Genomic DNA, 72,089 nt, shown 5'->3' with positions numbered 1-72,089 from the left:
CATGGTGGTTCGTCAAGGATTCCTTTCATTCTCGATTTGCTCTTCAAGATTTCTCTCGGGGTTATGATCCGTCAAGCTATACTCAAAATTAAAGAGGGTGCTCAACACATGTTTTGTTTTGAGGAGTTCAAGAATTCTTCATCTTGCATCCAAAGTGCAAGTATTCCTACCTTATCTTTTGAGGCGGTGTTATGCCATTCTTGATAATTTTCCTTCGTGTTTCATGATTCACAAGTTTTCAAGACTGGCATATTTAAATCCATCATTTTCTCTTCGTTCAAGAGATCTTTTCGACCAATCAACTTCTTCGTTGGAGTTATCTTGTGCCAGATTTCACCTAAAGCCTTTCCTTAAGGGTTGTTGCTATTTGTGGTGCTTATAAATGGCCCAAGTTCTTCATTTATCCTCCGGGTGAAATAAGTTTTTCGTCTCCTTGTTCATATCAATCCAACCATTTGTTTCCGGTAGTGGCCGGTTGTCACCTCATAGTCTTGAGATGTTTTCCATAAGCCCACTACAAGCTTATTCTTTTTGTTGTTGGTTTTGCAACAACTCCGTTATAACCTTCTTGGAAGGGTGCTTTCCAAGCTCATTTGTGGCAGAAGTTGGCATTTTCTTCTCCATTCTTTTATTTCAATGATCTATCTTCTATTCTTTCTTCCGGAGGCATTGTGATGTTGCTCTTTTCATTCATCATCTCGAATTGTGAGGATCGTGTTTTTTTCGTGCTTATCCATTTAACCGGAGTGTTATGTCTTCTCTTCAAGTTCTTTTCCTCTTATCAAGTTTTCCTTCTTCTATCAGTCGGAGTGCTGCCCAAATTATATCAATCTTATTCCTTCTCTATCTAGTTTTAACCGGAGGGGTTTCAATATCTATTTTATCACTAAACCTCTTGGTACTCGTCATATCCCTTGTTACTATTTTCTAACGGAGTGTTTTCAACTATGTTCATCTTCGTTGTTTTCTTTCTTTCATTTTGCTCAACCTCTCAAGGTTCATGGTTTCACTTGTTTGTCGAAGAAGCAACTTAGTTTTACCTCTTCTCTTCCTCTTTCATTTTTCTCCGGTGCCATCCTAGATCTCGGGACGAGATCCTCTCGTAGTGGTGGAGTGTTGTAACACCCCGGATACAACTTTCCATATTTATAACTCCAACTCTTGCCTTTTCCGGAGATGTGTTATGTTATTTCCTTCGTGGTTGGGTTTTTGTCTTTCGTTTTGCACTTTGTTCATGGCATGCATCTCAACTCATAGCATCAGGCGCATTGCATCGGCATTGTTTTCTTAAAGCTTGCACCCGTTCTTAGTTGCCGTGTCCCCCCTTGGTTTCGTTGACCGTTCCGAGACCAATCGGGTTTTTGCTGCCCCCATGTTCATGCATTTAATATCTCACAAACAGTGCATCGGATTAAAATGATTCAAACATGTAAAATGCTTAGAATTTTGTGTAGATTAATAATTTGCCACTTTCATCCATGTTAAATATGTTTAAATTAGTGTTTGCATTAATTTGCTTAAATCACATGCTAAAATGATTTATTTCGTAACTAAATAACCGTAACTCTGTTTTAAATAAACTTTATATGTAAATGGGGTAGAAAAATGCCTAGTTTAACATGGTGAACTCCTCTTGCATGTTTAACAACTCTAAAATATGGTTTAGGGAAGAACAGTACCGAATCTAAAATATGCATATGGGGATTTTTCGGAATTGTTGTTTGTTGTTCCGGCCCCATTTAAACTTGCCTAGATAGTTAGTTTACTTATGTTTCATCTCTTGCCATGTTTAACAACATTTAATATTGTTGTGTACCTAGACAAGAGTGAACTAAATAACTTGATGTGGTGTTTTGTTAATATGCAACTCGTTGCATATTGAGCTCCACTTAAATTGTAGTGTTGTTTGTTGCACTTTGCCATGCCATGCCTCATTAAACCGGACATGCATCATACTTGTTTGTGCATCATTCCATGTTTATGTGATGTTTGTTTACCATGTTGTTTCCTCCTTTCCGGTTTGCTTCTCTCGTTAGCTTCGGTTTTGTTCCGGAGTTGTGAGGATTCGTTCGACTACATCCATTCGTCTTCTTCATGGACTCGTTCTTCTTCCTAGCGGGATTTCAGGCAAGATGACCGTCACTTTGGTTCTCATTACTATCATTGCTATGCTAGTTGCTTCGTTCTATCGCTATGATGCGCTTCCTATCACTTGTTCTTCAAGCCTTCCCAAATGGCCATCAACCTCTAACCCTTGTCGCCCTTCCTAGCAAACCGTTGCTTGGCTATGTTACCGCTTTTGCTCAGCCCCTCATATAGCGTTGTTAGTTGCAGGTGAAGTTGAAGATTGCTCCATGGTGGACAGGATTGTGTTGGGATATCACAATATCTCTTATTTAATTAATGCATCTATATACTTGGTAAAGGGTGGAAGACTCGGCCTTATGCCTGGTGTTTTGTTCCACTCTTGCCGCCCTAGTTTCCGTCATATCGGTATTATGTTCCCTTATTTTGCGTCCCTAACGCGGTTGGGTGATTTATGGGACCCCCTTGACAGTTTGCTTTGAATAAAACTCCTCTAGCAAGGCCCAACCTTGGTTTTACATTTGCCTCACCTAGCCCTTTTTCCCTTGGGAGTCGCGCTCTCGAGGGTCATCTTTATTTTACCCCCCCTGGGGCCAGTGCTCGTCGTGAGTGTTATAACCTGTCAGCTGCCGGTGGTCACCAGGGGCAACTCTAGGCTGGCCTACCGGAAGTTTGGACAATTCGGTGTGCCCTGAGAACGAGATATGTGCAGCTCCTATCAGGATTTGTCGGCACATTTGAGCGGCTTTGCTGGTCTTGTTTTACCATTGTCGAAATGTCTTGTAAACCGGGATTCCGAGTCTGATCGGGTCTTCCTGGGAGAAGGAATATCCTTCGTTGATCGCGAGAGCTTATCATGGGCTAAGTTGGGACACCCCTGCAGGGTATAAACTTTCGAGAGCCATGCCCGTGGTTATGTGGCAGATGGGAATTTGTTAATGTCCGGTTGTAGATAACTTGACCCCAGATACGAATTAAAATGCATCAACCGCGTGTGTAGCCGTGATGGTCTCTTTTCGGCGGAGTCCCGGAAGTGAACACGGTGTTGGTTTATGTTTGACGTAAGTAGGTGTTCAGGATCACCTCTTGATCATTACTAGTTGACGACCGTTCTTTTGCTTCTCTTCTCGCTCTCATTTGCATATGTTAGCCACCATATATGCTCAGTCGCTGCTGCAACCTTACCACTTTACCCCTTCCTTTCCCATTAAGCTTTGCTAGTCTTGATACCCAGGGTAATGGGATTGCTGAGTCCCCGTGGCTCACAGATTACTACAACAACAGTTGCAGGTACAGGTTATGCGATGATCATGACACGAGCGTGATGTTTGCTTGTTTTGGAGTTCTTCTTCTGCTTCTTCTTCGATCAGGGGATAGGTTCCAGGTCGGCAGCCTGGGCTAGCAGGGTGGATGTCGTTTGAGTTTCTGTTTGTGTTTCATCCATAGTCGGATGGTGCTCTTATGTATGATGATGTTGTATTTGTGCGACGTTGTATGCCTTATGTATGTATCCCATCTATTATGTAATGTTGATGTAATGATATCCACCTTGCAAAAGCGTTATCAAGATGCGCTTCTATCCTTGGTGGGACCTTCGAGTTCCTTTAGGATAGGGTCGCATCTTGGGCGTGACACCTTGTTCCTCCCTAGCGAGCGCAGCCATCCCGGCATGCCTGATGGCGTTTGCGCCAACGCACTGCATGGCGTGGAAGTCACCCGTGCGGCGACTTGCCTCGCTGATCTCATCGGCGAGATCCGCCTCTCCGACGAGTCCGCGCCAGGCACGGGCACGACCAGCTCCGAGAGCTGCCTCATCGATCTCCTTGGCAAGCTCGACATCACCCATGAGCCCGCCTCCGACTTGGACCCGATCAGCTCCACCGACCTGATGCTTGCCGACTCCGACACGACATCCCTTGATGTCTTCCCCACCAACGTGGTGGTCATCAACTACCCGCTCCCTTGTGCCGACAGTGGCGGCAGCACCATCACTGAGGTGCTCGTAATCAGCCACGACGGAGCATCCGGCGTGGACGCCCACGACCCGCTGCAGGCGATGATGCGGGGCCAGTCTGCACCCATTGCAGGCGATGCCGAAGCTGAGACGTTGGAAGACCATCGCCTCGCGCTCATTGAGAGTGGCAAGAAGTTAGCCACTATGAGACGCCTCACCGAGGCCTATCAACACGAGATTTAGTACCAAACATTTTATAGACTTCTTCTTCTAGCACTTGAGCACAATTTTCGTTTTCATCATACTTATGAAAGATATTAAAAATATGAAGCGTATGAGGCAAACTCAATTCCATTTTTTTGTAGTTTTCTTTTATAAACTAGACTAGTGATAAAACAAGAAACAAAAATATTCGATTGCAAGATCTAAAGATATACCTTCAAGCACTCACCCCCCCGGCAACGGCGCTAGAAAAGAGCTTGATGTCTACTACACAACCTTCTTCTTGTAGACGTTGTTGGGCCTCCAAGTGCAGAGGTTTGTAGGACAGTAGCAAATTTCCCTCAAGTGGATGACCTAAGGTTTATCAATCCGTGGGAGGCGTAGGATGAAGATGGTCTCTCTCAAACAACCCTACAACCAAATAACAAAGAGTCTCTTGTGTCGCCAACACACCCAATACAATGGTAAATTGTATAGGTGCACTAGTTCGACGAAGAGATGGTGATACAAGTGCAATATGGATGGTAGATATAGGTTTTTGTAATCTGAAATTATAAAAACAGCAAGGTAACTAATGATAAAAGTGAGCGTAAACGGTATTTCAGTGCTAGGAAACAAGGTCTAGGGTTCATACTTTCACTAGTGCAAGTTCTCTCAACAATAATAACATACTTGGATCATATAATCATCCCTCAACATGCAACAAAGAGTCACTCCAAAGTCACTAATAGCGGAGAACAAACGAAGAGATTATGGTAGGGTACGAAACCACCTCAAAGTTATCCTTTCTGATCGATCTATTCAAGAGTCCGTAGTAAAATAACATGAAGCTATTCTTTCCGTTCGATCTATCATAGAGTTCGTACTAGAATAACACCTTAAGACACAAATCAACCAAAACCCTAATGTCACCTAGATCCTCCAATGTCACCTCAAGTATCCGTGGGCATGATTATACGATATGCATCACGCAATCTCAGATTCCTCTATTCAACCAACACAAAGTATTTCAAAGAGTGCCCCAAAGTTTCAACTAGAGAGTCAAGACGAAAACGTGTGCCAACCCCTATGCATAAGTTCATTGAACCCGCAAGTTGATCACCAAAACATACATCAAGTAGATCACGTGAATATCCCATTGTCACCACAGATAAGCATGACAAGACATACATCAAGTGTTCTCAAATCCTTAAAGACTCAATCCGACAAGACAACTTCAAGGGGAAAACTCAATTCATCACAAGAGAGTAGAGGGGGAGAAACATCATAAGATCCAACTATAATAGCAAAGCTCGCGATACATCAAGATCGTATCACCTCAAGAACACGAGAGAGAGATGAAACACATCGCTACTGGTACATACCTGTGACACCCCAAAATTTTAATCTTGTTTTATTAATTAAAATTTTTCCTAGAAACTAAAACTTTTATTTTCTGTATTTCCTTCTGATTTCAGAACCACTCTTTTCTTTATTATTATGGAGTTTTTACCCCAAGTGAAAACTTTTCAATCATTGTTGGATTTATTTTTCCTCTCAAGTAAAACAATTCTTTTATCAGTGGGATTATTTGCATAATTATTTTTCCCTGATGCCTTATTTCTTGAAAAATGATTTTTTAAGCTTCAGGGCCTCTTTTGCACTGCAACCCTTTGATAAATTCATTCAAAAATTCCACCAAAAATTGGAGATGTCATGTGATGTTTTTAAAACACTTTTATGCAAAAATATATTTCATTCCTTGGATATTTTGATGTCTACACCAAGTTTTCAAATCTGGTCCAATGGACAGTTTTGCACTACAACCTATTTAAATATTTCTTTAAAACTTCTACCAAAATTTTGGAATGTCAACAGGAGTATATTAATTAACTTTGTGCATAAACCTAGTGTTGTCCTTTGGAAAAATTGAGTGAAACAACCTCTTTTTCATTCTGGTCCAGCCTTGTGTTTTCTACTGCAACCCTATTTATTTTTGCTCTAGTGACCTTGTGCTTTCTCCTGCTTCTAGTCAACCCTGCAAAACCCTTAAGTCCAAGAGGATGGACTCATTGGAGAAATTCTAGATCTTGCAATCATGCCCTGTTCATTCTGTCCAAATCTGAAGATTTGCAAAACTTGCACTAGCAAGTTTCTTCTTTTGGCAAACTAACCTCACCACCCTCTCATTCATCTAAAGAGACCACACTCTGGAAGATTTGACCACTCCAAGAAATGCCTAAGTGCATGTGGCATTCTGTCAAACACTTTATGGGCATGACCAGTTTTGACATGAGTTTTAGTTTGCACTATGAACTTGCTTCCCTTGCCTAACCACCTTGTCCAATAAACTCCTAGCTACTCCTAACCTAGGTCTGCTAATTACCAGCCTCACCCGAGACCTCTAGCACGCCCTGGCATTTTGTCGAGCACGTCCGGTGCGTGCTCTGGGCGCGAGCAGAGCACGCGTTTTGTATGTGCCGCGCCCGAGCCGCCATGTCGCGCCCCTGGTTTTGCCCACACTGCAGAGCCACGCCACACACTCTCCCTCTCACCGCATCACGCCAAGCAGCACTGGTGCCCTGCAGCACCGCCGTCAGAGCCCCTTGGCGGCACGCCGGCCTCCGCAGCGCGTCTTTGCCAGGTCAGCGCCGCCCAAGCCTCTCCCGCTCGCCACCTGCCCCTGGAACAGCTCAGCCTCATCCTCTTGCGTGTCCTCTAGCTCTCGTCGCCGCCACGACGCCCTGCCGCTACAGGGAGGCGGTTCCCCGGTGAACTTATCCACGGCCGCCGCAAACCGACCTCGTTGCACTATAAGAAGAGGCCCCGAGCACGTCCCGTTCCCACAGGCAGCCTCAAAATTCTCCCCTAGTTCTCCCGTGGCAGCCAATCGACCCGGGGAGGTCTTCTTCCCCACCTTCAGCAACCGCAGCCGCCGCCACTGTCCCGGCCATTCCGGCGCCACCAGAGCCTCCCCCTCTCCACTCTCTTCACCAGGAGCTTCCTCTCCCCCTAGTGAATCCATCCCCCTGCTCGATTATGATCGGGACTCACCGCGGGAGAAAAACCACTTTGCCCGACGGCCACCGTCCGCTGCGAAGCTCGCCGCCGGCAGCTCCGTCCACCCCAGATACCAAAACTACTACTGGAGTGACCACCTCGATCCCCTGAGCCCGCGGGTGACCTCGGTTTCCCAAACGGTGCCGCCGTTTGCCGGCGAGCATCGCCGGAGTCCCGCCTCTGCTCGGAGCAGAGGAAGAGGAGGGAGAAGACCAGTCAAACCTGACCAGTGGGTCCCCCGGGCCCACTGTCAGTGACACGTCGCTCGATCCATGTGGGTTAAGTGAAGGCGTAAAGGGCGAGTACGTATTCGACGTATACCTGTTCGAAGTGTTTTCTTTTTATTCTGTTTTATTTTTTAAGCAGATTTTGACCACAACTTTGACTGCCTATAACTTTTTAATGATAACTCCAAATGAATTGATTCTTTTTCCTACCTCTCTGAAATTTAATCTAGTTTATTTTAAGATTTATTTGAGAATTTTTAAGAACAACTTTTGTGCTGTATTGAGATTGTGTGTTAATTCAAATTTATTTAAAATAGGACTTTGGAGAAAGAGAAGCGATCTTTCAAAAGTTTTGGAGTGCACCCTGCCTTTCCACACCTTGAAGGCAAGCATTCTGAACCCTGGCATAATATTTTGCATGCGTTGTTTGACACGATTATGACACCACCTTAGTACTTAGACTCGTTATTTTATGTGGTGATATGATCATTTGCATGAATGCTTATTGGAAATTTCCTTGCTGTTGGAAATGGACATGCTTGTGATAGTGATCATCCTCGTATGCCTTTCGTGCCTACCGGAAGGAAAACGGGAAAGTCTCTGTCTTGGGTAGACCCGAGCTTGTCCCTAGTTCCTCATCAAGACGAGTGTGTCCGGCATGGCATGAGGGGGTATGATGAGTGGTGATTCTGTCTGTTAGATGAAATATATTCATTATGCTAATCATGCAGGGAATACTTAAAAACCTCCTGAGTCGACCATAGACCGAGTCTTGTTCCAGTAACCCCCATACTTGTTTCGTACTACCACTTGTCTCTACAACAAGTAGGGTACGGTTCAGTAAGTCGTCAACCCCTTTCTAGCACACACCGTATAGAGAGGCCATGGTGGAAGATACCGGTTGTAGCTGGTAGGCAGGCCACCTGGTTCGGGGGCATGGGTGTTTCCGGTTGAGACCGAGAGGGGAGGCCACCCCTTAGAGCGTGCGAAATAAATTTGATCCCATGCTACGCGAGGTTGTAGCCTCCCCACTTAGAGTTTCGCTTGGCAGGTGCCGTGGGTGATTCCAGACACCTGTGAGTTAAGCTGGTGTGTGCAGGTCAGGTGTGTTTTCAATTAAAAGACCGTAGACGGAATTAGTCACGATGGACTAAAGGAATCCGTTACTCATGGGTAAAGAGTACACCTTCTGCAGAGATTAAACCTATTCGAATAGCCGTGTCCATGGTTAAGGATTACAGTCTAGGATGGGTCAAGTGTCGGTCTTAGTGTCGGTCTTCGAAGGAGAAACTGTTAAACCAGAACTGGGATCACGACTTTAGACTTGTGATGATATGATTTATTATTTTATTGTGGACTAACCCGTTATATTTTTGGCATATTCGAACATCCCTGGGATAGTTCTACCTCCTGGATATTCACTGTGATTATTTATAAGCCCTTTATGTGGTGTCGCGGAGACGCCCGACTGTGGCATGCTTGTCATTTATTTACATTATAAGCCCTTTATGTGGTGTCGCTGAGACACCCGACTGTGGCATGCTTGTCATTTATTTACCTTATAAGCCCTTTTGTGCGGTGTCGCTGAGACGCCCGACTGTGGCATGCTTGTCATTTATTTACCTTATAAGCCCTTTATGAGGTGTCGCTGAGACGCCCGACTGTGGCATGCTTGTTATTTATTTTATAAGCCCTTTATGTGGTGTCGCTCAGACGCCCGACTGAGGCATTTCTCTTTGTTTACTAACCTTTCGAGGCATTGCTTCAGACACCCGATCGGTGCATTTTATTATTAATATGTTATTGCATATTCATAAATAACCTGCTTGCATGCATCAGAGTTTTTATTGTCTTTTGTGAATGACGTCATGAACATAAAATATTTTCAGAACATCGTTGTTATATTATACCCGAGTTCATAATGTTTGCGAGTACATTCAAAGTACTCACTGGCTTGTCCCTGGCTATTGTCTTGGCCAGATTTCTTGCGCGGAGAGGAGTGACCGTGATGACAGCCCCGGAACCTACGCAATGGTGATAGCAGCCCCGCGAAGATAGGAGTTAACCTGGTCAGCTGTTCCTGTGGGAAATGGAGTCCCATAGACGTTGATGATCCACAAACCGCTTCCACCATCAACCACTAGAAACCATTTGTTGTACTCACAGGCCATAATGGTCTTGTACTACATATTTTGTATTTTTGCTTGGAGTTCTGTAACAAGTTGGTGCCTCATCAGCTAATAGTAATCCTGGGGCTGGTGAGCACAAAGGCCATTTTCTGGGAAATTAATACCCGGAAAACCGGTCGCCACAAACTTGGTATTAGAGCCAGGCGGACCATTGGCTAATCCTATCTTAGCCAGGTCGAAAAACCTAGGTAGGCCGAACCACCAGACCCTAACCTAAACCCAGCAAAGCTTCTCGTGCAAGATAGCCACACAGTGAACCCGACACTTTTGGCAGTCGGTGCCCAACCTATCAACCTAGCATGTCGATCACGCGCCAGTGACCGATGCCTATAATGTCTCATTCGCAAGCGTGCGAAGGAAGACTTCATTCCCTTTTCTATAAAAAGGGCACGCTAGCCTCAACCCAGCACAGCACAGCCTCTACCTCAAACCGAGCCATAATGCCTGGCCCCGTCGTGCACGATGAGACCACAGCAACCAACCTTGGAGGTTTTGCGACCATACTCGCAAACCTCACCCATCGTGCCTATGCGTTAGAAGAGCCCCCAGAATATGTTGTGTACCAAGGATCCATGAGCGGTGAGAGCCGTCAATTCTGGGCCACTGTGCACATCTATGGTAGGGGACTGTCGCCAGAACGCCCCTACAGGTTCACCGGAAGGACAACTTCCTTCGAGCCACAAGCCATCTAGCTAGCTGCTCGAGAGGCTATAGTTCAACTCCGGCAGTTGTCGCCCAGAGTTAACTGTCGCTCATTCTACTACTACCCCAGATGCGAAGGGTATGGTAGACCACCCCAAGTTGCCAACGGAGATCACGAGACGGATCCTGCATTATTGCACCTAGTGCGCTATGTAGGTGCACTAGAGGCACTATTCGATCAAATCACCATTGATCTGATCGCAGCTCATGGAGAACTAGTTCGTCGAGCCCCGGCGAGAGGAGAAGACGAGCCCGATGCCGACAGCCCAGTCGTGCTATTCGGACAACCAATCGAGACCCTAAGATCAGCCCCAGCCATCGACCAAGGCGCTTTGATGACCCCAGAAGTGCTTCATTGCCTTTTGGGAACACACTCCAATGGGATTGTGGCCAACAATCCCCACGATGGTCATCATCGCTACCCCGACCCTGCAGTTCCTCAACCACCTCCAGCTAACCCCAACGGTGAGAACCGTGGAGAAGCCTCGACATCCACAAGGCAAGCCCGCTTGGATATTAACGAGGTAGACTAAGTCACTCGAGTAGTGCCGAGTCTCAGTGTATCCTCGCCTTATAATCATGTGACCTTGTGAATAAACGCAGCCTATTGTTGTGTCTCTGTTTTAAATAGTAACCTTGCATAATTATGTCAGCACGTAGTTGCATATTTTTTCGGGCACAGCTACCACAACCACCCCGACAACCCCCACAGTGATATGTCACTTTAGTGAGGTATGTATCTGTGACTTTGACCCCGACCCTTGGAGCTGACTGGCAAATTAATTACCTTTCACCATGGTAAATAACCAGCCCGGATGCTATATAAGAAGGCCACCTCGTGACCTTACCCAGCACCCTCACCTCGTGCACCACCCTCACAACCAGTTCTTGCCATGCCGAGCCCTAGTATTTATCTGAGAACCCCAGATGCAACCCCGGGTAGTTTTGTCAAAATATTGTGGGACTTTACCTGCAGTACCACGGGTTCTACCCAGCCACCCCAGTACGAGCTGTTCAAATCGAGAATCACACCTTCCACCTCGAAATATTGGGCAGTAGTACACATACCTCCCGTAGACTCCAACCAAGACCCAACGAGGTCTCCTTCATGGGGAAATCTATGCCGACCCCACATATGGCCATAGAAGCTGTTGCTTACGAAGCACTCACTCACCTTCGATTCACGGTACCCTATGCCAGCGAACGAGGGTATTATTACTTTCCGAGCCGTGCAGCACCCGGAGAAGTAATGTCTTTTCCCGGTGGACGGATTGAGAGAGACCCAATACTGGCCAACCTGGTCTAGTACGTCATCGCTCAAGAACGTTTGAACCAACGAGTAATGGGATATCTCCAGAGTCTCGCGGATTTAAATCCTCAGATCGCCATCGGCAGACCACTAAGTCCCGACCAAGAGAGACACATTCATCGACTGATCAATCCGCTTTCCCCGATAGAGGAGTGCATCCTAGTACCAGAGACGTTTTCTCGGGACCCCGTACAGTTACCGTTTGCATTATAGACGTCGCTGCTGTATTTATTCTTGCAACATTTATTTATGAGTTGTAACATATGCTGGTACTCCGAGTAAATTATTTAGTTTCTATTAATGTGAGTAGTTTTATTACGGTTTGACTCTAATATATTACTGTTTCTCTCGTGAAAAATCCTGGAGTGAGATTTCTTTTCCTTGAGTTGCTGCATCGTGTATCCTCTCACGACGTGGATTATTTTATTTCACACAGCACCACGGCAGCAGACTCACAACTACTCGAACGCATACACTGCTTGCAAAAACACGTAACCGTGGAGTATTTGTTTTTCAAAAACAGCTCTTAGCAAACATCGAGGACGAGATTTTTTTCTTAAGGGGGGTAGTGTTGTGACACCCCAAAATTTTAATCTTGTTTTATTAATTAAAATTTTGCCTAGAAACTAAAACTTTTATTTTCTGTATTTCCTTCTGATTTTAGAACCACTCTTTTCTTTATTATTATGGAGTTTTTACCCCAAGTGAAAACTTTTCAATCATTGTTGGATTTATTTTTCCTCTCAAGTAAAACAATTCTTTTATCAGTGGGATTATTTGCATAATTATTTTTCCCTGATGCCTTATTTCTTTAGGAAATGATTTTTTTAAGCTTCAGGGCCTCTTTTGCACTGCAACCCTTTGATAAATTCATTCAAAAATTCCACCAAAAATTGGAGATGTCATGTGATGTTTTTAAAACACTTTTATGCAAAAATATATTTCATTCCTTGGATATTTTGAGGTCTACACCAAGTTTTCAAATCTGGTCCAATGGACAGTTTTGCACTACAACCTATTTAAATATTTCTTTAAAAGTTCTACCAAAATTTTGGGATGTCAACAGGAGTATATTAATTAACTTTGTGCATAAACCTAGTGTTGTCCTTTGGAAAAATTGAGTGAAACAACCTCTTTTTCATTCTGGTCCAGCCTTGTGTTTTCTACTGCAACCCTATTTATTTTTGCTCTAGTGACCTTGTGCTTTCTCTTGATTCTAGTCAACCCTGCAAAACCCTTAAGTCCAAGAGGATGGACTCATTGGAGCAATTCTAGCTCTTGTAATCATGCCCTGTTCATTCTGTCCAAATCTGAAGATTTGCAAAACTTGCACTAGCAAGTTTCTTCTTTTGGCAAACTAACCTCACCACCATCTCATTCATCTAAAGAGACCACACTGTGGAAGATTTGACCACTCCAAGAAATGCCTAGGTGCATGTGGCATTCTGTCAAACACTTTATGGGCATGACCAGTTTTGACATGAGTTTTAGTTTGCACTATGAACTTGCTTCCCTTGCCTAACCACCTTGTCCAATAAACTCCTAGCTACTCCTAACCTAGGTCTGCTAATTTCCAGCCTCACCCGAGACATCTAGCACGCCCTGGCATTTTGTTGAGCATGTCCCGTGCGTGCTCTGGGCACGAGCAGAGCACGCGTTTTGCATGTGCCGCGCCCGAGCCTCCACGTCGCGCCCCTGGTTTTGCCCACACTATGGAGCCACACCACGCCACGCACTCTCCCTCTCACCGCATCACGCCAAGTAGCCCTGGTGCCCTGCAGCACCGCCGTCAGAGCCCCTTGGCGGCATGCCGGCGTCCGCAGCGCATCTCTGCCAGCTCGGTGCCACCCAAGCCTCTCCCGCTCGCCACCTGCCCCTGGAACAGCTCAGCCTCATCCTCTCGCGTGTCCTCTAGCTCTCGTCGCCGCCACGACGCCCTGCCGCTACAGGGAGGCGGTTCGCCGGCGAACTTATCCACGGCCGCCGCAAACCGACCTCATTGCACTATAAGAAGAGGCCCCGAGCACGTCCCGTTCCCGCAGGCAGCCTCAAAATCCTCCCCTAGTTCTCCCGTGGCAGCCAATCGACACGTGGAGATCTTCTTCCCCACCTCCGGCAACCGCAGCCGCCGCCACTGTCCCGGCCATTCCGGCGCCACCAGAGCCTCCCCCTCTCCACTCTCTTCACCAGGAGCTTCCTCTCCCCCTAGTGAATCCATCCCCCTTCTCGATTTTGATCGGGACTCACCGCGGGAGAAAAACCACTTTGCCCGACGGCCACCGTCCGCTGCGAAGCTCGCCGCCGGCAGCTCTGTCCACCCCAGAGACCAAAACGACTACTGGAGTGACCACCTTGATCCCCTGAGCCCGCGGGTGACCTCGGTTTCCCGTACGGTGCCGCCGTTCGCCGGCGAGCATCGCCGAAGTCCCGCCTCCGCTCGGGGCAGAGGAAGAGGAGGGAGAAGACCAGTCAAACCTGACCAGTGGGTCCCCCGGGCCCACTGTCCGTGACACACCGCCCGATCCACGTGGGTTAAGTGAAGGCATAAAGGGCAAGTACGTATTCGATGTATACCTATTCTAAGAGTTTTCTTTTTATTCTGTTTTATTTTTTTAAGCAGATTTTGACCACAACTTTGACTGCCTATAACTTTTTAGTGATAACTCCAAATGAATTGAATCTTTTTCCTACCTCTCTGAAATTTAATCTAGTTTATTTTAAGATTTATTTGAGAATTTTTCAAAACAACTTTTGTGCTGTTTTGAGATTGTGTGTTAATTCAAATTTATTTAAAATAGGACTTTGGAGAAAGAGAAGTGATCTTTCAAAAGTTTTGGAGTGCACCCTGCCTTTCCACACCTTGAAGGCAAGCATTCTGAACCCTGGCATAATATTTTGCATGTGTTGTTTGACACGATTATGACACCACCTCAGTACTTAGACTCGTTATTTTATGTGGTGATATGATCATTTGCATGAATGCTTATTGGAAATTTCCTTGCTGTTGGAAATGGACATGCTTGTGATAGTGATCATCCTCGTATGCCTTTCGTGCCTACCGAAAGGAAAACGGGAAAGTCTCTGTCTTGGGTAGACCCGAGCTTGTCCCTAGTTCCTCGTCGAGACGAGTGTGTCCGGCATGGCATGAGGGGTATGATGAGTGGTGATTCTGTCTGTTAGATGAAATATATTCATTATGCTAATCATGCAGGGAATACTTAAAAACCTCCTGAGTCGACCATAGATCGAATCTTGTTCCAGTAACCCCCATACTTGTTTTGTACTACCACTTGTCTCTACAACAAGTAGGGTACGGTTCAGTAAGTCGTCAACCCCTTTCTAGCACACAGCGTACAGCGAGGCCATGGTGGAAGATACCGGTTGTAGCTGGTAGGCAGGCCACCTGGTCCGGGGGCATGGGTGTTTCCGGTTGAGACCGAGAGGGAAGGCCACCCCTTAGAGCGTGCGATATAAATTTGATCCCATGCTACGCGAGGTTGTGGCCTCCCCACTTAGAGTTTTGCTTGGCAGGTGTCGTGGGTGATTCCAGACACCTGTGAGTTAAGCTGGTGTGTGCAGGTTAGGTGTGTTTTCAATTAAAAGACCGTAGATGGAATTAGTCCCGATGGACTAAAGGAATCCGTTACTCGTGGGTAAAGAGTACACCCTCTGCAGAGATTAAACCTATTCGAATAGCCGTGTCCATGGTTAAGGATTACAGTCTGGGATGGGTCAAGTGTCGGTCTTAGTGTCGGTCTTCGGAGGAGAAACTGTTAAACCAGAACTGGGATCACGACTTGAGACTTGTGATGATATGATTTATTATTTTGTTGTGGACTAACCCGTTATATTTTTGGCATATTTGAACATCCCTGGGATAGTTCTACCTCCTGGATATTCACTGTGATTATTTATAAGCCCTTTATGCGGTGTCGCGGAGACGCCCGACTGTGGCATGCTTGTCATTTATTTACATTATAAGCCCTTTATGTGGTGTCGCTGAGACGCCCGACTGTGGCATGCTTGTCATTTATTTACCTTATAAGCCCTTTATGTGGTGTCGCTTAGACGCCCGACTGTGGCATGCTTGTCATTTATTTACCTTATAAGCCCTTTATGAGGTGTCGCTGAGACACCCGATTGTGGCATGCTTGTTATTTATTTTATAAGCCCTTTATGTGGTGTTGCTCAGACGCCCGACTGAGGCATTTCTCTTTGTTTACTAACCTTTCAAGGCGTCGCTTCAGACACCCGATCGGTGCATTTTATTATTAATATGTTATTGCATATTCATAAATAACCTGCTTGCATGCATCAGAGTTTTTATTGTCTTTTATGACTGACGTCATGAACATAAAATATTTTCAGAACATCATTGTTATATTATACCCGAGTTCATAATGTTTGCGAGTACATTCAAAGTAATCATTGGCTTGTCCCTGGCTATTGTCTTGGCCAGATTTCTTGCGCGGAGAGGAGCGACCGTGATGACAGCCCCGGAACCTACGCAATGGTGATAGCAGCCCCGCTAATATAGGAGTTAACCTAGTCAGCTGTTCCTGTGGGAAATTTAGTCCCATAGACGCTGACGATCCACAAACCGCTTCCGCCATCAACCATTAGAAACCATTTGTTGTACTCACAGGCCATAATGGTCTTGTACTACATATTTTGTATTTTTGCTTGGAGTTCTGTAACAAGTTGGTGCCTCATCAGCTAACAGTAATCCTGGGGCTGGTGAGCACAAAGGCCATTTTTTGGGAAATTAATACCCGGAAAACCGGTCGCCACAATACCCTCAACCCCGAGGGTGAACTACAACCTTCTCGTCATGGAGAGCGTCGGGATGATGAAGATGGCCACCGGTGAGGGATCCCCCCTCCGGCAGGGTGCCGGAACAGGGTCCCGATTGTTTTTTGGTGGCTACAGAGGCTTGCGGCGGCGAAAACCCCCTCGTGGCCGCCTCGTCTGTTGCTTGACTTCCACTCCAAGTCCCCTGGATTGCGTTTGTTCCAAAAAGATCGCTCCCGAAGATTTCATTCCGTTTGGACTCCATTTGATATTCCTTTTCTTTGAAACACTGAAATAGGCAAAAAAACAGCAATTCAGGCTGGGCCTCCGGTTAGTAGGTTAGTGCCAAAAATGATATAAAAGTGTAAAGTAAAGCCCATAAACATCCAAAACGGGTAATATAATAGCATGGAACAATAAAATATTATAGATACGTTGGAGACGTATCACGACGCCGTCGCCTCCTTCCCTCTCCATGACCAGATGGTCGCTGCCGGCTCCTCCAGGCGGCACTGAGATCTCCGATGCGGGCGGCACGGCGCGGAGGAGGATGACGAATTGCAGGGCCTGCCCGCGTGTGGCCTCTTCTGCCTGCGCCTTGGCCGCGACATCCGCTTGGGCCTTAGTCACGGCGTCGGCTTGCGCATTTGCGGCCACGTCCGTCTCCTCTTGCGCCGCCTTGGCGGCCGCCGCCTTCTGCCACTCTGCCTCCTCCCGCTCCTCGCGTGCCTCTTGTGCGTTCCTCTCCATCGCCGCCTCGAGCTCGGCGCACGGGTCCACTCGGTGGGTGTCAGCGGAACCCTCCGCTGTCCCGACCACGAGGAGGCGCCAGACCGCTCAAGAGAAAGCGGGGCCCTAATCAGGCAAAGTAAAAAAGAAACTCATAATGAAGCTGCAACAAAAAAGGAGAAAGGACACGAGAAGAAATCAAATACTTACGCAGACAGCACCTGGGGCTGCTTCATGGCCTTCCGGATGCGGTTCGCCTTCGCTGCGGCCTCCTCCCACTTGGTCGCCGCTGCTGAGCTCTTGGACTTCTTCGACCGGCTTCCGTACATCGATGACGCGGCTCGGCGCTTTAATGCGCCGCCTGGGGCAGTTGGCGTGGCTGATGAGCTCGCACCCTCCTAGTCGGTGGCCGGCTGGCGGCGCGGCGTGTTCTCCTCCTCATCATCATCCGGCCAGTCATCGAGGCCGCCTCCACCTCTGGAGCCACCTGCTCCGCCACCACCACCCATAGCGTCGTCTTCTTCCAGGGCGGCCGTCCCCAAGTCGGGGTCGTCCATGTCACTCACCGATCGGTCGGGGAGATATTCGTGGCCCTGCTCCAAGGTGTCGGCTGCCGACTGGGTGGTGAAGATCTGCTTCATGGCCGACTGGTCAGGCGGCAAAGAAGAGCCCGGCAACTAAAGAGAAAAGATAAAGAGTTGAGGACTCACCACAGGTGGCAGGTGCGCGTGGGAGTACGGCTCCTTGCTGAACTGCCACTCCTCCTCCGGGAGCTTGCAGTTCGAGATGTAGTTTACCAGATGAGCCACCTCCGCACGCGACATCTCCCTGGTGCACATCCGGCACGGGTCTTGGTGCTTGCTCATCTGGCTGATCATATGAGGCTGGCCTTGAAGGGGGAGCACCCGGCGCACCACAAAGGTGGTCAGCAGATCCGACCCCTTGAGGCCTTCTACCTCCGTGAGCACCCTGAGCCGTGCGATAGCGGCGGAGGAGGCAGCCGACAGATTCTTCGGGCAGAACGCCCAGTCGTTGCGGGGTTCAGCCGGCGGGCCGGATACTAAGCCGGCAGTCTGACGAAGTTGGCCGCCGGGTGGAAGTTCTTGATATAAAAATAGGATTTTTGCCACAGCTTGACCGACTGTGTCAAGCTGATGGCTGGGAAGCAGTTGTTGGCACCTGGACGCCGCACCATGATGAAGGCGCCACACTGGGCTGCCTTCCCCTTAGTGTAGGTGCCGAGCTTGGTGTAGAAAAACTCCCCCCAGAGCTCGAGGGTGGGAAGGATGCCGAGGTAGCCTTCGTAGAGCGTCACGAAGGCCAATAGTAGCACCACTGTATTCGGCGTGAGGTGGTGCGGCTGCAGTCGGTAGAACTGGAGGAAGGAGCGGAGGAAGCCACTCGCTGGCAGGCTGAAGCCGCGAAGGCAGTGCGACCGGAAGATGACGCGTTCGCCTTCCTCCAACGCCGGCAAAATCTCCCTTTTGGGCGACAGGCGCACCTCTACGAAGCCCTCGCTGGGCAGCCACCATGTTTGGCGGAGGAAGGCGAGGTGATCCTCGTGGACGTCGGATCCATCCCAAGCCCCGGAGCTCGGCTGCTCGCGCGCCATTGGCACTTGGATGCTCGACAGAGGCGTGGTGCGGTGGATAGTACACGAACACACGGCGGAGCAATGACGCTGCGGGGTGGCTGGAGATGGCGGCGACAAACTGTAGCAGCAGCAGAGAGAGGAAGAAGAAGATGGCAAAGGAGGAGGAGGGCGCGCGTGTGTTTGTCGCTCCCCTCGTCCCCCTAATTATGGCCCTGGGCGACGGAACCAAGGGGGCGGGTCGTGGGGATCATGGGATTAACTACGCCCATGACCCCACGACCCCGCGTTTATCGTGCATAACGGTGTGCGATTATTACGCCCCACAATGCCAACCGTTCGCCTCGGCCACATCAGATTCGCGCGCGTGCCGAGGCACGATAGTGGCAGGTCCCCACCTGTGGCGATGTCTCGTCGCGCGTGTGGGCTGGCAGGCTGGTCCAGCCGGCTAGCGCCACGTGGCGCGAGGTCAGCGGGCGGCCGGCTCATGACAAGCGTGCCACCTAGCTCCCGCGTTCGCATTTAGAAATCACCAGACGGCGTGCCTGGTCGTGGCCGACTCCTGGCTATCGGCTCTTTAGAGTAGGAAGCTGCTGAGGCCTCTCGCCTTTCCAGCTGCGATGCATCACCAGCTTCAGGGACTACTATTGGAGTAAATGACCATGAGTAGCCCTATCTGCCCCCATGACATTCAAGAATCGGGGCTGGCTGCGCCCCTCAAGCATCAAAGACAAAGGTCCGCCTTCTTATGGCCGACTAATCCAAGCGGCCGGCTGCAGGAAGGTGGCAAGGCCGAAAGAGCGGCCCCAGAGTGGGCCGACTCCAAGCAGGCGGCCGCCAAGGCGGCCGACTCCTAGCAGGCGGCCCACCCTCGCACCATCAAATTCTGCACCACATAACAACAACGAGACGGGGTGTCGCTATAGTACAACCTGCCACCCTCGAATCCGGAATGGGCGTGGCCACGGTGCAGCGTACCGGGCGGCCATCCCTAGCCCGGCACGGCACTATTGCCACGTTACCTGTGACATCATCCATGGTAGAGGAAGCCATGCTCCCATGACGGGTTGATGGTACGGCCCGCAGGCGGCGGGCCCTACTTGTCTGTGAGATACCAAAAGGCGGCGAGCCCGGTTCAGTCGGCATAGGGGGAGGCTGGCTCCCAGCAGCCGGCCCTCCCCTTCCCTAGAAGTTTGTGCATCGTTAACCAGATAAGACGGGAAGTGGCTACAGTGAACGTCCACCAGGTGGCGGTACTGTAGCCACGTACCCCCCGACCAAGCCCTCGTCATCAAAGGCAGGGCTACTGTGATGAGCAGCCGACAGGACCCACAAACGGCGGGTGAGGGAGTCCTGGATTAGGGGGTATCCGGATAGCTGGACTATATACTTTGGCCGGACTGTTGGACTGTGAAGATACAAGACTCAAGACTTTGTCCCGTGTCCGGATGGGACTCTCCTTTGCGTGGAAGGCAAGCTTGGCGATCCGGATATTAGATTTCCTTCTCTGTAACCGACTCTTTGTAAACCCTAGCCCCCTCCGTTGTCTATATAAACCGGAGGGTTTAGTCCGCATGAGGCCGATCATAACATTCATAATCATCATAGGCTAGCTCTTAGGGTTTAGCATCTACGATCTCGTGGTAGATCAACTCTTGTAATACTCATATCATAAAGATCAATCAAGCAGGAAGTAGGGTTTTACCTCCATCGAGAGGGCCCGAACCTGGGTAAACATTGTGTCCCTTGCCTCCTGTTACCATTAGCCTTAGACGCACAGATTGGGACCCCCTACCCGAGATCCGCCGGTTTTGACACCAACATTGGTGCTTTCATTGGGAGTTTCTCTGTGTCGTCGCTGCAAGGCTTGATGGCTCCTTCAATCATCAACAACAACGCGGCCTAGGGTGAGACTTTTTCCCCCGGACAGATCTTCGTGTTCGGCGGCTTTGCACTGCGGGCAAATTCGCTTGGCCATCTGGAGCAGATCGACAGCTACGCCCCCAGCCATCAGGCCAGGTTCAGAAATTTGAACTACACGGCTGATATCCGGGGAGACTTGATCTTTGACGGATTCGGGCCTACACCAGGAGCGCCGAACAGTCATGATGAGCACGGCTTAGACCTGCTGTCAGACAATACTCGGGATATCGCGCCTGCAGAAGCCCCGGACCTAAATCCGGGGCAGATTGCATCGTCCGAGAACGGGTGGATGGACCCCGCCCCGGAAGCCGCACACTCATCAGCGGTAGAGCCGAACACGGACTTCATCCCCAATGAAGCCTGTGTTTCGGGATCCCTAGACTTGTGTCCGGCTATAGGTCCCAGACCACACGTCCCCGAGCCCGCCGATTCTGGCTGGGCTCTAGTAATGGAATTAGCCGCTGCGGATATCTTCCAGCACTCGCCCTTTGGCGACATGCTGAACTCATTAAAGTCTCTCTCCTTGTCAGGAGACTCTTGGCCGAACTATTTCCGGTCCAAGGGGGAAGAAGGAGACGAAGAAATTCGTTGCCCACCCACCACCCACTTCATAGCCACTGTCGACGATGTAACAGACATGCTTGACTTCGACTCTGATGACACCGACCGTATGGACGTCGGCGCAGGAGACGATCTAGAACCACCACCCACGGGGCGCTGGACGCCCACCTCATCATATGATATATACATGGTGGATACGCCTAAGGAGGAGGACGACGACAGAACGGAGGATAAAACCCCCAGACAAAAGCCAAAACGACGGCGCAAATGCCGCCCTAAGTCAAGTCACAGTAAAAACAGCGATAATAGCACTAGAAAGATCGACACCCCAGTCAACCCCGAAGGCAACAACGACCATATGGACCCAGCCATGTAGCAGGATGAGCCAGGTCACACTGAACACAGCCCAGAGCAGACGCCCGATCACAGTGATCCCGAGGGACGAACTCATCAAACCACCACGGGATAGGAGCACAGCCCGGACGACGACGCATTCATCATCCTGGAAACACGTTTGGAACAAGATAACCTCCACAGAAGGCTTATGGCCACTGCGAGAAGTCTAAAGAAGTAGAAGCAAAGGCTTAAAGCCGCACAGGAAAAGCTCAATCGCAGATGGAATAAAGTACTAGACACTGAAGAAAAGTACAACGACGATCGCCAAACAAAGAGCTATCCAAAGCGCAAGCTGCTACCAGAATTCGACGACGAAGCCGTTCCACCAAAAAATACGGCCAGTAGGCCGAAGCAACCATTTCGTAACCACAATAGAGCAGCTACTGACACCGCACACGATTTACGTGAGCCCCTGGATAAAAAGGCCGGTGCGACCAGGTCCGTCTATGGATCTAGAGGACACGCCCCAGCACAGGACTATGGCCATCAAAACGATCAGACCGATCGGATACCAGTTTGGAATCAGCACCGGACACAACAACTGCTGACGGCATGCCACAACACGTCCAGATATAGAGGGGCTGCTCACCCTCTATGCTTCACCGAAGAGGTACTGGACCACGAATTTCCACAGGGTTTTAAACCTGTAAACATAGAGGCATATCACAGAACGACAGACCCTAGGGTCTGTATTGAGGATTTTATCCTGCATATCCACATGGCTCGTGGGGACGACCTCCATGCCATCAAATACCTTCCCCTCAAGTTGAAAGGACTAGCTCGGCACTAGTTGAAAAGCCTCCCCGAAAAATCAATCAGAAGTTGGGAGGAACTCGAGGACGCTTTTAGGGCCAATTTTCAAGGGACCTATGTCCGACCTCCGGACGCTGACGATTTAAGTCACATAATTCAACACCCCGGAGAGTCCGCCCACAAGCTTTGGAACAGATTCCTCACTAAGAAGAATCAAATTGTTGACTGTCCGGATGCCGAAGCCCTAGCGGCCTTCAAGAACAGTATCCGGGACGAGTGGCTCGCCAGACACCTCGGCCAAGAAAAGCCAAGGACAATGGCGGCCCTAACAAGCCTTATGACCCGCTTTTGCACGGGTGAAGATAGCTGGTTGGCCCATCGAGGCACCAGCGACCCAAGTACATCCGCAATCAGGGATGGCAATGGGAAGCCACGGCGCAATAAAAACAAACATCAAAACAAGGAAGAAAGTCCGGACAACACAATGGTCAACGCCGGATTCAGGGGCTCTCGACCCGGTCAACAAAAGAAGCCACTTAAAGGCAGCAAAGAAGGACATCCGGCCTGAATAAAGTCCTGGACAGACTGTGCCAAATCCATGGCACCCCCGAGAAACCTGCGAACCACACTCATAAAGAATGCTGGGTCTTTAAGCAGGCCGGCAAATTAAACACCGAACACAGGGGAAGGGAAACACCAAGTGAAGACGAGGATGAGCCTTGCCAGCCGAACACTGGGGGATAGAAAAAATTCCCACCAAGAGTAAAAATAGTAAACATGATCCACGCGACTCACATAACCACAAGAAGGCGCGAACGCACGCTCAGAGACGCGTATGCTATAGAGCCCGTGGCCCCCAAACTTAGCCACTGGTCGACCTGCCCGATCACCTTCGATCACAGGGACTACCCGACTAGTATGCGGCACGGAGGATCAACTGCCTTGGTGCTCGACCCAATAATCAACGGATACCATCTCACTAGGGTCCTCATGGACGGCGGTAGTAGTCTTAATCTAATATACCAAGACACCGTCCGCAGGATGGGGTTAGATCCATCCAGAATCAGCCAAAGTAACACCAGCTTTGAAGGGGTGATACCAGGCGTTGAAGCCCACTGCAGGGGCTCCCTCGTACTAGACGTAACATTCGGCTCCCCAGGCAACTCCAGAAGCGAAGAACTACTCTTCACCATCGCCCCCCTCCAAAGCTGTTATCATGCATTGCTTGTGAGAACGGCCTTCGCCCGCTTCAACGCAGTGCCGCACTACGCCTACCATAAACTCAAGATGCCCGGTCCACGTGGCGTCCTCACCGTTAACGAAAACACAGAGTGTTCCTGACACACAGAAGAGTACGCGACGGCTGCAGCAGCCGGACTCTAAGCGGCCTCTAATACCAGAAAGCATGATTGGTCGTTAAGACCACGGACACGGTTAGACGAGTCCGGCAGCCCAGACAAACCTGATCCGGGTGCCTCACATGTAATCCCATAGAGGACACCAGGGGCTATAGATTTTTAATAAAGCCCAACTCTTGGATTGACCTTATTAACAGGCTAATGTCTTACACCTTTACTATCCATTGGTGATAGCTAACTCTTCGCACACTTACGTCATACTCTTCTACACGAGTTTTCCTCTTTTGCAAGCACCATCCGTGCGACACCCTCCCAGGACACGGCACAACAGAGACAAAGGTGCAGACGTGCAATAGGGCCCCGCTCAAAGGTTTCTCTTCAGATTAAGCCCCTGCATAAACCTTCTTTATTGTCTCTTGTCGTTTACACATCCCATGGGCACTACACCCACAGAGGATATTGCCGTAATTGGAATTTTGCCACGACAAACTAATGCACATACCTGGAAATACATGATTCATAATGAAGGGCATTACTCAGCCCAATATAGGTTACAAAGTCCGAATACCTTCGGGAGTGTTCGGCGTCGCGAGTTTGGCCTTATATGCATCAGCTCCGAATCATGTCTTTGGTCAAATGTTGGGTTTGCCGCCTTATGTTCCATTCTTATCGGCTAAGGCGGCCAAAGGAGAACTACTACGATTGTGCCCTGGTTATTCCGGATGAGCAGCTCAGTAGAGAAAGCCTAAAACTGACTGTCATGATGTAGCGAGAGACTGTTCAACCACTCGAAGACTTCCCGGAATCTCTAGGATTCCTCCACATTAATGAAGGACCGTTTCTCGGTCATGTACACACACGCCCGTATTTGGATGTACGCAAACGTACCAGGGGCTGAATAGTAGCCCCACCGTCAAACTCCTATGGCTAAGTGAAAGTGTTAAAGCTATATAGTCCGGTTGCCTAGTTCGACGTGCGATCACCTCCTTAACGGACCAAGACGTTGGATCAAGTGTGATTACGCATACTTTCGCGAACACCCCCGCATTATAGGCATGGGGGCTGAAGCCAACGACTGCTAACTTTCAAAATTGCATATATACATAAAATGGCCGCACAGGAGGCACAATAACACTTTTGGGCGAAAAGTATAAACATAGCCTCCACAATTAAAATAACATTGTTTTTACAATGATAAGATTTGTCACTCGAACATGACATTCTTCGAGCACTGAGCCTCTATTAAGAGAGCGCCTTCTACTACCTGATCCAAGTAGTGCTCGGACAGATCTTGGCCTCCCGCCGGATTCTGGGTCGCAATGATGGTGGCCTCCATATCTGTCCAATATGCTTTAACACGGGCAAGGGCCATCCGTGCACCCTCTATGCATGTTGACCTCTTCATGGCATCAATCGGCGATACGGCACCAAGGAATTGTTGCACTAAACCAAAATAATTGTCCAGCTTGGGCCCCTTTGGCCATAAATGATCTATCACAGACCGCATTGCAAGTCCGGACAGCCTATGGAGCTCGGCCACAGCAGCCATCTTCTCACTCAACGGCAATGTGCGTGTTGGAGCACTGAATTGCAACCAGAAAAACTTTTCCACTTCATTATCTTTTTGATCCTCGAAAAACTTGGCCGAATCAGCCGTACTCTTCGCCAAATCCGCATATGCGTCTGCCGGACTCCAGCGTCGATCCAGAGGAGCGTACTTCAGATCTAAAAACTTCAGCCGCAACAAGTAGGGGTTTCTAGCCGCGATTTCTCCGGCCTATTGAAGCTCCTACCGCGCATCCCTAATTTTGGACCGCGTCTCCTTGGCCGCATCAAGTGCCTTCTTCAGGTCAGCCAAAATAGCCTTATTTTCTTTTTCAAGAAGCTCATGCCGATCGGCAGCATTTTTCAGCTCCATAGCCATCTTGTCTACTTTGTCTTCGCTTCGACAACGAACAGCCTGTTCGGCTCTCAACTCTTCGGCCGCCTTTAGGGCAGCCGCATCGCTAGCCCGGGCCTGCTCCTTGGCCAGGGCAAGTTCCGCCCTCAGGGCTTCCACGGCAGCAGCTCCATCTGCAGTCCAAGCATATAACATTAACATCATGCCCCTCTTGCTTCTTCCTATAAAGCAGAGCACATACCTTGTGACTCGTTAAGCCGCTCATTCACAAGTGTGATATCAGCATCAATAACTCCAATTTGCCGCCTCAGTTCAGCGACTTCAACAGACCGGACGACTGCGGGATCCTTCGCCACCTGTGTATAAACATAGTATAATCATTACTCCATGATGTGACCCTCCATTTGCCGCCTTGGGCTGGCACCCAGAGTCTTAGGGGCTACTATCCATATGGAGCACAACTAGCATTACATGTTTCGTTACATACCTCAAAGCCTCTGAGCAGACTCTTAAAATCTTCGTTCAACCCGCTTGTGGCCGATGAAATCTTCACAAGCATTGTGCTCATTAATGTACGGTGATCCTCCCAGAGAGCAGCTCGCCCCAGAAGTCCTGTCAGCGTATCTGGCTGGCCTCCGAACTATGCCGGACCTTTCTTACCGCCCCCCGTGGGAGCCAAATGCTCCGGGCTCAGGGCGGCCGAAGTGCTAAGTTCTGGCCTCGACAAATCTGGACTTCTCCGTGACGACACCTCAGGGTCGCCCGCCCCATGAGGCGGAGAGGTTGGTGGGGTTTCACTCTCCATCATCTCCGGAAGGAGATCCCCCGATGACGAACTCTGTCGAGAAGAGCTGCTAGCCGAACTGCAAAAAAATGGATCTTGGTTACTGTTCTCGGAGGAGGAGGCACAAGCTTTGTATTTACGATTAACTTATAGCTCGGCTGAGGGCTGGCCCGTTTGCGGGCATGGCGCAGTGAAGACACCCTTTGGGACAGGGCCCCCTGGTGAGGTTTTCTTCCCTCCTCGGGGAACCTCTGTCTCCGAATCTTCGGAGGCGGCCCTCTTCTTCCCGCGAGGAGAGGAAACCTTAGGTTCCCCTCCCTAGCTATCCTCCTTTGGGGAGGTAGCAACTCCCCCGGTTTGGATGTGCAATATGTGAAGTTCTGCATCTTTGTTCTCCCCTTCGCCTTTCCCCGAGGGCACTTTGCTTAACACACGATCAAGCATCTTGGCTATGGCAGGACTAGGCGAGCCTTCGGGAAGTGGCACCAGACACCTGATTCTCTCCACCTTGCTGCGCAATTCCTGGCCACGGAGGATTTTCAGAATAAAGTTATGACAAAATATAAACGAAGTGTTCGGTTTCTGGATTACTTACTTGGGTGTCTGGGCGATTGCAGCTCAGGCCCACATCCTCGGTGGCGTTCGGACACTTTGCTTGTGGTCCGAAGAATAACTTACACATCCCTTCGAGTGTCAGGCCGAAGAAGTGCAGAATAGTTTGCGGACCTTCCGGATTGAACTCCCACATCCGGAGAGGCCGGCGTTTGCACGACAACATCCGTCGGATTAGCATTACCTGAATTATGCTGGCAAGGCTAATGTCCCTCTCAAGAAGCTCCCGGATACGGCTCTGCAGTGTTGGTACATCATTAGGAGGCCCCCAATCCCGTCCTACATTGGTCCATGACGCCAGTTGAGGAGGAGGACCCGAACGGAAGTCAGGGGCAGCCACCCACTTTGTGCCTCTCGGAGCCATGACGTAAAACCACCTCCGCTGCCATAGATCAGACACCCCTGGGAAGGAGCCCTCTGGCCATGGAGCGTCGGCGTTCCTGTTTATTACAACACCTCCGCACTCCACGTGTCGCCCCTCAATCATCTTCGGCTTCACATTAAAGGTCTTGAGCCATAAGCCGAAGTGCGTGGTGACATGGAGAAAGGCTTCGCACACAATGATGAACGACGAGATTTGAAGTATGGCGTCCGGAGCTAGATCATGAAAATCTAGCCCGTAGTAGAACATGAGCCCTCTCACAAAGGGATCAAGGGAGAAGCCTAAGCCGCGGAGGAAGTGAGGAACGAATACAACGCTCTCGTTGGGTCCGGGAGTAGGGATGACCTTCCCTAGAGTAGGAAGCCTGTGCTTGATGTCGGCAGTCAGATATCCGACCTCCCTAAGCTTCGCAATGTCCTCTTTTGTGACCGAGGAGGCCACCCACCGGCCTTGAAGGTTGGATCCAGACATGATTGAGGATCCGAGGTACTTGAGTTGGGGCTCCGGGTGTTAGAACTCGAGATGCGAAAAGGCGCAAGGGTGGTGGAAAAGAGGGATAGGCCTCGGCTCCTTTATAAAGGGGGTGAATATCAAGCATCCTCAGCGTGACCGCTTAGGACTTGCCTAAAAACACGGAGTCATACTAACGACCGTCGTGGGCTTGTGCGCGCCCATGTTGATAGAAGATCCCGTGATAAGGGGAACACGATCTCTGCTTTGGAAAGATGCACCAATAAAACCGCCTCACAACACGTATCGAGGCATGTCGAGAAAAAAGGTTTGTATTGGGTCGGGCCACGATGTGGGAGCACGCCGTACAAAAATTATCAGCAGATTACATTTGTGGAAATATTGTTCTCTCCACGGCAGTATGTGAAGATCATCTTGCAGATTTGGACACAATTTAAGTGTTCAATAAGTGCTTTGGAGTATTCAGAGATAGAACCGGCCTTGCAATGCCGAAGGCAAAACTGTGCGCCGGACTCATCATCATTGAAGCCTGGTTTAGGGGCTACTAAGGGAGTCCCCGATTAGGGGGTATCCGGACAGCCAGACTATATACTTTGGCCGGACTGTTGGACTGTGAAGATACAAGACTCAAGACTTCGTCTCGTGTCCGTATGGGACTCTCCTTTGCGTGGAAGGCAAGCTTGGCGATCCGGATATTAGATTTCCTTCTCTGTAACCGACTCTGTGTAAACCCTAGCCCCCTCCAGTGTCTATATAAACCGGAGGGTTTAGTCCGCATGAGGTCGGTCATAACATTCATAATCATCATAGGCTAGCTCTTAGGGTTTATCCTCTACGATCTCATGGTAGATCAACTCTTGTAATACTCATATCATCAAGATCAATCAAGCAGGAAGTAGGGTTTCACCTCCATCGAGAGGGCCCGAACCTGGGTAAACATTGTGTCCCTTGCCTCCTGTTACCATTAGCCTTAGAAGCATAGACCGGCACCCCCTACCCGAGATCCACCGGTTTTGACACCGACAGCGGGCCCTACCTGTCGGCCGAGATCCCGGCAACCGGCGGGACCCACTAGGCGATGGGCCCCAGCAGCTGGCAGAGAAGCCGGCGGCCAAAGACACTGATGGCCCAGGCCTACACCCGGCCGGGTTACCATTGTACCCCTAGGGGGTAGGCCTATATAAACCCCCCAAGACACCTGTCGGTGTCAAAACCGGCGGATCTCGGGTAGGGGGTCCCGAACTGTGCGTCTAGGCGGATGGTAACAGGAGACAGGGGACACGATGTTTTACCCAGGTTCGGGCCGTCTTGATGGAGGTAAAACCCTACGTCCTGCTTGATTGATATTGATATTGTGCATGTTTACAAGAGTGGATCTACCACGAGATCAAGGAGGCTAAACCCTAGAAGCTAGCCTATGGTATGATTGTAATGGTTGTTGTTGTGTCCTACGGACTAGAGCCATCCGGTTTATATAGACACCGGAGAGGGCTAGGGTTACATAGAGTCGGTTACAATGGTAGGAGATCTACGTATCCGTATCGCCAAGCTTGCCTTCCACGCCAAGGAAAGTCCCATCCGGACACGGGACGAAGTCTTCAATCTTGTATCTTCATAGTCTTGGAGTCCGGTCGATGATGATAGTCCAGCCGATGATAGTTCGGCTGAAGATGGTAGTCCGGCTATCCGGACACCCCCTAATCCAGGACTCCCTTGGTAGCCCCTGAACCAGGCTTCAATGACGATAAGTCCGGCGCGTATATTGCTTGGCATTGCAAGGCGGGTTCCTCCTCCGAATGATAGAAGATTGTGAACACCAGGATAGTGTCCGGCTCTGCAAAATAAATTCCACATTCCACCGTAGAGAGAATAATATATACACAAGTTCAATCTGCTGACGTTTTTTGCGGCATGACGTCACGCCACTACCAAGCCATTACTTGAATCATTTTTTACTCTACCACCTCAGCGCATTTAGCGATGCGGTTTCCTTGGCATGTCTTGTCGAAGCAGAGATCGTGTTCCCCCTTAATCCGGGATTCTCATCAATACGGACGTGGGTAACTCAACCATGCCCGTCGCCATGCCCCCTCTATCGAAGGCGAGTCCCAAACGGTCACGGAGACGGCTCTTGGTATTCTCCCTCTTTATAACGGGACCAAGGCTCGTTTCTTTTCTTCAATCCTCCATCGAATCCTCTCCCTGCTCCAAGTTCCAGCACCTAGAGCTCCAGATTCGAGCGCTTCAGACCTTCAACGATGTCCGGTTCCGACCTCCAGGGCCGGTGGATGCCCTCCTCCGTCACGGAGGAGGACGTGCTAAAGCTGCGGGAGGCCAAGTACCTGGCTTATGAGATTTCGCACAGGTTGCCTGCCGAAGGGCAGACCATCCCCACCCCCGAGCCCGGCGAGTACGTTGTTTTTGTATCCCACCTCCGTCGGGGTTTAGGCTTCCCGATGGATCCTTTTGTGAGAGGGCTCATGTTTTACTATGGGTTGGAATTCCACGATTTGGCTCCGGAGTCCATCCTCCATATTTCCGCATTTATTGTCGTCTGCAAAGCCTTCCTCCGCGTCACCCCTCACTTTGGCATGTGGCTGAAGACCTTCAATGTGGCGCCGAAGATGATCGGGGGGCGTCAAGCGGAGTGCGGCGGGGCGGCCATAAGTAGGAGGGCCGATGCCCCGTGGCCCGCTGGCTCCTTCCAAGAGGAGCTCGGCCTGTGGCAGCAAGAGTGATTCTATATTACCGTTCCGAGGGGCCGCAGACAAAAGCCGCTGCACTTATTCCGCCCGGGACCTCCACGACGGTTGATGTCATGGGTCACCCAAGGGCTCAACTGGGGGCCGTCAAAGGACGTGCCCCTACTGCAGGGCCGGATTCGAGATCTCCAAACGAGGGAGGTTGATATGGTGGTGGTAATGCAGGTTATGCTGATTAGGCGTCTTCCGCCCTGCAAACGCCGCCCTCTCCGGCTGTGGGAGTTCAATCCGGAGGGCCCACGGATTCTTCAACACTTCATGGGTATGACACCCCTGGAGATGTACAAATTATTCTTCGGATCGCAAGAGGCGCGTCCGGAATTGACCGAGGATGCTGGCCTAAGCTGCAATCGCCCGGATACTCAAGTAAGTAGTTCCAAGGCCGGACATACCGTTTGTTTGCCTTTCGATGATTCGCCTTATGACCAACTTCCTTCTAAACAGGAGTGGATAGCGGAAGCAAAATTGATATGGTGTCCGGCCCCCCTCCCCGAGACCGCGCTGGATTCCGTGCTGGTCCGGATGCTTGAGGTTGCGCCTCCAGAGGAAAGCGAAGGGGAAAGCAGGAAAGCTACTGCCTCGCCTAAGGAGGCTCTTGAAAGAGGGGGGATCGAGAATCCCTCCCTCCAAGGGGAGAAGAGGACTGCCTCCGAGGACCCGGGGGCAAAAGCCCCTAAACGGGGGAAGAAATCTTCGCCAGAGGGCCCTGCGTCCGGGGAGGCCCCGGCCGCACAATCTCCCTTTGAGAATCAGCCCTCCAACGAGCCTTTAGTAGAAAGAAAGGAGTTTTATAATAAGGGACATCCCTATTTGTGCTTCTGAGGATAACTAAAGTTTTTACCTTGTAGTTCGGATCTCCGTCCTTCGCAAATGAGCTCGTCTTCGGGGGACCTTCGTCCGGAGATGATGGAGAGCGAGACGCCTCCGTCCGGGGCGCCGTCGGGTAGGGCGGACGAGCCTGAAGTGTCGTCACAGAGGGAGCCCCCTGGTTTGGCAAAGCAGATAGTTCGGCGCCAACTGGTGTACGGCTGAAGGATCTGCTTGAGAAGGCGTCTATCTCAGAAGATCACCACGCATTGATGAGCATGGTGATTGAAAGGATTTCGTCCGCCGAAGGCGGGTTGCATAATGCCGTCAGGAGTTTGCTGGCGGGGTTTGAGGTACGTAAAAATGACACACCTTTTAACAGTTTTTCATATAGAATGCGCCCTGTATAGATAGTAGCCCCTGAGACTCGGTAGGTTGTCGAAATCGACAGCGTGCCGAGGATCAACATCGCAGGTTTAAATTTCCGCCATGCCGATGCAGGTGGTGGGTCATCCGGGGGCCAGCCGGACTGATGGAGTTGCTGAACTAAAGCGGCAACTCGCTGTTGCGGATGCGGACATCACGCTGGTCAACAGGAGACTTGATGAGTCGCAAGGTAAGTGTTTCTGTGCGGTCACTTGGTAAGGGAGCCGAAGCCAGCTCCTTACAACGCGTGTGTGAAATGCAGATAGTGCCGCTGCTGTGGAGAGCCTTCAGACCGAACTTGCTCAAGCCAAGGAGCAGGCCAGAAGGAGTAATGCGGCGGCCTCGAGGGCGGCCGAGGAGTTAGCGGCCGAAAGGGCCGCACACTACCGGAGCAGGGAAGAGATGGCCGAAATGGCCGTGAAGTTAAAAGATGCTACCGACCGCAATGAGGCTCTTGGGAAGGAGCGCCTAGCGGGGCAAGAAGACCTGGAGAAGGCCATCGCCGAAGCCAAGGATGCCCGCTCTGCAATGCGGGCTATAAAGGAAGAGCTGCGCCAGGCCGGAGAAATTGTAGCTGGCAAGCCTTTTCTGCTGCGCCGAAGGTTTACGGATCCAAAGTATGCTCAGCTGGGCCAACTGTGGGGTCTAGAGGACCCTTACATGGACTTAGCAGCGAGTGCGGCGGATGCCGTTGTGCATTTTCGAAGCCAGAAGGATCACAAGACGGAAGAGCTGTTTTGGTCTCAATTCCATAGTCCGGAGTGTTCGCTTCCGCTGACCAACGGTTTTGCCGAGTCGGCTGAGCTAAATAGATTGTCCGGGCTTGCTATGACGGATATAGTGACCCATGTTTGGCCGGATAGGCCCGAGCCGAAGAGTTACTTTGGCTTATTGCAGTGATTTCTTGGAGCGGTGCCGCATATTAAGGCGATGAAGCGGTCGGCCTGCATAGAGGGTGCGCAGATGGCACTCGCCCGTGTGAAGACACATTGGACAGAGATGGATGCCACCGCTGTTGCGACCCCGGGTTCGGACGATAACCGATTACCCGCCGAGCACTATTTTGGCGAAGTGATGCGTGGTGCTTGTGTAATAGAGTCGCAGTGCTCAAAAAATGTTACGTTCGAATGAACGTTTTTATGATGTAAAACAATATTTATGATGTAAGCACCTTTTATACTTGTGCGTTCAAGTAATAGAGTATCTCCTATGCGGCCGTTCATGTATATGTGTGTATAACCTGAAAGATGGCAGTCGTCGGCTTCAGCCCCCACGCACAAGGTGCGGGGGTGTTCGCAAAAAATAGCGCATTTTCACACTTAATCCGACGTCTCGGTCCTGTAAAGGAGGTGGTAGCGTAGCAAACGAGGCAACCGGACTATAATGCTTTAACACTTTCACTTAGCCATGGAGTTCGAGGGTGGGGCTACGACATAGCCCCTGGGGGCACCACGCTCTCCGAATTTGGGGCGCGTATGTGCCTGACCGGGAAATGGCCCTTCGTCAAAGCGGAGGAATTCTAAACATTCCCATGGTCGATCGAGTGGTTGACCAGTCTCTCGCTGTATCATGACAATCAGTTTTCGGCTTTCTCTACTGAGGTGCTCGCCCAGCCGAACTGGGGCACAATCGCAGTAGTTCTCCTGGTGCCGCGTTAGCCGATGATACGGAACGTAAGGCAACAAAACACAGGAGCCGGGAAAACCAAACATTTGACCAAAGACATGATTCGGAGCTGATGCATATAAGGCCTAACTCGAGACGCCGAACACTCCCGAAGGTGTTCGGTCTTTACAAAAGCGGACAAAACAATGCCCTAAGCCCCTTGTGTCCAGGTACGGGCAAGTTCTTCTAGCGCGGCCGATGCCAAAACGCCAGTCTCCACTCTGGTTATAATAAGATACCAGGGGATTATAGCAACAAGAGACAGTAAGAAAGGTTTACGTAGGGTCTTAGTCTGAAAAGAGTCCTTGCAACGGGTCCCTACCGCACGTCTGCGCCTGTGTCTCCGTTGTGCCGTATCCTGGACGGGTGTGCACGCTGTTCATCTGTAAAAAGAGAGGAACTTAGTTTGAAAAGAAATCATGCGAGAAAGTGCATAAAAAAATTGAAATATAGATTAATAAAGCTGAGCCTATGCTAGCTCATCATGGCTTATATGTACAAACCCTTGTGAAGGGGTGTGTGGCTAGGTAGCCCCTAGCTTATTTATTCCGGACTCGTCCAGCCGTGTCCGGGGTCTCAGGCGACCTTTTAATGAAATGATGCCACGTGGACCGGGCATTTTAAGCGTAAGAGACGCGTAATGTGGTATTGCATTGAAGCGGACGAAAGCTTCCCGTCCCAGTGATGCTTGATAGCTACTTTTAAATGGGGCGACATGAAAGGTTAGCTTTTCTCGTCGGAAGTTGTCAGGTGACCCGAACACAACTTCTAGTAATAATGAAATTGTGCACCTGGCGTAAGGGCCTGGCGCCACTCCTTTGAAGGAAGTGCGGCTATGCCGAATTGTAGTAGGGTCTATCCCAGCTTGCGGATTGTGTCCGGATATAGCAGGTTTAAGTCACTGCCGCCGTCCATCCAAACCTGCGTGAATTGCAGTCCGTCTATTATGGGATCCAGTATCAGGGCAGTCTATCCTGCGTTCCAGATACTTCTGGACTAATCCAGGTGGTCGAAAGTGATTGGTTTTGACATCCAATCTCGGTGTTCCGCTGGGGTGGACCGTGCGACACTTGTCTTAGCGAGTGCCGTGTTGGTTTTCCGTACTATCACATGAAGTGATTTTACTGTTTTGACTTCTTGTGGGAATGTCTTTTGACTTCCGGTGCTCTGCTGGTGGGGTTCGTCATCGTCCTCGCTTGGCGCATCGAGACCCTTGTGTCCGGCGTTGAGTCTGCCGGACTGTTTAAAAACCCAACAATTTCGGTTGGTATGGTTTGCAGGCCTTCTGGAGGTACTGTGGATTTGACATATCCGATCTAAAAGTTTGTTTAAATTTGATAGCTCGTCGCTGTTGTCCTTAAGAGGCAGTGTTTTATTGTTTGGCCGCGAGCTTTTGAATTCAGCGTTGACCGCCGTGCCCTTTGGGCTTTTTTCTTTATTCCGGCACTGATCTTTCCTGCGCCGTGATTTTCCGTTTCCATCTCTGATCTCGGATGTACTCGGGTCGCTGGTGCTGCATCTTGCTAGCCAGCTGTCTTCTCCTGCGCAAAAGCGCGTCATGAGGCTTGTTAGCGTGGCCATTGTTCTTGGCTTCTCTTGGCCGAGGTGTCTGGCGAGCCATTCGTCTCGGACGTTGTGTTTAAAAGCTGCTAAGGCTTCCGCGTCCGGACAGTCGACTATTTGGTTCTTTTTGGTAAGGAACCTGTTCCAGAATTTGCGCGCTGACTCTCCGGGCTATTGGGTTATATGACTCAGATCGTCTGCATCCGGAGGGCGGACATAAGTCCCTTGAAAATTTGCTCTAAACGCGTCCTCAAGCTCTTCCCAACTTCCAACAGTGTTTTCTGGGAGGCTTTTGAGCCAATGCCGAGTTGGCCCTTTGAGCTTGAGGGGTAGGTATTTTATGGCGTGGAGATCATCTCCTCTAGCCATGTGTATGTGTAGTATGTAATCTTCTATCCAGACTCTTGGATCTGTTGTGCCATCGTATGCCTCTATGTTTATGGGTTTGAACCCTGCTGGAAATTCATGATCCAGCACCTCATCGGTAAAACATAGCGGGTGTGCGGCGCCCCTCTATTTGGGTGTGCCGCTGTCTTTGAACACTTGTCGTGTTGTGTTACTTCCTGGGGCCCTCCTTTTTGGCCCGTAGATGGACCTAGTTGGGCCGTCCGTTTTCCCAGGATCATAAGTCGGCTTGTGTGTGGTGCCGCTTGTCGCTTTTGGCTTGTCATCTGGCCGTATATCCGGCCAGGCGGCCTCTTTATTTTTTGACTGTGAGGGCTCTATGGCTTCCTCGTCAAATTCTGGCAGCAGCTTGCGCGTCGGGTAGCTCTTTGTTTGATGGCCATTGCCATATTTGTCTTCGGTCTTGAATATTTTGCTCCACTTCATTCTGAGTATGTCTTCCGCTGTTTTGAGCTTCCGTTTTTCCTTCTTCAAACTTCTTGCAGTGGCGACGAGTCTTTTGTGAAGGTTCTTATGCTCCGGTGGTGTGTCCGGACTATTGATTGCTCCGTGAAGGGGTTGATTATCCGGTTCGTCCTGTTCGGATGGTTGCTTGGTTGTATGTTCGTCGTCCGCTGGTTTGCCCTGCTCTATTGCTGGGTCGTTAGGAATGCTGCTTTGATCGAGGCGGGACTTAGGGCGGCGTCTACGTCACCGTTTTGGTTGTTTATCTGCGGGATTATCCTCTGCCGCGTCCCGTTGTTCCTCGGTATCGCTTCCCTTTGTGGTGTCCACCATATGTATGTCATGTGACGAGGTGGCCTTCCAGTGCCCTGTAGGGGCTGGTTCTTGATCGTCTCCGGCATCGTCGTCCATACCGTTGATGTCTTCGGAGTCGTAGTTTAGCACGTCGGTTAGATCGTCGACGGTGGCTATGAAGTGGGTGGTGGGTGGGCTCTGAATTTCTTCATTGTCCGCGTCCCGACCATCCTGGCTGTAGTTCGGCCAGGGCTCTCCGGATAATGAGAGATGCTTCAGCGAATTTAAGATATCGCCGAAGGGTGAGTGCTGAAAGGTTTCCGCAGCGGTGAATTCCATGATCGGCGCCCAATCGGATTCGACTAGCAGGGGCGTAGGAGGTTCGGAGTCCGGCAGGGGGTCCGGCACCTCGGAGTCATGGGCTTTATGCAGGACAAGATAAGTGTTCGGCTCCATCGCCGTAGAAGTTGCAGCTCTCGAGGCGGTGTCCAGCCATCCGTCCTCGATCTGAGCGATCGGCTCCGGACTATGGGTCGGAGCGGTATTCGTGTGCGGCCTCCAAGGTGCTGTCTGGTGGCAGAGTTAGGTCGTGCCCATCGTGACAGCGCGGCATGCTCGGCTGTGGCTCAGATCCATCGAAGATCAAGTCCCCGTGGATATCGGCTGTGAAGTTTAGGCTTCCAAACCTGACCTGACGGCCAGGGGCGTAGCTTTCGATCTGCTCCAGATGGCCAAGTGAGTTGGCCCGCAGTGCGAAGCCGCCGAATACGAAGATCTGTCCGGGGAGAAAAGTCTCACCCAGGACTGCGTCGTTGTCGATTGAAGAGGCCATCAAGCCTATCGGTGACGACACAGAGGAACTCTCAATGAAAGCACCAATGTCGGTGTCAAAACCGGCGGATCTCGGGTAGGGGGTCCCGAAGTGTGCGTCTAGGCGGATGGTAACAGGAGACAGGGGACACGATGTTTTACCCAGGTTCGGGCCCTCTTGATGGAGGTAAAACCCTATGTTCTGCTTGACTGATATTGATATTGTGGATGTTTACAAGAGTGGATCTACCACGAGATCAAGGAGGCTAAACCCTAGAAGCTAGCCTATGGTATGATTGTAATGGTTGTTGTTGTGTCCTACGGACTAGAGCCATCCGGTTTATATAGACACCGGAGAGGGCTAGGGTTACATAGAGTCGGTTACAATGGTAGGAGATCTACGTATCCGTATCGCCAAGCTTGCCTTCCACGCCAAGGAAAGTCCCATCTGGACACGGGATGAAGTCTTCAATCTTGTATCTTCATAGTCTTGGAGTCCGGTCGATGATGATAGTCCGGCCGATGATAGTTCGGCTGATGATGGTAGTCCGGCTATCCGGACACCCCTAATCCAGGACTCCCTTAACACCCATGCAAAGGGTTCAACTCTTAGAGATTACACACACATATAGAGAGAGGAGTAGAGCTAGCCTTGCACTTCTTCCTCCTCTAGCCGAACAGCGCAAGGAGCAAGCTTGTAGCGACTTGTCGATCTAGTGATCATGTGGAGACCCCGCAGAGTAGGATTAGGGGTGTTATCTCCTAGGAGAGCCCCGAACCTAGGTAAGATGCATCGGCGTGCATGTTTACGCCTTACCTCGTTACCAGGCACCGGCGATGTCTTACTAGCTCCCACTATGATCAGCCATCCTTTGGCATATGTCGCACCAACCACCCGACACCTTCCAAGGAACAATAGGCCTTGACGGCGGCTCTGTATCATAAAACGTGATGATCCGTCTCTCTGGATTTTTCTCCCCGAACGTGAATATATGGAGTTGGAGTTGAGGTCGGTGGAGGTCGAGGGGCTCACAAGGACAGAGAGCGCGCCCTAGGGGGGTGGCCGCGCCCTCCACTCTTGTGGCCAGGGTGTGGCCCCCTTCGGTTGATTATTTCGCCAATATTTTTTATTTATTCCAAAACTGATCTCTGTGAAGTTTTAGGTCATTCTGAGAACTTATATTTCTGTACAGAAATAACACCATGACAATTCTGCTGAAAACAACATTAGTCCGGGTTAGTTCCATTCAAATCATGCAAATTGGAGTCCAAAACAAGGGAAAAAGAGTTTGGAAAAGTAGATATGATGGAGACGTATCAAATCCCCCAAGCTTAACCCATTGCTTGTCCTCAAGCAATTCAGTTCATAAACTGAAAGTGATAAAGAAAAACTTTTATAAACTCTGTTTGATCTTGTTGTTGCAAATATGTAAAGCCAGCATTCAAGTTTTCAGCAAAGATTATGAACTAACCATATTCACAATAACAGTTAGGTCTCAGGTTCACTCATATCAATGGCATAATCAACAAGCAAGTAATAATAATAAATCCCGGATGACAACACTTTCTCAAAACAATCATGATATGATATAACAAGATGGTATCTCGCTAGCCCTTTCTGAGACCGCAAAACATAAATGCAGAGCACCCCTGAAGATCAAGGACTGACTAAACATTGTAATTCATGGCAAAAGAGATCCAGTCACAGTCATACTCAATATGAATTAATAACAACACATACAAATGATAGTGGTGCTCTCTAGCTGGTTCTTTTTGTAAGAGGATGATGACTCAACATAAAAGTAAATAGATAGGCCCTTCGCAGAGGGAAGCAGGGATTTGCAGAGGCGCCAGAGCTCGGGTTTTTGAAACAGAGATAAATAATATTTTGAGTAGCATGCTTTCATTGTCAACATAACAACCAAGAGATCTCGGTATCTTCCATGCTACATACATCATAGGTGGTTCCCAAACAAAACGGTAAAGTTTATACCCCCCCCCCACCACCAATAAGCACATTCCACGGCTGGCCCGAAACAACGGGTAGCGTCCAACTAACAACAATCCTGGGGGAGTTTTGTTTGCAATTATTTTGATTTGATTTGAGCATGGGACAGGGCATCTGTGATAGCCTGGTTTTTGCCCCCTCTTCTTTGCCTGATTTTCAGTTGGTTTAAATTTGGGTTTGGAGTTTTTTTTTGAATGCTTTCATTTGGACTTAACAACTTGGGTACCCCTTGACTTTCACCCAAGTGCTCCATCTCCTTCTCTAACCATCACTCCATCTCTGGTTCATCTCAAAATATCATTTGGAATATTTTTCTTTAATAAAAAATATATTCATTTGCCCCTCCTAAACCCTAGCTAGCTCAATGTGCTCCAAAGCAACCCCAATTTTCCTTGCCCATAAAATCCTGAGAAAAATCCCAATTATTCTTTGAACCCTGGGGCACCTTTCTGAGCAAAAATATTTCATCACTTTTTGGAATATTTAGGCTACAGAAAATATTTTCATTTCTGGACAGAAACGGTAGTTTCTACAGCAACTACCATTTTACTTGCTCCGTTGTAGCTGGTTTTTCTTGTGCATCTTCACCTTAGTAAACTTCAAAGTTACTGTCCAGAAACTTACCTGGAGTGTAAATTCATTTCTACTGCACCTGGAACCCAACCCAAGCGTGGTAACACTCAAAACTACCACGGATAACATGCCAGACATGATGTTTGTGCTTAGGTCGACCTGAGGTCATAGTTCACGCGGTGACCGTGTTCGTCCAGGCGTGCTGGCAAGCAAAACATGCGCTCTGAGTGCCGCGGAGGTCTCTGTTGCGCGTGTGCTCGCTGCCCCGCCTGCCCGAGCATGCCAAACCGCACCACCATCACCGTCTCTACTCACTTAACTCCGCCCTGGCACTCGCCGATGCCGGAGCTCGCTGCAGCGAGCACGGGCACAGTCCGGCCAATGCCATAGTGAACGGTGCACTGTGCTCGTCATCTTCTTCTCGCCCCTGTGCTCGTCCCCATTCGCCAACAGTCCCCGCGTGAGCTACGTCTTCTTCCCCGTCTCTCACCGACGTCGTTCGTCGTCGGGCGCCGCGGACAGGTGTCCAACGACGGAGCCCGAACCCCCCCCTCGCCGCTCGCCTATAAATACGGCCACCCCCAGCCTCCTTAAGCACCCTCATCCAGTCCCACACACTCCACAAGCTCGTAGAAATCCGTAGCCCGGCCGGGCAGGCCGCGGGCCGCCGTCCCTGAGCTCGAGCTCGCCGGTGATCCCCTCGGGTCGTCCCCGCAGCTCCAGCCCCTCCCAGGCTAGGGCAACCCTTCCAGGGCCTCCGCGACTCTTCGGTGGTGCCATTCCGCCCGGTTGGAGCCCCTGGAGTCACCCCTAGTGGTCGTCGTCTTCATCTCTGGCGACCGCTGCTCTCTGCCTCCGCTGGAGAGGCTGTTTTCGGCGCCGTCTGCCACCCCTAGCCACTCTATGGGTACGGGCAAGTGCGCCTCCATCTCCTCTCTCGATCCCTCCCTCTCGTTTTGGCCCAAGAGACCTCGCCGTCAGTGTGCGCTCCGGCAAAGCATCTCCGCTCCCTGTTTCCCCTTCCCCCTCGACCTCACCTAACTAGCGGGGCTCGCTAGTTAGCCACTCTATATGCGCACGAAGCGGTACGAGTGTGCTGCCCCAGGCTTTTACGCCTTTGATGTCACCCCCCAGTCTGTTTATTTTTAATTCAAATTTCATTTGAATCTAGAGAACTTCAAACGGCCAAAGCTTTTTAACCATAAGTCCAAATGATTTGATTCTTTTTGCATTGTGTTCTTTGTCCAAAAATCTAGCAGCTCACCAAAGATGGGATTTTCCCCTGATGTCTAGATTTTCTGGTGAGTTTAATAAGGTTTCTTGATGATTTCTTTTTGAGTTTTTAATTATTTTCAGAAGGTGAGGCTTGTCTTGAGGATCACCAGGAGGATTGTGAACCTCATCTGCACTAAGGCAAGCTACAGCAACATTTTCATAGTGCCACTACAAAATTTGTGATTTTCTACTTGAACAAATGATTATCCATGCATTTAAATTATTAATATGTTACTTATATTCTGTTAGGTGCTTGTTAAAGTGAATATGCTTGATTTACAGAAAGTTTGAGGTGAACTTAGTTGGTAAATTAGCAAGGATTTAGTTTTTGGGTAATGAAAGAATAATATGGCTATGGATATGAATAATTAGTGGAATTACTTTCTTGCATGAGTAAAAATGATAAATTTGCTAGAAAAGATTCTGGTTGAAGTGAGGCTTGATCTTAACCAGAGAAGTATCATGAGTTGTTGATGCTCAGTGTGAGCATAGTTGACTTAGTCATTTCTGTTGATATGTGATGCATTTGTTGGTGATGCATGTCCTGGCATTATGCCGCCGGTTATTTTCACTTTAAGTTGAACCTGATAATAACTCAACTTGAATATGTTGTTGACCGGGTCATGGTGTCGCTGTATCGAGTATTTCCCAGTGCAACCACATTTGCAAGTATGGGACGGCCTCTATTCTTTTCATTGTCATGCCTCTGGTCGGTGCCTCCATCTAGGGAAGGTTATGGGCATGTTGTACCCTGGCCCGGTAAGCAGGCATAACCTTGTGTGCCCGTTGTTAAGTTTTTGGTGCCGGGTCCCGTGTGGGATCGTTTGGCCACGACGGTGGTTGTTTTGTCTTTGGTAGACATGGGGCCACCCAGGACTAGCCTGATGGGGAGTGAGTTGGAGTGGCCGGGAGAGTGTCATGGCAATGGAGGGGTTTCGTCGGAATGCCATTGGTCCACCCGAATGGGAGTGCGAGGCCATGGGTTCCGTGGTGTGGGCCCAGTGCGCTACTTCTGCAGAGTGTATTAATCTATCGATAGCCGAGTCCATGGTTAAGGACATGCTCGAAAGTAGGTCACACCATGGGTCAACATTTAATGAATTTTGCACACTAATTATTAAGTTTGCATTGTGTTGGTGGCGGGAAGGCCATCGTGTTGATTTGGACTAGATGTTGGTCGTGATTGTGATCGTCGTAAGGATCACGGGCCAAATATTCGTCGTGGTTGTGATCGCCGTAAGGATCACGGTTTGAGGCCAATTATTGGTCGTGGTTGTGATCGCCGGAAGGATCACGAGATGTCTCTGGGTTGGCACGTTTGTGATCCAGCAACGATCACGTTTGGTAAGCCAGTCTGAGGGACGACTATCACAAGAGCATGGTCAAAACATGTTGGATTTATTGTTGCATTGTTATAAATTGGTTAATTTTCATGATATTGTTTGTTATTATGTTTATGCTTGTTGTGAGCTTGCAAGTACATTCAATATACTGACCTGGCGTGTCATGCCAGATTTTAGGAAAGTCTCGTTGGAAAGGAGTGATGTCCGAGTCTAGAATCGTGTCCACATCGGTGTCCCTGTGCTATGGAGTTCCGCAATGACGTTATTCCGCTGTCATGTAGTTGTCATGATCGAGGCCCCTTTATGTTCACTAAATAATGTACATATTTTTTTGCCGCACCGTGTGTGTCGCTTGGCCTCGCCAATTGTTGTAATATAAGCTCTGATCCGCTAGCAATCAATAAAGCGGTTGTTTTCTATACCAAGATGCTGTGTGTTGCCAGAAGACAAGGTCTCTGGGCTGGCAATGCATGGTAAACCGGTTGCTCTGAGACGGGGTGCCACAACTCTTGGTATCAGAGCCGTGCTGACTGTAGGCCATGCTAGACTACGGCGAGTTAACTGGATGCTAGATACAAGTTGTAGTTGAGTGTCGGTAGCATTTGTAGCTGGTTGTTGCATTGCATGCACATATTTTATTTTTATGCTAACCTACTAATGGTTGTGAGTGTAGATGGCTCCGGTGCCGTATCCGTGCCAGTTGCAGCTGATGCCGTACACGTCGCCACATCTCCTTCGTAATGTGTGGCTTCAGTTGTACCCCCTCGGTGATGACCCAACCTATCGTGTGTACCAGGAGCGCCTAGCTGACTCAGTGTATGAGTATCATGTAGTGGTTACTTTGCGCACCAGTTCCGGTTCCATCACTTACACTCGTACCTCTCAGAGCGGTTACGCTTCTACCGCTTCTCAGGTTGTCTAGTTTGCTGCATTCGAGGTCCTTGTTAAGCTTCGCTACAATGAGGTCCGGATGGATAACCACCCAGGTTTCTTCTACTATCCTTCTCTGCACGATAATGGCCGTGTCTGTTTCCCTATCATTGTTCCGGAGTCTGATAGTGTTGCTAGCCGCCTTTCTCGTTATATCACTGCTAGCTATCTTATGATCCATGAGCTGGCTCGAGAGCTGACTAGCGCCCGTACTGCTTTAGCCTCTACTAGATCTGTCGCTGCTCCATCATTTGTGGGATTTACTCCCTATATTCTAGCAAGTTCTAGTTCCCTTGTTTCATCGGTTACTCCTCCAATTAGCTCGGGCACCATGACCGTGAGTCCACTTAGTGCTCCTCCTGAGTGGGTTTCACTTCTCGCCCCTCCCGTAGCCCCGATGCTTCACCCTCCACCTGCCCCGGAGGGAGAGCCCTTCAGGCAGCGTCGTCATGTCACCTTTAACCTGGAGGTCTCAGTTAACCATGTCAGTTTAGGATCTGAGTCCGCTTCAGGAGAGGACCCCACAGCACCAGCAGAGAAGTAGAGCTTCCGAGTATCCGTAGTCTTCAGGATGGTGTATGGATGTAGTAGTATGAGTCATGATGTTTTGTTTCATGTATGAGAGTAGTTGAATCTGGCATGTTGTTATCTTTCATGTATGAGTCTATGTATAATTATGTTGGAAATCTATTTCATTTGCCGTGTTTTCTTCGTCTTTTCGGTTTTTCTCAGGCTTTTGTTGCTGGCTTTCCCCCAATTTTTTTGAATGCTTCTCATCTCGGTTGTGTTGCCTTGGGAAAAATCACAATAGGATGATGCGGGGAGGCTGTAGTAGCAACGTTCACGAGGGTTCTCCTGTTCGTCGTTCCGCGCGACAAGCAGGACACCCACCCGAGCCGTATGTTCCACCACCGCCTCCACCACCAAATCCGCCCTCAACCGAGCAAATTTTGTGTATGTTTGAGGAAAGACGGAATAATGATCTGATTGAAATATTAAGAAGTGTTCAAGCTGTGGTTGGACAGAATGGGAATCAGCCCGGTCATCACTCCAAGCTGTCAGATTTTCAAAGGACCAAGCCTCCTAGTTTCAGTCAGGCTATTGATCCCTTGGATGCAGATCATTAGTTGAGAAATATGGAGAAGAAGCTTGAGATTGCTCGTTGTCGGTGTCAAAACCGGCGGATCTTGGGTAGGGGTCCCGAACTGTGTGTCTAGGCGGATGGTAACAGGAGACAAGGGACACGATGTTTTTACCCAGGTTCGGGCCCCCTCGATGGAGGTAAAACCCTACTCCTACTTGATTAATATTGATGATATGGGTAGTACAAGAGTAGATCTACCACGAGATCGGAGTGGCTAAACCCTAGAATCTAGCCTATGGTATGATTGTTGTTCGTCCTACGGACTAAAACTCTCCGGTTTATATAGACACCGGAGAGGGCTAGGGTTACACAGAGTCGGTTACAATGGGAGGAGATCTTCATATCGTATCGCCAAGCTTGCCTTCCACGCCAAGGAAAGTCCCATCCGGACACGGGACGGAGTCTTCAATCTTGTATCTTCATAGTCCGGGAGTCCAGACAAAGGTCTTAGTCCGGCCATCCGGACACCCCCTAATCCAGGACTCCCTTAGTAGCCCTTGAACCAGGCTTCAATGACAACGAGTCCGGCGCGCAAGTTGTCTTCGGTATTGCAAGTCGGGTTCCTCCTTTGAATATTTCATAGAAGATGTTGAACACCAGGGTAGTGTCCGGCTCTGAAAAATAAGTTCCACGTTCTACCGTAGAGAGAATAACATTTGTATCAATTGGATCTGCTGACATGTGCCACGGCATGACATCATGCCACGACCCGGCTTTTATTCATTTTATTGTTCCGCCTCGGCACTTTTAGCGAGGCGGTTTCCTTGGCATGTCCTGTCAAAGTAGAGATCGTGTCCCCTTATTCCGGGATTCTCATCAATACGGGTGTGGGTAACCCAACCGTGACTCAGGTATGACTCCCTAATTGAAAGCGAGTCTCAAACGGTTACGGGGAGGGCTCTTCGTATTCGCCTCCTTTATAAAGGAACCAAGGCCCGGCCACCTTGTTCTTAAACCAATCAAATCCGCCCCTCGCTTCGAGTTCCAACACCCAAAGCTCTAGTTTTAGGCGCTTCGGACCTTCGAAGATGTCCGGCTCCGACCCTCAAGGCCGGTGGATGCCTTCCTCCATCACGGAAGAAGATGTGCGAAAGTTAAGAGATGCCAGGTATCTAACCGGCGAAATCTCGCATAGACTGCCTACTCAAGGGCAAGCTATTCCCGCCCCCCAGCCTGGTGAAAGCGTGGTGTTCGCATCGCATTTCCTTCGGGGACTAGGCTTCCGGATCGATCCCTTTGTGAGGGGGCTTATGTTTTACTACGGACTGGAGTTCCACGACCTAGCTCCGGAGTCCATCCTCCAGATCTCATCATTCATTGTCATGTGCGAGGCTTTCCTCCATATCACCCCTCACTTCGGATTGTGGCTAAAAACCTTCAAAGTGGAACCAAAAGTGATCGAGGGGCAGCACGCTGAGTGCGGAGGAGCTATAATAAGCAAGATGGACGACGCTCCATGGCCCGAAGGCTCTTTTCAAGAGGAGCTCGGCTTATGGCAACGAGACTGGTTTTACATCACAGCCCCTAGGGGCATCACATGGGTGGCACCGCCTACTTTTCGCTCGGGTCCCCCACCACGGCTGGCATCATGGGTTAATGAAGGACTTATCTGGGGGCCGCCAAAAGACGTGCCCTTGCTGTAGGGCCGTATTCGAGATCTCCTAGAAAGAGATATCAATCTGGCCGTGGTGGCGCAAGTCATGGTGATTCGCCGCACACTGCCCTGCAAACGTCGACCTCTCCGCCTGTGGGAGTTCAATCCTGAGGGACCACGGGTCCTACAACACTTCATGGGAATGACACCCATGGAGATGTACAAATTGTTCTTCGGATGACAAGCAAGGTGTCCGGATTTGTCCGAGGATGCTGGTCTGAGCTGCAACCGCCCAGATGCTAAAGTAAGTGGCCCCGTATTTGCACATACCATCCATATATTTATCAAATCTACCCTTTAGCAGAGTTGCCCTTTGAACAGGAGTGGATAGAGAAGGCTAAGCTTATCAGGTGTCCAGCCCCCCTGCCCGAGACCATGCCGAATCCCATGCTGACCAGGATGCTGGAGGTCGCGCCGTTGGCGGAAGGCGAAGGGGGGAACCAAGGAGCTACCGCCTCCACGAAGGAGGCCGTCAGGAAGGGAAGAATCGAAAATTCTCCCGACCAGGGAAAGAAAAGGACTGCCTCTGAAGACCCGGAGGTGATAACCTCAAAACGGGGAAAGAAATCTTCGTCAGATGGTTCGGCACCGGAGAACACTTCAGCCGAACTGCCCCCTAAAGGGGACCCGCTCTCCCCCATGCGTAAGTGAAGGGAGGGGTTCCATAATGAATCACATTCATGTTTTATTCCTGAGGAAAATAACCGAAACATTATCTTGCAGTTCGGATCTCAACCCTTCTCAGCAGAGCCCATCTTCAGGGGATCTTCGTCCAGAGATGATAGAGAGCGAAACGCCTCCCCTTGTTCCACCGTCTTACGAGGATGGAGACCCTGAGGTATCATCCCGGAGGGCTTTTTCAAGTCCGGACCCTGAGAAAGGTCATCAGACTAGTCCGGCACCCTCTTGCGTGCCGGCGGAGGGGCTGAAGGATCTGCTTAGTGGGGCGCCCATCTTAGAAGAACACCATATGTTGATGGATACGGTGATTGGAAGGATTTCGTTCGCGGAAAGCAGATTGTACGAGGCTGCCAGGAGTTTACTAGCAGGCTTTGAGGTATGTAAAAAGGTGTATCTTTTGGCAGAGCCGCATATTAAATGTGCCCTGTATGAGTAGTAGCCCCTGAGACTCTGTGTGTCGTCACGAGTGACGGCGCACAGAGGATCGTAACCCCAGGTATAATGTGCCGCCTATTCCATGAAGGTGGAGAGGCGTTCGGTGGCTAGCCGGACTGATGAATCGGCCGAACTGAAGCGGCAACTTGACGTAGCAGATGCAGACATCGTGCTTGTACATAAGCGGCTAGATGAGGCTCAAGGTATGTTCAAAAGACACCCAGCAATAGGGGCTTGATGCTCGGGCCTTATATATGTTTTATGTAGATGGTGTTGCTGCCGTGGAGAACCTTCGGGCGGAACTTGCCCGAGCAAAGGAGCAAACAAGGAAGAGTGATGCGGCTGCCGTTAAAGCGGCTAAAGAGCTAAAAGCCGAACAGGCTGCTCACTGCCAGAGCAAGAAGGAAATGGCCGAGATGGCCATAAAATTGAGGGATGCTACCGACCGCTGTAGATTGCTTGAACAAGAAGATAGGGCGGCTCAGAAGGATCTTGAAAAGATCACTGCCGAAGCCAAGGATACTCGCTCTGCCATGAGAGCGATGAAGGAGGAGCTGCGTCAGGCCGGAGATATCACGGCTGGAAAGCCTTATATGCTGCGAATGAAGTTCGGAGACCCCAAGTATGCTCCATTAGACTGCCAGTGGAGTTCGGACAACACTTATCTGGATTTGGCCGCAAGTGCGGCGGACGCGACCGAACACTTCCGCAGCCGAGGTGACCATGAATTGGAAGAGCTTTTTTGGTCGCAGTACCACAATCTAGAACGCACACTGTCAGTTTCCGACCGTTTAGCCGCCTGGGTGGAGCTGAACAGATTATCCGGACTCGCCATGAAGTATGTCGCGAGTCGTCTGTGGCCGGAGAAGCCGGAGCCGAAGAGTTATTTTGGCTTGGTGCAGCAATTTCTTGGTTCGATGCCGCATGCTGATGCAATGAAGAGGTCGGCATGCATAGAGGGCGCATAGATGGCTCTTGCCCATGTCAAGACATACTGGGCAGATATGAATGCCAATATTGTTGCGTCCCAAGATTCGGACGAAAGCCGAGTACCTGCCAAGCACTATTTTGAGGAAGTTCTTCCTGGCGCTCGTATAATAGAGTCGCAGTGCTCGAAGGATGTTGTGTTTGAATAGCTTATACTATTTGTAAGACGAATTGTGTTTTTATGAAAAAATCTTTTTTATACTTGTGCTTGCAAGAATCATGATGCCTCCTGTGCGGCCGTTTAATGTATATATTTGTATATAACCTGAAAGATGGCAGTCGTTGGCTTCAGCCCCCACGCATAGAATGCGGGGGTGTTCGCAAAAAGGCGTCTGTTCACACTTAATCCAGCGTCTTGGTCCTATAAAGGAGGTGGTGGCGCGGAGAACTAGGCAATCGGACTATAATGCTTTATCACTTTCACTTAGCCATAGGAGTTTGACAGTGGGACTACTGAATAGCCCCTAGGGGCACCGCGCTCGCCCGAATTTGGGGCGCGAGTGTGCCTGACCGAGAAGCGGCCCTTTGTTAATGCGGGGGAATCCTAAAGATTCCGAAAGTCATCGAGTAGTTGACCAGTCTCTCGCTATATCATGACAGTCAGCTTTCAGCTTTCTCTACTGAGGTGCTCACTCGGCCGAACTGGGGCACAATCGCAGTAGTTCTCCTGGTGCCGTGTTAGCCGATATAACGGAACATAAGGCAGCAAAACACAGGAGCCGGGCAAACCCAACATTTGACCAAAGACATTATTCGGAGCTGATGCATATAGGGCCAAACTCGCGACGCCGAACACTCCCTAAGGTGTTCGGTCTTTATGAAGACGGGCCGAAATAGAGCCCTTGGTAAAAAAGCCCCTAGTGTCCAGGTATGTGCAAAAAATTCTGACGTGGCCACATGCCAAGACGCCAGCCTCCTCCTCAGCTATAGAGAAACCCAGGGGATGTTATCAACAAGAGACAGTAAAAAAGGTTTACATAGGGTCTTAATCTGAAAAGAATCCTTGGAACGGGTCCCTGCTGCACGTCTGCGCCTATATCTCCGTCGTGCCGTATCCTGGACGGGCGTAGCACGATGCTCGTCTATGAAAGAGAGGAACTTAGTAAAAAATAAGCGTGTGAGAAATCTATATCGAAATAAACAAAATATAGTTGGAGCAAGAGTTGGGCCGTATTGTCTCTGGGCGTGAGCACACGGAGCCCCTTGCACGAGGGTATGCGGTAATTTAGGCATATTGACACTGGACTCATCGAGGCATGTCCGGGATAGTAGGGATGGATTTGTGGGCGGCTGTCTAGGCAACCGCACCCTTGCCCGTACTTTGGGGGTCAATTTATGTTCCCTTGTAATGAGATGATGCCCTTTGGACCGGGCATTTTAAGTGTAAGGCATGCATAGTGCGGTATTGCGTTAAAGCAGGCGAAAGCTTCACGTCCCAGTAGCGCTTGATAGCGACTTACGAATGGGGCGATGTGGAATGTTAGCTTTTCGCTTCGGAAGTTGTCGGTTGATCCGAACGTGACTTCTAACGTAAGGGAACCCATACTTGGGGTATCCGAACCTGGCATTACTCCTTGAAAGGAAGTGTTGCCGAGGTGGATTGCGACTGGGTTTAACCCAAGTTTGCGGACTGTGTCCTGATATAACAGGTTCAAGTCGCTGCCGCCGTCCATAAGGGTGTTTGTAAATTGGAGTCTGTTAATGATTGGATTTAAGACCAAGGCAGTCCAGCCTGCGTCCTGGTCTCCTCTAGAGTAATCCAGATGATCAAAGGTGATTGGTTGTAACAACCAGTGGGGTTGCTCCTCCGGGACTGGCTGTACGGCACGTGTCGTTGTAGGTGCCGTTCTATTCTTCCCCTTCGTCACATGAAGTCGATTTACTGTCTTGACTTCTTGTGGGAACTTCTTTTGTTCTCCGGTGATCTGCTCGTGGGGTGCATTGTCATCTTCGCTTGGTGTGTTGAGCCCCTTGTGTTCGGCGTTGAGCTTGCCGGACTGCTTAAAGACCCAACAATCTCTGTGGGTATGGTTTGCAGGTCTCCCCGGAGTGCTGTGGATTTGACATATTTTGTCCAAAATTTTGTTGAGGTTGGATAGCTCGTCCCTATCATCTTTGGGGGGCATCTTTTTTTGATTTTGCCGAGAGCTTTTGAATCCGGCGTTTACTGCCGTGCTCATCGGGTTGTTGTCCTTTATCTGGCGCGGTTCTTTGTTACGGCGCGGCTTCCCGTTCCCATCTCTGAGTTCGGACATATTCGGGTCACTGGTGCTGCTTCTTGCCAACCAGCTATCCTCTCCTACACAGAAGCGGGTCATGAGGCTTGTTAACGCGGCCATTGTTCGCGGCTTTTCTTGGCCGAGGTGTCTGGCGAGCCATTCGTCTCGGATGCTATGTTTGAAAGATGCTAGGGCCTCTGCGTCCGGACAGTCGACTATCTGATTCTTTTTGATAAGGAATATGTTCCAGAGCTTCCGTGCTGACTCTCTGGGCTGCTGAGTTATATGACTCAGATCATCTGCATCCGGGGGCCGGACATAGGTCCCTTGAAAATTTGCCCGGAAAGCATCCTCAAGCACTGCCCAACTTCCCATGGTGTTTTTGGGAAGGCTTTTAAGCCAATGCCGGGCTGGCCCTTTGAGATTAAGGGGTAAGTATTTTATGGCGTGGAGGTCGTCTCCTCTGGCCATGTGTATGTGGAGGATGTAGTCCTCGATCCAGACTCCAGGGTCTGTTGTTCCGTCGTACGGTTCTATGTTCACTGGCTTGAATCTGGCTAGGAATTCATGATCCAGCACCTCATCGGTAAAACATAGGGGGTGTGCGGCGCCCCTGTATTTAGGCGTGCTGCGATTTTCGGGTATTTTTTGTGTTGCATCACTCATTGGAGCTTGCTTTCTTGGCCTATAGATGGATCTGGTAGGGCCAGTTTTCTGATGCGATTTCTTGGACGGATCGCACGCTATATTGAGTGCGGCGTCCTTTGACGCGTGAGATTGATCGTAGGGTCGTCTATCCGACCTTGTGGCTTCCTTATTTTTTGACTGTTGGGGCTTTATGGCCTCTTCGTCAAATTCCGGTAGTAGTTTCCGCTTCGGATAGCTCTTTGTCTGGCGACTACTGCCGTACTTGTGTGCGGTATTGAGTACTTTGCCCCATCTGATCCTGAGTGCATCCTCTGCTGTCTTGAGCCTCCGCTTCTGCTTTTTCAGGATATGTGCAGTGGCGACGAGCCTTTGGTGGAGGTTCCGATGTTCCAGCAATTTGTCTGGTGTGAGGTCGTCCGAGCTATTATCCTTCCCAGGGATTGGTTGTTCGGATTGTCCGCCCTGCTTGGACGGATGCTCGATGGCATGTTCGTCGTCCATTGAGTCACCCTGCTCTATGGCTGGGTTTTTGTCGAGGTGGGGCTTGGCCTTGCGCTTACGCCGCCGCTTTGATTGTTTTTCGGGGGAGCGATCTCTGGCCGCATCCTTTTGGTCCTCATTGTCGTTTCTATTGTGTGTGTCCACCATGCATACATCCTATGATGAGGTGGTTTTCCGGAGCCCAATAGGCGCTGGTTCTTGATCGTCTCCTTTATCAGCGTTCATACCGTTGATATCTTCGGAGTCGAAATCGAGCATGTCGTTTATATCTTCGACAGTGGCTATCAAGTGGGTGGTGGGTGGGGTTCGAACTTTGTCGTCCGCATCCCAACCACCCCGACCGTAGTCCGGCCGGGGTTCTTTCGACAAAGAGAGGGACTTTAGCGAATTTAGGATACCGCCAAAGGGCGAGTGCTGAAAGACGTCTGCGGCGGTGAACTCCATGATCGGAGCCCGATCGGGTTCGATCGAAAGGGGTGCAAAATATTCAGAGTCTGGAACGGAGTCCGGCACCTTGGAGTTACCGGCCTTGCAAAGGACTTGGCAGGTATTCGGCTCTATCGTCGCAGAGATTGCGGCTCCTGGGGCGGCGTCCAACCGTCCGTCCCTGGCTAGCGCAGTCGGCTCCGAACTAATGGTCGGAGTGAACATCTGAGCGGCGCTCTGGTCGCTGTCCGGCGGCAAAGCTAGATCATGCCCATCGAGACAGTGTGGCGCGCCCGGTCGTGGCCCGAATCCGTCAAAGATCAAGTCCCCGCGGATGTCGGCCGTGTAGTTTAAGCTTCCAAACCTGACCTGACGGCCAGGGGCGTAGCATTCGATCTGCTCTAGATGGCCAAACGAGTCGGCCCGCAGTGCGAAGCCGCCGAATACGAAGATCTGTCCGAGGAGAAAGATCTCATCCCAGACCGCGTCGTGATTGACGAGCGAAGAAGCCATCGGTCCTAAAGGCGACACAGAGGAACTCTCAATGAAAGCACCAATGTCGGTGTCAAAACCGGCGGATCTCGGGTAGGGGGTCCCGAACTGTGCGTCTAGGCGGATGGTAACAGGAGACAAGGGACATGATGTTTTTACCCAGGTTCGGGCCCTCTCGATGGAGGTAAAACCCTACTCCTGCTTGATTAATATTGATGATATGGGTAGTACAAGAGTAGATCTACCACGAGATCGGAGTGGCTAAACCCTAGAATCTAGCCTATGGTATGATTGTTGTTCGTCCTACGGACTAAAACTCTCCGGTTTATATAGACACCGGAGAGGGCTAGGGTTACACAGAGTCGGTTACAATGGGAGGAGATCTTCATATCGTATCGTCAAGCTTGCCTTCCACGCCAAGGAAAGTTCCATCCGGACACGGGATGGAGTCTTCAATCTTGTATCTTCATAGTCCGGGAGTCCGGCCATCCGGACACCCCCTAATCCAGGACTCCCTCACTCATACTGAAGAAGGAGATAAGGTTCCATTTGCAACTCATTATCTTGAAGGCGCTACTGCCATATGGTGGGAAAATGAAAGAGCCATGTGGTCTGCTGATGAAGAAGTCACCTGGTCAAGATTCAAGGAACAATTCCGAAAATATCATATCCCTACGGGAATTATGAAGACTAAGCAGCGTGAATTTCTCGCGCTCCTCCAAGGAAATTAGTCTGTGGGTGAATATTTGAAAAATTCAATCATCTGTCACGTTACTCCCTATATGACGTGGCCACTGAAGAAAGAAAGATTGACAGATTTCTTGGTGGATTAAACCCGCAACTCCGGTGTACTCTCAGTATGTTCGATTTCCCAGATTTCCAAACCCTGGTAAACAAGGCTTTTTCATTGCTGAACGGGAGCACATGCTTGTATCGGATATTAAGTCTACTAACAATGATCACAAGCGCAAGTTTGAGCCAAGGAAGGAGGTACAACTAGTGCAAAAGGCTCATACCTGGCAACAGACTCAGGTGGAATACGAGCCCAATTGGCAACATAATGTTAACAAGACCACCACTCAAGTCAAGAACGTCGTATCCAACCCAGTGCAAGAGGAGCGTCTGCGCAACAATTCTTGCTTCAGTTGTGGGAAAACCGGGCATTATGCCAAACAGTGTCCCAAGAACAACAGGACGAATTCTATATTCAGGCCACAAGTCCATTTTATGGAGGCATGCCCGAACCAGCAAAACATCACGAGATACGTTCATCACCTCTCCGCCGATGAAGTCCAAGAGAACCCCAAAGTCGTCATTGGTATGTTTTCTGTTAATAACATACCTGCTGTGATTTTATTTGACTCTGGGGCTCTCTTTTATTTCTCAGAGTTTTGTTGCCCAAAACAAATTTCCTTGTTCACTTTTGGGCAAGAATATGCTGGTACAAACCCCGGGATCCCTAATCAGAAGCAATCTAGTCTGCCGTAATCTGGAAGTCAATGTCAACGGAGTCTGTTTTCCAACTTCCCTGATACTTATTGAGTCTGATAAGTTGGATGTTATCTTGGGTATGAATTGGCTAACTCAGTATCAAGTATGCATAAATTGTGCGACCCGAGAAGTCACTTTGACCAGCCAAGAAGGGCAGACTACAAAATTCTATGCTCGCAGAAGCATACCCACGAAAGAAATGGTCTTCACAGCAGTGGCTGAATTGGAATTAATTTCTGTGGTCAGTGAGTTTCCTAATGTATTTCCAGAAGAACTGCCAGGCATGCCACCTGATCGAGAGCTTGAGTTTGCAATAGATCTTGTGCCCGGGATCACACCAATACACAAGAAGTATTACCGAATGCCTTCATTAGAATTAGTGGAGCTAAAGAAATAGCTTGACGAAATTCTCCAAAAAGGATATATCCATCCCAGCTCTTAACCGAGGGGATCACCTGCTATCTTCGTGGACAAAAAGGATGGCAGCCTCCGCATGTGTGTGGATTACCGTCAGCTGAATGACGTCACAATCAAAAACAAATATCCACTGCCAAGAAGTGATGACTTGTTTGATAAGCTCAGTGGGGCCAAGGTATTCTCGAAGATTGATTTACGAACTGGGTACCATCAGCTCAAGATTAAAGAGGATATTCCTAAGACCACATTCACCACTCGATATGGTCTATATGAATATATTGAAGTGCAACTATCCCTAGGTGGTTTTGGTAATTCATAACAACATATAGCTCATTGAGCTAATGCTATTCCAAGACTATTATTTCAGGAAAGCTCAATGAATGGCATAGCATGGATGATGAAAGTGTATCCCTCAAAATATCAAGGACAAAGGATTGGCTCAAGCTCAAAAGCTCAAGACTCTTCATTTTACATTTTAGTGATCCAAGATCACATTGAGTCTATAGGAAAAGCCAATACTATCAAGAAGGGATGAGATGTTGCTTAATGAGCCTCTTGCTTTAAGTGCTTAGTGATATGCTCCAAATACCCTCAACTACTTTCTCACATCCTCATATGACCTAAACCCAAAGTCAAAATCGGTCACACCGATTCTTTCTATCCGGCGCCACCGAGTTAAAATGTCATAGCCACTGCCACAAACCCTAGGCAAATCGGTCTCACCGATAGGGATCTCGGTCTCACCGAGATGGGACTGTAATCTCTCTATTTCCCTTCATAACGTTTCGGTCTAACCAAAGTGAGCGATCGGTCCCACCGAGATTGCAATGTAAACTCCCTGTTTCCCTTTCGTAATATTTCGGTCTCATCAAAGTGAGCGAATCGGTCCCACCGAGTTTACCTGACCAACTCTCTGGTTAGCTAATTACCAAAATTGGTCTCACCGAGTTTGTGTAATCGGTCTCACCGAGATTACGTTATGCCCTAACCCTAACCATATCGGTCCCACCGAGTTGCATGTTGGTCCCACCGAAAATCCTAACGGTCACTAGATTTGCTGAATCGGTCCGACCGAGTTTATCAATTCGGTCCCACCGAGTTTGGCAAGTTGTGTGTAACGGTTAGATTTTGTGTGGAGGCTATATATACCCCTCCACCTCCTCTTCATTCGAGGAGAGAGCCATCAGAACAAACCTACACTTCCAACTTATCATTTTTGAGAGAGAACCACCTACTCATGTGTTGAGGCCAAGATATTCCATTCCTACCATATGAATCTTGATCTCTAGCCTTCCCCAAGTTTCTTTCCACTCAAATCTTCTTTCCACCAGATCCAAATCCCATGAGAGAGAGTTGAGTGTTGGGGAGACTATCATTTGAAGCACAAGAGCAAGGAGTTCATCATCAACGCACCATTTGTTACTTCTTGGAGAGTGGTGTCTCCTAGATTGGCTAGGTGTCACTTGGGAGCCTCCGACAAGATTGTGGAGTTGAACCAAGGAGTTTGTAAGGGCAAGGAGATCGCCTACTTCGTGAAGATCTACCGCTAGTGAGGCAAGTCCTTCGTGGGCGAAGGCCAGGGTGGGATAGACAAGGTTGCTTCTTCGTGGACCCTTCGTGGGTGGAGCCCTCCATGGACTCGCGCAACCGTTACCCTTTGTGGGTTGAAGTCTCCATCGACGTGGATGTACGATAGCACCACCTATCGGAACCACGCCAAAAACATCCGTGTCTCCAATTGCGTTTGAATCCTCCAAACCCTTCCCTTTACTTTCTTGCAAGTTGCATGCTTTAATTTCCGCTGCTCATATACTCTTTGCATGCTTGCTTGAATTGTGTGATGATTGCTTGACTTGTCCAAAGATTGCTAAAATCTGCCAAACTCTAAAATTGGGAAAAGGTTAAGTTTTTAATTGGTCAAGTAGTCTAATCACCCCCTCTAGACATACTTCAAGGTCCTACAAGTGGTATCAGAGCTTTGGTCTCCATTTTCTTTGATTTCCATAGCTTTTGGTGGTCATAGCCTTGGTTTCACAACCTAGGAGAGTATGGCATCTAGCGAGGGAAATTATCACCATAGAGGTCCTTACTTTGATGGTACTAATTTGGCTAGTTGGAAGCATCAGATGAAAATGCATATTCTCGGACATAACCCCGCCGTTTGGGCTATTGTTTGTAGTGGCTTTCAAGGTGAATTCTTTGATGGGAGAGAGCCGAACCGTGAAGCTAATGCGGATGAATTAAAGATGCTGCAATAAAACGCTCAAGCTTGTGATATCCTCTTCAACGGATTGTGCCCCGAAGAATTCAACAAAATCAGCCCTCTTGAGAATGCAAAGGAAATTTGGGATACTTTGATTGATATGCATGAAGGTGCCGACTCCGTCAAGGAATCCAAGTTGGATGTGCTCCAAAGTCAGCTTGAAAAGTTCAAAATGAAGGATGGTGAAGGTGTTGCTGAAATGTACTCTACGCTTGCTCTTATCACAAATGAGATTGCAGGTTTAGGAAGTGAAGAGATGACCAACAGATTCATCATCAAGAAGATCCTAAGAGCATTGGATGGAAAGTATGATACCGTGTGCACATTGATCCAAATGATGCCAAACTACAAAGATCAAGCCAACGGAAGTCATTGGAAGAATTGTTGCTCATGAGATGTCACTCAAGGATAAGGAGGAACTTCACAACAAGTTAAGTGGTGCTTACAAAGCCTCATGTGAATCCCCCAAATCATCAAGTGAGAAACAAACCTTCAATGAAGAATTGAGCTTAATGGTGAAGAACTTCAACAAATTCTACAAGAGCAGAAGCAAAGAAAGAAGCTCTAAGTCAAGGTCCTACAATGACAAAAGATCTTCTAGTCGAGAGCGAAATTGCTACAATTGTGGGAGACCCGGACACTATTCCAATGAGTGTACAACACCCTACAAAAGAAGAGAAGATTCTCCAAAAAGAAGAAGCAAAAGAGAAGAATCACCACCAAGAGAGAGGAGGAGTAGAGATGATCGTTATGAACAAAGACCCTCACGGAGAAGCAAGGATTCGGAAAGGAAGGACAAGTCATCAAGGAGCTACACAAAACGAAGACATCAAGCTCATGTTGGTGAATGGGTATCCGGCTCTGACTCCGACAATCACTCCAAGAGAAGCTATCACTCCGACTCCGAATATACTCAAGATGATGGTGTTGCCGGTCTAGCACTTGTGTCAACCAACTCCTATGACATATTTGACTCACCAAATGAAGGAGTTGGAAGATGCTTCATGGCCAAAGGTCCAAAGGTAACACATCCCGAGTATGTTGATTTCAATAGTGATGAAGATGACTTGCTAGGTGATGATGATTTACTTATTGACAACTCTAGTGATGAATACTATGATGAAACGTCAATTAATCATGCTAATCAAGATAAAACGAATGACAATGATAAGGAGAAGATTGAGCTTCTAACTAAAGAACTAAACATTCTTAAGTTAGCCCATGAAACTATCTTCGAAGATCATCGAGAACTTTTAAGGGATCATGAGAAGTTACGCTTTGAAATCTCAATCTTGAGCAAGAGCATGAGTTCCTAAAAGCAATAAATGATGATCTCTGTAAGAAAAGTTCTTCTTACATTGCCAAGCGTTTACTCTTATCTACTTACATGCCTCAAGTCAAGTCTAGTAACAAGTACAAGAAAGATCCTTCCTCTAGTAGTAACAATAATAATGCCAAATCCAATATTGTTGCTTCTAGTAGTTCTCTTCATTCCACTAATGATTCTCTTAGCCAAGTTACACTTGAGCAAGAAAATAGCTTATTGAAGGGAATTATAGAGAAAGGTGTATACAAGAGCCTTGCCGGGAATAAGCAATTCGAGGAAATTGTACGCAAGCAAGGAAGGCACCGGAAGAATCATGGTGTTGGTTTGACGAAAGTTCAATGCCAATGGAGTTGAGTGGGAAGAAGATCAATACCCCAAGACGAAGTTTGTTCCTCAACAAGAGAAGTATGATCCTACTTCCTTCAAGGGAACACAAACACGAGATGATCTTCTACCACAAGACCACAAGAACAAAGGCAAGGACAAGCTTCAAGAGGAGATTGATGCATTTGAAGAAGCACCTAAGGCCTTGGTCAAGTGGGTTCCCAAGACTACGTCAAGTTCTACTTCATCAAGTATGACTACAACTCCAAGGATTCCCATCAAGATGATGTGGATCCCGAAGAAGAAGAACTAGAGAGTTCTTGAGGGTGACTCCGCCAACATTCTTCACTCATATCATTATGGCAAGGACAAGTGCAATCAACTTCCACATCTTGCACTAGTTCAAGGAGTCACAAACCCTCATGTTGGTAAGGCAAGGGACAAGGTAACCTAATGATTTCATGGACATCATCTTGTGTGTGCATCACTCTATGTCTATGGATATTCTTGTTTGTTCCTTGTGGGACTAACCCATGTAGGTATGTTGAAAGTGCAACTCACTCCAAAGGATTGCTCCAAATGATCTACATCAACATTGAGCATCCACATCTTCAACACCTACATGAAGTCATCATCGACAAAACCCAAGGTTAGTTCATCCCTCTAAAAGGGGATCTCACATCTAGGGGGAGCTTAACTCTAAGAATTGAGTCAAAGCAACTCTAATGGTGTGAACACATCAATGCATTATGTAAAAGTGGTAACCCCACTTAAGCTTAAATGATGAGTATGACCTATGATCAAATGTTCTCATTTGACTCCTTAGTCAATATACTCATATATAGATGACCTAGTCATCGGCAATTGTTTGATAGATGCTAGAATTGGTTGTGCATGCTTTGCCACATATTTCATTTGCCATTCTATTGTGTGAGCATGTTAGTTGCATATTTTTCTCATTCAAGGACATCCACTTGTTGCTTTGATTGTTTGGGTTCTTTTTCTTTTTGCCAAGTGGAAGGACAAGAATGCCTAAGAACCTTCTCTAGCTATCTATGCTTTTCTCGTCTCAAACTCTATTCATGCTACATCACAAAATTTGATCAAGTCAGATTCGAACCACTCTATGTGAGGAGCACTCAGAGTCCCTGATTTGTCATAGACTTAAACTTCCAAAACTTCTTTGTGATTCTCGGTCTGACCGATTCCTCCATTTCGGTCCTACCGAGATCACTAAGTCGATCTAGGTTTTCAATCTCGATGCAACCGATTTGAACTTCTCGGTCACACCAAGTTGCTGTAACTGTATACAGTTATGAATCTCAGTGCCACCATGTTGTTCCACTCGGTCACACCGACATGGTCGGGCTATATATACTCACGGGAAAAAATTTGGAAATTTCTCCAAACCCCTTCACCCACGCATAGCTCGCTCTGCCTCCAGGGTCTTCGGATCGTCTCCTCGTCGCCAGCCACCTCCTGTCGTTGGTCTCCGCCGCCGTCAACGGAATTCACCCCCGCCGTTGCCGCCGTAGCGAGTTCATCGCCAAGCTAGGGTATGGACTCGATCACAGTGCTATCCTCGTCTGGTTCCTAGCACATTGTGTTCATTATAATTCTTGCCACGATTCAAACACTCCTATCCAGTCAATACAATCCTTAGAATAGATGCGATTTGAAAATTTAGGGTTAGGTTTCCGCCGAAACCATCTCGGACCCACCGAGTTGAAAAACTCGGTCCCACCAATTTGGCTAACGCCATTGCACTAGTAACTCTCGGTCTCACCGAGAATTTCTAATCGGTGTGACCGATTTTAAAACTTTGTGAAACCCTAGCAGTCTCGGTGCCACTGAACTATAACTCGGTCCTACCGAGTTCACCAGTTTAGGTTCCAAAACTTCTTTCGTATCACCGAGTTTGAAAATTGGTTAATCCGAAATGCTTTCTGTGGAAAACTAAGACTGAGTTTTTGAATCATTCTTTTCCAAAAATCTCTGCATTTTGTGATGCTCATCCAGTCTATCTCATCTATAACTATTCACAGGGTCAGCAGTCAGTGATTTCAGCATGTCAGACCAAAGTGATAGTCAGAACAAGTCAGAAGAGCAGATTCACATGAGTGAGGGCACTAGTCCCTCAAGCACTTCAGATGATGGCAGCAGGAGCACCCCAAGAATTCTGCCTAAAGCTGCCACCAGGACAAGGATGAAGAGAACCTTAGAATCTGAGGATGAGGATTATATGGCAGAAGAAGATGAGCCTACTTCCAAGAAGGTAGTGCTCACAAAGGAGTATGGCTCAGCAAAGACCAGAAAGCCTGGACTTAATAGGAAGGTTCCTGCCAAGAGGACACCTATGCTAAAGGTCAGCGGATCAACACCAGCACCTGAAAAGCCTGATCCCAAAGAGCCAGCTGCAGAAGGAAAGAAAAGGAAAGAAATGGTCAAAAAGACCATGGCTAGAGTTGTTGGTCAACCCTCCATGATGGAAGAGGAAGAAGAGGTTGCTGCACCAGCACCCAAGGCACAAAAGCTAATGGGTGATGCTATAAAGTCAGGGGCTGCAACATCAAAGCCCAAAGAAGCACCCAAAGCTGCCCCCAAGCCCAAGATTGCACCAAAGAGGAATACCAGGAGTATTCCAGCTGCTCACAAGAACAAGGCCCCAGTGCCTGAAGTTGCTGCTGAGGAAGATGATGAAGGACAAGTCCTGAGGAAGCTCAAACCCAAGATTCCAGACCACAATGATGCTCATCCTGTGGCTAAGGACATGAATATCAGGAGAGACTCAGGGTTGAGGCTATGGAGAATGACTGATCCATATGCCACCAGGAGAAGGACTACTGTTGATTACAGGTTCCATACAAAGGAACAACATGACTTCTATGCGACAATCTTGTTGGACAAGACGCCCATAGTGTGTGATATGAGGTGGGTCGACTAGACCTACATGAAAGAGAATGAAGAACACTATCCTGGAGTACAAGACAGTTTTGTTGCTTGTGGAGTTGCAGATTTTGTTGGGCAGAAGCTCACCAACTGGAATGATGAACTCATTATGCAATTCTATTCCACAGCACACTTCTATCCAGATGGGCGGATAGTTTGGATGTCTGAAGGTACAAGGTACCAGTCAACCATTGAGGAATGGGAAAATCTAATCAATGCCCCAAAGGAGAGTGAAGATGACTTGGATGTCTATGCCAAGAAGAAGATGGATCACAATTCTATGTCACATATGTACAAGGAGATCCCAGACAAAGCTCTTGAGACTTTCAAGTTTGGGTCACTCCATTTTCTTCTGTCAGGGCTGCCAACGATCAACTGGATCTTAAGGTACACTCTTTTGCCCAAGTCAGGTGACCACAACATGATCAGAGGGCATGGAATAAACTTGCTACATATATTTGATGTTCCATAGAAATTCAAGGTCATGAGCCTTATGGTTGAGACTATCAAGAGGACTGCAGCAGACCAAAAGAGAAGTTGTGGATATGCCCCATAGATTCAGGAGTTGATTAACTCAAAGATGGGCACAGGAAAATATCCGTTGGATAAGGAACATTTTGCTCTTTATCCAGACTTTGAGGATAATCAAGTTGTAATGAATGAGAATGAACCATCATCAGTACAAGCTCAAGAGAAGAAGGAGAAAGCAAAGAGAGAGAAGGTTGCCAAGATGCCAACTCAACAGGAGGCATCTGAGTACTTTTTGAAGAACAAGCAGGAGCAGCTTGGTTACTTGATAGCATCAACACTGAGGATTGAGAAGGGGTTGGCCACCCTAACTCAAAATCAGGAGAGCCTGGAAAGAATCATGAAACAAAAATTCTATGATCTAGATGTCAAAGTAACTGAGATTCAGTCAGTTGTGGAGCAGCTTCAGGATGACATGCAGGAGAGGAAGGGCAAGACAACCAATAATGCATTTGCAAGAGTGCCTAGAGCTCAGAGGTCAGCTGGAGTGCCTGTGACAGACACTAGAGCCACATCATCTGCACCAGCTACAGCTCCTACAGCTCCAGGGCAACCAGCTCCAGCACCAACTCCTCCAGCTCCATCCACATCAACTGAAGCCTTTGTCCAAGGAGCCATCTGTACACCACCACCTGAAGATCAAGCCTGAGAGTCGATCTAGCACTATGCATTTTCTGCGAACTTTTTGGTAACTTGTTGCCAAAGGGGGAGAAAAATGTATAGATCATAGGCTTCGAGAGAGAGAGAGAGTTTCTTTTATTCTCTCTTGCTTTGGTGGTTAAACTTTGTTTGCTTTTGATTGATTGAGATACTATGCTATTATCTGTGAGACATTGATGATCATGTGTTTGATCATAAGCTACACTTATGCCTGTTTGATGATACTATCTTACCTATCCTTTTATGATCATTCACTTTGCTTGGTGATGAGTGCATGTATTCAACCTTTGTTATTTTGAGCGCTCCACCAAGATGTATGTGACATGGAAGAGTAACCCATGAGCCTAATTCCTTGTGCATTTGCAGTCCAAAGCAAATCTTAAATTATGCACAAATTTAGGGGGAGCTCTTGCTTGTCATATACTTCTCAAAGCGACGATGTTTTTCAATCTTATTATCATGTGTCGAAGCTTTGATCTATATGTTGTCATCAATTACCAAAAAGGGGGAGATTGAAAGTGCAACTATCCCTAGGTGGTTTCGGTAATTCATAACAACATATAGCTCATTGAGCTAATGCTATTCCAAGACTATTATTTCAGGAAAGCTCAATGAATGGAATGGCATGGATGATGAAAGTGGATCCCTCAAAATATCAAGGACAAAGGATTGGCTCAAGCTCAAAAGCTCAAGACTCTTCATTTTACATTTTAGTGATCCAAGATCACATTGAGTCTATAGGAAAAGCCAATACTATCAAGAAGGGATGAGGTGTTGCTTAATGAGCCTCTTGCTTCAAGTGCTTAGTGATATGCTCCAAATACCCTTAACTACTTTCTCACATCCTCATATGACCTAAACCCAAAGTCAAAATCGGTCACAACGATTCTTTCTATCCGGCGCCACCGAGTTCAAATGTCATAGTCACTGCCACAAACCCTAGGCAAATTGGTCTCACCGATAGGGATCTCGGTCTCACCGAGATGGGATTGTAATCTCTCTATTTACCTTTGTAATGTTTCGGTCTAACCGAAGTGAGCGATCGGTCCCACCGAGATTGCAATGTAAACTCCCTGTTTCCCTTTCGTTACATTTCGGTCTCACCGAAGTGAGTGAATCGGTCCCACCGAGTTTACCTGACCAACTCTCTGGTTAGCTAATTACCAAAATCAATCTCATCGAGTTTGTGTAATCGGTCTCACCGAGATTACGTTATGCCCTAACCCTAACCATATCGGTCCCACCGAGTTGCATGTTGGTCCCACCGAAAATCCTCACGGTCAATAGATTTGCTGAATCAGTCCAACCGAGTTTATCAATTCGGTCTCATCGAGTTTGGCAAGTTGTGTGTAATGGTTAGATTTTGTGTGGAGGCTATATATACCCCTCCACCTCCTCTTCATTCGAGGAGAGAGCCATCAGAACAAACCTACACTTCCAACTTATCATTTCTGAGAGAGAACCACCTACTCTTGTGTTGAGGCCAAGATATTCCATTCCTACCATATGAATCTTGATCTCTAGCCTTCCCCAAGTTGCTTTCCACTCAAATCTTCTTTCACCAGATCCAAATCCCATGAGAGAGAGTTGAGTGTTGGGGAGACTATCATTTGAAGCACAAGAGCAAGGAGTTCATCATCAACGCACCATTTGTTACTTCTTGGAGAGTGGTGTCTCCTAGATTGGCTAGGTGTCACTTGGGAGCCTCCGACAAGATTGTGGAGTTGAACCAAGGAGTTTGTAAGGGCAAGGAGATCGCCTACTTCGTGAAGATCTACCGCTAGTGAGGCAAGTCCTTCGTGGGCGACGGCCATGGTGGGATATACAAGGTTGCTTCTTCGTGGACCCTTCGTGGGTGGAGCCCTCCGTGGACTCGCGCAACCGTTACCCTTCGTGGGTTGAAGTCTCCATCAACGTGGATATACGATAGCACCACCTATCGGAACCACGCCAAAAACATCCGTGTCTCTAATTGCATTTGAATCCTCCAAACCCTTCCCTTTACTTTCTTGCAAGTTGCATGCTTTAATTTCCACTGCTCATATACTCTTTGCATGCTTGCTTGAATTGTGTGATGATTGCTTGACTTGTCCAAAGATTGCTAAAATCCGCCAAACTCTAAAATTGGGAAAAGGTTAAGTTTTTAATTGGTCAAGTAGTCTAATCACCCCCCCTCTAGACATACTTCAAGGTCCTACAAGTGGTATCATAGCTTTGGTCTCCATTTTCTTTGATTTCCATAGCTTTTGGTGGTCATAGCCTTGGTTTCACAACCTAGGAGAGTATGGCGTCTAGCGAGGGAAATTATCACTGTAGAGGTCCTTACTTTCATGGTACTAATTTTGCTAGTTGGAAGCATAAGATGAAAATGCATATTCTCGGACATAACCCCGCCGTTTGGGCTATTGTTTGTATTGGCTTGCAAGGTGAATTCTTTGATGGGAGAGAGCCGAACCGTGAAGCTAATGCGGATGAATTGAAGATGCTGCAATACAACGCTCAAGCTTGTGATATCCTCTTCAACGGATTGTGCCCCGAAGAATTCAACAAAATCAGCCGTCTTGAGAATGCAAAGGAAATTTGGGATACTTTGATTGATATACATGAAGGTGCCGACTCCGTCAAGGAATCCAAGTTGGATGTGCTCCAAAGTCAGCTTGAAAAGTTCAAAATGAAGGATGGTGAAGGTGTCGCTGAAATGTACTCTAGGCTTGCTCTTATCACAAATGAGATTGCCAGTTTAGGAAGTGAAGAGATGACCGATAGATTCATCATCAAGAAGATCCTAAGAGCATTGGATGGAAAGTATGATACCGTGTGCACATTGATCCAAATGATGCCAAACTACAAAGATCAAGCCAATGGAAGTCATTGGAAGAATTGTTGCTCATGAGATGTCACTCAAGGATAAGGAGGAACTTCACAACAAGTCAAGTGGTGCTTACAAAGCCTCATGTGAAGCCCCCACATCATCAAGTGAGAAACAAACCTTCAATGAAGAATTGAGCTTAATGGTGAAGAACTTCAACAAATTCTACAAGAGTAGAAGCAAAGAAAGAAGCTCTAAGTCAAGGTCCTACAATGACAAAAGATCTTCTAGTCGAGAGCAAAATTGCTACAATTGTGGGAGACCCACAATTGTGAGAGTAGAAACAAACCTTCAATGAAGAATTGAGCTTAATGGTGAAGAACTTCAACAAATTCTATAAGAGTAGAAGCAAAGAAAGAAGCTCTAAGTCAAGGTCCTACAATGACAAAAGATCTTCTAGTCGAGAGCGAAATTGATACAATTGTGGGAAACCCGGACACTATTCTAATGAGTGTATGGCACCCTACAAAAGAAGAGAAGATTCTCCAAAAAGAAGAAGCAAAAGAGAAGAATCACCACCAAGAGAGAGGAGGAGTAGAGATTGTCGTTATGAACGAAGACCCTCACGGAGAAGCAAGGATTCGGAAAGGAAGGACAAGTCATCAAGGAGCTACACAAAACGAAGACATCAAGCTCATGTTGGTGAATGGGTATCCGGCTCCGACTCCGACAATCACTCCGAGAGAAGCTATCACTCCGACTCCGAATATACTCAAGATGATGGTGTTGCCGGTCTAGCACTTGTGTCAACCAACTCCTACGACATATTTGACTCACCAAATGAAGGAATTGGAAGATGCTTCATGGCCAAAGGTCCAAAGGTAACACATCCCGAGTATGTTGATTTCAATAGTGATGAAGATGACTTGCTAGGTGATGATGATTTACTTATTGACAACTCTAGTGATGAATACTATGGTGAAACGTCAATTAATCATGCTAATCAAGATAAAACGAATGACAATGATAAGGAGAAGATTGAGATTCTAACTAAAGAACTAAACACTCTTAAGTTAGTTCATGAAACTATCTTTGAAGATCATCGAGAACTTTTAAGGGCTCATGAGAAGTTACGCTTTGAAAAGCTCAATCTTGAGCAAGAGCATGAGTTCTTAAAAGCAATCAATGATGATCTCTATAAGAAAAGTTCATCTTACATTGCCAAGCGTTTACTCTTATCTACTTATTTGCCTCAAGTCAAGTCTAGTAACAAGTACAAGAAAGATCCTTCCTCTAGTAGTAACAATAATAATGCCAAATCCAATATTGTTGCTTCTAGTAATTCTCTTGATTCCACTAATGATTCTCTTAGCCAAGTTACACTTGAGCAAGAAAATAGCTTATTGAAGGGAATTATAGAGAAAGGTGTATACAAGAGCCTTGCCGGGAATAAGAAATTCAAGGAAATTGTACACAAGCAAGGAAGGCACCGGAAGAATCAAGGTGTTGGTTTTGAATGAAAGTTCAATGCCAATGGAGTTGAGTGGGAAGAAGATCAATACCCCAAGACGAAGTTTGTTCCTCAACAAGAGAAGTATGATCCTACTTCCTTCAAGGGAACACAAACACGAGATGATCTTCTACCACAAGACCACAAGAACAAGGGCAAGGACAAGCTTCAAGAGGAGATTGATGCATTTGAAGAAGCACCTAAGGCCTTGGTCAAGTGGGTTCCCAGGACTACGTCAAGTTCTACTTCATCAAGTACGACTACAACTCCAAGGATTCCCATCAAGATGATGTGGATCCCGAAGAAGAAGAACTAGAGAGTTCTTGAGGGTGACTCCGCCAACATTCTTCACTCATATCATTATGGCAAGGACAAGTGCAATCAACTTCCACATCTTGCACTAGTTCAAGGAGTCACAAACCCTCATGTTGGTAAGGCAAGGGACAAGGTAACCTAATGATTTCATGGACATCATCTTGTGTGTGCATCACTCTATGTCTATGGATATTCTTGTTTGTTCCTTGTGGGACTAACCCATGTAGGTATGTTGAAAGTGCAACTCACTCCAAAGGATTGCTCCAAATGATCTACATCAACATTGAGCATCCACATCTTCAACACCTACGTGAAGTCATCATCGACAAAACCCAAGGTTAGTTCATCCCTCTAAAAGGGGATCTCACATCTAGGGGGAGCTCAACTCTAAGAATTGAGTCAAAGCAACTCTAATGGTGTGAACACATCAATGCATTATGTAAAAGTGGTAACCCCACTTGAGCTTAAACGATGAGTATGACCTATGATCAAATGTTCTCATTTGACTCCTAAGTCAATATACTCATATATAGATGACCTAGTCATCGGCAATTGTTTGATAGATGCTAGAATTGGTTGTGCATGCTTTGCCACATATTTCATTTGCCATTCTATTGTGTGAGCATGTTGGTTGCATATTTTTCTCATTCAAGGACATCCACTTGTTGCTTTGATTGTTTGGGTTCTTTTTCTTTTTGCCAAGTGGATGGACAAGAATGCCTAAGAACCATCTCTAGCTATCTATGCTTTTCTCGTCTCAAACTCTATTCATGCTACATCACAAAATTTGATGAAGTCAGATTCGAACCACTCTGTGTGAGGAGCACTCGGAGTCCCCGATTCGTCATAGACTTAAACTTCCTAAACTTCTTTGTGATTCTCGGTCTGACTGATTCCTCCATTTTGGTCCTACCGAGATCACTAAGTCGATCTAGGTTTTCAATCTCGATGCAACCGATTTGAACTTCTCGGTCAAACCGAGTTGCTGTAACTGTATACAGTTATGCATCTCAGTGCCACCGAGTTGTTCCACTCGGTCACACCGACAGGGTCGGGCTATATATACTCACGGGCAAAATTTTGAAAATTTCTCCAAACCCCTTCGCCCACGCATAGCTCGCTCTGCCTCCAGGGTCTCTGGATCGTCTCCTCGTCGCCAGCCACCTCCTGTCGCTGGTCTCCGCCGCCGTCAATGGAACTCACCCCCGCCGTTGCCGCCGTAGCGAGTTCATCGCCAAGCTAGGGTATGGACTCGATCACAGTGCTATCCTCGTCTGATTCCTAGCACATTGTGTTCATTATAATTCTTGCCACGATTGAAACACTCATATCCAGTCAATATAATCCTTAGAATAGATGCGATTTGAAAATTTAGGGTTAGGTTTCCGTCGAAACCATCTCGGACCCACTGAGTTGAAAAACTCGGTCCCACCAATTTGGCTAACGCCATTGCACTAGTAACTCTCGGGTCTCACCGAGAATTTCTAATCGGTGTGACCGATTTTAAAACTTTGTGAAACCCTAGCAGTCTCGGTGCCACCGAACTATAACTCCGTCCTACCGAGTTCACCAGTTTAGGTTCCAAAACTGCTTCGGTATCACCGAGTTTGAAAATCGGTTGATCCGAAATGCTTTCTGTGGAAAACTAAGACTGAGTTTTTGAATCATTCTTTTCCAAAAAATCTCTGCATTTTGTGATGCTCATCCAGTCTATCTCATCTATAACTATTCACAGGGTCAGCAGTCAGTGATTTCAGCATGTTAGACCAAAGTGATAGTCAGAACAAGTCAGAAGAGCAGATTCACATGAGTGAGGGCACTAGTCGCTCAAGCACTTCAGATGATGGCAGCAGGAGCACCCCAAGCAATCTGCCTAAAGCTACCACCAGGACAAGGAAGAAGAGAACCTTAGAATCTGAGGATGAGGATTATATGGCAGAAGAAGATGAGGCTACTTCCAAGAAGGTAGTGCTAAAAAAGGAGTATGGCTCAGCAAAGACCAGAAAGCCTGGACTTAATAGGAAGGTTCCTGCCAAGAGGACACCTATGCTGAAGGTCAGAGGATCAACACAAGCACTTGAAAAGCCTGATCCCAAAGAGCCAGCTGCAGAAGGAAAGAAAAGGAAAGAAATGGTCAAAAAGACCATGGCCAGAGTTGTTGGTCAACCCTCCATGATGGAAGAGGAATAAGAGGTTGCTGCACCAGCACCCAAGGCACAAAAGCTAATGGGTGATGCTATAAAGTCAGGGGCTGCAACATCAAAGCCCAACGAAGCACCCAAAGCTGCCCCCAAGCCCAAGATTGCACCAAAGAGGAATACCAGGAGTATTCCAGCTGCTCACAAGAACAAGGCCCTAGTGCCTGAAGTTGCTGCTGAGGAAGATGATGAAGGAAAAGTCCTGAGGAAGCTCAAACCCAAGATTCCAAACCACAATGATGCTCATCCTGTGGCTAAGGACATGAATATCAGGAGAGACTCAGGGTTGAGGCTATGGAGAATGACAGACCCATATGCCACCAGGAGAAGGACTACTGTTGATTACAGGTTCCATACAAAGGAACAACAGGACTTCTATGCGACAATCTTGTTGGAAAAGACGCCCATAGTGTGTGATATGAGGTGGGTCGACTGGACCTACATGAAAGAGAATGAAGAACACTATCCTGGAGTACAAGACAGTTTTGTTGCTTGTGGAGTTGCAGATTTTGTTGGGCAGAAGCTCACCAACTGGAATGATGAACTCATTATGCAATTCTATTCCACAGCACACTTCTATCCAGATGGGAGGATAGTTTGGATGTCTGAAGGTACAAGGTACCAGTCAACCATTGAGGAATGGGCAAATCTAATCAATGCCCCAAAGGAGAGTGAAGATGACTTGGATGTCTATGCCAAGAAGAAGATGGATCACAATTCTATGTCACATATGTACAAGGAGATCCCAGACAAAGCTCTTGAGACTTTCAAGTTTGGGTCAGTCCATTTTCTTCTGTCAGGGCTGCCAACGATCAACTGGATCTTAAGGCACACTCTTTTGCCCAAGTTGATCAGAGGGCATGGAATAAACTTGCTACATATATTTGATGTTCCATAGAAATTCAAGGTCATGAGCCTTATGGTTGAGACTATCAAGAGGACTGCAGCAGACCAAAAGAGAAGTTGTGGATATGCCCCATAAATTCAGGAGTTGATTAACTCAAAGATGGGCACAGAAAATATCTGTTGGATAAGGAACATTTTGCTCTTTATCCAGACTTTGAGGATAATCAAGTTGTAATGAATGAGAATGAACCATCATCAGTACAAGCTCAAGAGAAGAAGGATAAAGCAAAGAGAGAGAAGGTTGCCAAGATGCCAACTCAACAGGAGGCATCTGAGTACTTTTTGAAGAACAAGCAGGAGCAGCTTGGTTACTTGATAGCATCAACACTGAGGATTGAGAAGGGGTTGGCCACCCTAACTCAAAATCAGGAGAGCCTGGAAAGAATCATGAAACAAAAATTCTATGATCTAGATGTCAAAGTAACTGAGATTCAGTCAGTTGTGGAGCAGCTTCAGGATGACATGCAGGATAGGAAGGGCAAGACAACCAATAATGCATTTGCAAGAGTGCCTAGAGCTCAGAGGTCAGCTGGAGTGCCTGTGACAGACACTAGAGCCACATCATCTGCACCAGCTACAGCTCCTACAGCTCCAGGGCAACCAGCTCCAGCACCAACTCCTCTAGCTCCATCCACATCAACTGAAGCCTTTGTCCAAGGAGCCATCTGTACACCACCACCTGAAGATCAAGCCTGAGAGTCGATCTAGCACTATGCATTTTCTGTGAACTTTATTGTAACTTGTTGCCAAAGGGGGAGAAAAATGTATAGATCATAGGCTTCGAGAGGGAGTGTGTCTCTTTTATTCTCTCTTGCTTTGGTGGTTAAACTTTGTTTGCTTTTGATTGATTGACATACTATGCTATTATATGTGAGACATTGATGATCATGTGTTTGATCATAAGCTATACTTATGCCTGTTTGATGATACTATCTTACCTATCCTTTTATGATCATTCACTTTGCTTGGTGATGAGTGCATGTATTCAACCTTTGTTATTTTGAGCGCTCCACCAAGATGTATGTGGCATGGAAGAGTAACCCATGAGCCTAATTCCATGTGCATTTGCAGTCCAAAGCAAATCTTAAATTATGCACAAATTTAGGGGAGCTCTTGCTTATCACATACTTCTCAAAGCGACGATGTTTTTCAATCTTATTATCATGTGTCGAAGCTTTGATCTATATGTTGTCATCAATTACCAAAAAGGGGGGAGATTGAAAGTGCAACTATCCCTAGGTGGTTTTGGTAATTCATAACAACATATAGCTCATTGAGCTAACGCTATTCCAGGACTATTATTTCAGGAAAGCTCAATGAATGGCATCGCATGGATGATGAAAGTGAATCCCTCAAAATATCAAGGACAAAGGATTGGCTCAAGCTCAAAAGCTCAAGACTCTTCATTTTACATTTTAGTGATCCAAGATCACATTGAGTCTATAGGAAAAGCCAATACTATCAAGAAGGGATGAGGTGTTGCTTAATGAGCCTCTTGCTTCAAGTGCTTAGTGATATGCTCCAAATACCCTCAACTACTTTCTCACATCCTCATATGACCTAAACCCAAAGTCAAAATCGGTCACACCGATTCTTTCTATCCGGCGCCACCGAGTTCAAATGTCATAGACACTACCACAAACCCTAGGCAAATTGGTCTCACCGATAGGGATCTCGGTCTCACCGAGATGGGATTGTAATCTCTCTATTTCCCTTCGTAACGTTTCGGTCTAACCAAAGTGAGCGATCGGTCCCACCGAGATTGCAATTTAAACTCCTTGTTTCCCTTTCGTAACATTTCGGTCTCACCGAAGTGAGTGAATCGGTCCCACCGAGTTTACCTGACCAACTCTCTGGTTAGCTAATTACCAAAATCGGTCTCACCGAGTTTGTGTAATCGGTCTCACCAAGATTACGTTATG

The sequence above is a fragment of the Triticum dicoccoides genome, chromosome 6B, assembly GCF_002162155.2.
Source record: "Triticum dicoccoides isolate Atlit2015 ecotype Zavitan chromosome 6B, WEW_v2.0, whole genome shotgun sequence".
Taxonomy (NCBI): Eukaryota; Viridiplantae; Streptophyta; class Magnoliopsida; order Poales; family Poaceae; genus Triticum; species Triticum dicoccoides.
Note: the sequence above shows the minus strand (reverse complement) of the source record.